Consider the following 70,512-nt stretch of genomic DNA (forward strand, 5'->3'; position numbering starts at 1 on the left):
AGTGGGAGCATGTTGCCTGTGAGTCGTGGGAGCATGTTGCCTGTGAGTCATGTGCCTGTTATAGTGGGAGCATGTTGCCTGTGAGTGGTGGGAGCATGTTGCCTGTGAGTGGTGGGGGCATGTTGCCTGTGAGTGGTGGGAGCATGTTGCCGGTGATGGTGGGAGAATGTTGCCTGTGAGTGGTGGGAGCATGTTGCCTGTTATGGTGGGAGCATGTTGCCTGTTATGGTGGGAGCATGTTGCCTGTGAGTGGTGGGAGCATGTTGCCTGTGATGGTGGGAGCATGTTGCCTGTGATGGTGGGAGCATGTTGCCTGTTATGGTGGGAGCATGTTGCCTGTGATGGTGGGAGCATGTTGCCTGTGATGGTGGGAGCATGTTGCCTGTTATGGTGGGAACATGTTGCCTGTGATGGTGGGAGCATGTTGCCTGTGAGTGGTGGGAGCATGTTGCCTGTGATGGTGGGAGCATGTTGCCTGTGAGTGGTGGGAGCATGTTGCCTGTGATGGTGGGAGCATGTTGCCTGTGATGGTGGGAGCATGTTGCCTGTGAGTGGTGGGAGCATGTTGCCTGTGAGTGGTGGGAGTATGTTGCCTGTGATGGTGGGAGCATGTTGCCTGTGAGTGTTGGGAGCATGTTGCCTGTGAGTGGTAGGAGCATGTTGCCTGTGATGGTGGGAGTATGTTGCCTGTGAGTGGTGGGAGTATGTTGCCTGTGAGTGGTGGGGGCATGTTGCCTGTGAGTGGTGGGAGCATGTTGCCTGTTATGGTGGGAGCATGTTGCCTGTTATGGTGGGAGCATGTTGCCTGTGATGGTGGGAGCATATTGCCTGTGATGGTGGGAGCATGTTGCCTATTATGGTGGGAGCATGTTGCCTGTGATGGTGGGAGCATGTTGCCTGTGATGGTGGGAGCATGTTGCCTGTTATGGTGGGAGCATGTTGCCTGTGAGTGGTGGGAGCATGTTGCCTGTGATGGTGGGAGCATGTTGCCTGTTATGGTGGGAGCATGTTGCCTGTGATGGTGGGAGCATGTTGCCTGTGATGGTGGGAGCATGTTGCCTGTTATGGTGGGAGCATGTTGCCTGTGATGGTGGGAGCATGTTGCCTGTGAGTGGTGGGAGCAGGTTGCCTGTGATGGTGGGAGCATGTTGCCTGTGAGTGGTGGGAGCATGTTGCCTGTGAGTGGTGGGAGCATGTTACCTGTGAGTGGTGGGGGCATGTTGCCTGTGATGGTGGGAGCATGTTGCCTGTGAGTGGTGGGAGCATGTTGCCTGTGAGTGGTGGGAGTATGTTGCCTGTGAATGGTGGTGGCATGTTGCCTGTGATGGTGGGAGCATGTTGCCTGTGAGTGGTGGGAGTATGTTGCCTGTGAGTGGTGGGGGCATGTTGCCTGTGATGGTGGGAGCATGTTGCCTGTGAGTGGTGGGAGCATGTTGCCTGTGATGGTGGGAGCATGTTGCCTGTGAGTGGTGGGAGCATGTTGCCTGTGAGTGGTGGGAGCATGTTGCCTGTGATGGTGGGAGCATGTTGCCTGTGAGTGGTGGGAGCATGTTGCCTGTGAGTGGTAGGAACATGTTGCCTGTGAGTGGTGGGAACATGTTGCCTGTGAGTGGTGGGAGCATGTTGCCTGTGAGTGGTAGGAGCATGTTGCCTGTGAGTGGTGGGGGCATGTTGCCTGTGATGGTGGGAGCATGTTGCCTGTGAGTGGTGGGAGCATGTTGCCTGTGAGTGGTGGGAGCATGTTGCCTGTGAGTGGTGGGAACATGTTGCCTGTGATGGTGGGAGCATGTTGCCTGTGAGTGGTGGGAGCATTTTGCCTGTGAGTGGTAGGAGCATGTTGCCTGTGAGTGGTAGGGGCATGTTGCCTGTGAGTGGTGGGGGCATGTTGCCTGTGAGTGGTGGGAGCATGTTGCCTGTGAGTGGTAGGGGCATGTTGCCTGTGATGGTGGGAGCATGTTGCCTGTTATGGTGGGAGCATGTTGCCTGTTATGGTGGGAGCATGTTGCCTGTGATGGTGGGAGCATGTTGCCTGTGATGGTGGGAGCATGTTGCCTGTGATGGTGGGAGCATGTTGCCTGTGATGGTGGGAGCATGTTGCATGTTGCCTGTGAGTGGTGGGAGCATGTTGCCTGTTATGGTGGGAGCATGTTGCCTGTGATGGTGGGAGCATGTTGCCTGTGATGGTGGGAGCATGTTGCCTGTGATGGTGGGAGCATGTTGCCTGTGAGTGGTGGGAGCATGTTGCCTGTGAGTGGTGGGAGCATGTTTCCTGTGATGGTGGGAGCATGTTGCCTGTGAGTGGTGGGAGCATGTTGCCTGTGATGGTGGGAGCATGTTGCCTGTGATGGTGGGAGCATGTTGCCTGTGATGGTGGGAGCATGTTGCCTGTTATGGTGGGAACATGTTGCCTGTTATGGTGGGAACATGTTGCCTGTGATGGTGGGAGCATGTTGCCTGTGAGTGGTGGGAGCATGTTGCCTGTGATGGTGGGAGCATGTTGCCTGTGAGTGGTGGGAGCATGTTGCCTGTGAGTCATGGGAGCATGCCCTGTGGGAGCATGTTGCCTGTGATGGTGGGAGCATGTTGCCTGTGATGGTGGGAGCATGTTGCCTGTGATGGTGGGAGCATGTTGCCTGTGAGTGGTGGGAGCATGTTGCCTGTTGCCTGTGATGGTGGGAGCATGTTGCCTGTGAGTGGTGGGAGCATGTTGCCTGTGATGGTGGGAGCATGTTTCCTGTGATGGTGGGAGCATGTTGCCTGTGAGTGGTGGGAGCATGTTGCCTGTGATGGTGGGAGCATGTTGCCTGTGATGGTGGGAGCATGTTGCCTGTGATGGTGGGAGCATGTTGCCTGTTATGGTGGGAACATGTTGCCTGTGATGGTGGGAGCATGTTGCCTGTGAGTGGTGGGAGCATGTTGCCTGTGATGGTGGGAGCATGTTGCCTGTGAGTGGTGGGAGCATGTTGCCTGTGAGTCATGGGAGCATGTTGCCTGTTATAGTGGGAGCATGTTGCCTGTGATGGTGGGAGCATGTTGCCTGTATGGTTGTTATCTGTGAGTCATGGGAGCATGTTGCCTGTGAGTCGTGGGAGCATGTTGCCTGTGAGTCATGGGAGCATGTTGCCTGTTATAGTGGGAGCATGTTGCCTGTGAGTGGTGGGAGTATGTTGCCTGTGAGTCGTGGGAGCATGTTTTCTGTGAGTCATGGGAGCATGTTGCCTGTTATAGTGGGAGCATGTTGCCTGTAAGTGGTGGGAGCATGTTGCCTGTGAGTGGTGGGGGCATGTTGCCTGTGAGTGGTGGGAGCATGTTGCCTGTGATGGTGGGAGCATGTTGCCTGTGAGTGGTGGGAGCATGTTGCCTGTGATGGTGGGAGCATGTTGCCTGTGATGGTGGGAGCATGTTGCCTGTGAGTGGTGGGGGCATGTTGCCTGTGAGTGGTGGGGGCATGTTGCCTGTGAGTGGTGGGAGCATGTTGCCTGTGAGTGGTGGGAGCATGTTGCCTGTGATGGTGGGAGCATGTTGCCTGTGAGTGGTGGGAGCATGTTGCCTGTGAGTGGTGGGAGTATGTTGTCTGTGATGGTGGGAGCATGTTGCCTGTGAGTGGTGGGAGCATGTTGCCTGTGAGTGGTAGGAGCATGTTGCCTGTGATGGTGGGAGCATGTTGCCTGTGAGTGGTGGGAGTATGTTGCCTGTGAGTGGTGGGGGCATGTTGCCTGTGATGGTGGGAGCATGTTGCCTGTGAGTGGTGGGAGCATGTTGCCTGTGATGGTGGGAGCATGTTGCCTGTGAGTGGTGGGAGCATGTTGCCTGTGATGGTGGGAGCATGTTGCCTGTGAGTGGTGGGGGCATGTTGCCTGTGATGGTGGGAGCATGTTGCCTGTGAGTGGTGGGGGCATGTTGCCTGTGATGGTGGGAGCATGTTGCCTGTGAGTGGTGGGAGCATGTTGCCTGTGATGGTGGGAGCATGTTGCCTGTGAGTGGTGGGAGCATGTTGCCTGTGATGGTGGGAGCATGTTGCCTGTGAGTGGTGGGAGCATGTTGCCTGTGAGTGGTGGGAGCATGTTGCCTGTGATGGTGGGAGCATGTTGCCTGTGAGTGGTGGGAGCATGTTGCCTGTGAGTGGTAGGAACATGTTGCCTGTGAGTGGTGGGAGCATGTTGCCTGTGAGTGGTGGGAGCATGTTGCCTGTGAGTGGTAGGGGCATGTTGCCTGTGAGTGGTAGGGGCATGTTGCCTGTGAGTGGTAGGGAGCATGTTGCCTGTGAGTGGTAGGGGCATGTTGCCTGTGAGTGGTGGGGCATGTTGCCTGTGAGTGGTGGGAGCATGTTGCCTGTGAGTGGTGGGAGCATGTTGCCTGTGAGTGGTAGGGGCATGTTGCCTGTGAGTGGTGGGAGCATGTTGCCTGTGATGGTGGGAGCATGTTGCCTGTTATGGTGGGAGCATGTTGCCTGTGATGGTGGGAGCATGTTGCCTGTGATGGTGGGAGCATGTTGCCTGTGATGGTGGGAGCATGTTGCCTGTGAGTGGTGGGAGCATGTTGCCTGTGATGGTGGGAGCATGTTGCCTGTGAGTGGTGGGAGCATGTTGCCTGTGAGTGGTGGGAGCCTGTGATGTTTGCCTGTGATGGTGGGAGCATGTTGCCTGTGATGGTGGGAGCATGTTGCCTGTGATGGTGGGAGCATGTTGCCTGTGATGGTGGGAGCATGTTGCCTGTGATGGTGGGAGCATGTTGCCTGTGATGGTGGGAGCATGTTGCCTGTGATGGTGGGAGCATGTTGCCTGTGAGTGGTGGGAGCATGTTGCCTGTGATGGTGGGAGCATGTTGCCTGTGATGGTGGGAGCATGTTGCCTGTGAGTGGTGGGGGCATGTTGCCTGTGGTGGTGGGGGCATGTTGCCTGTGAGTGGTGGGAGCATGTTGCCTGTGAGTGGTGGGAGCATGTTGCCTGTGATGGTGGGAGCATGTTGCCTGTGAGTGGTGGGAGCATGTTGCCTGTGAGTGGTGGGAGTATGTTGCCTGTGATGGTGGGAGCATGTTGCCTGTGATGGTGGGAGCATGTTGCCTGTGAGTGGTAGGAGCATGTTGCCTGTGATGGTGGTATGGGTGGTGGGAGTATGTTGCCTGTGAGTGGTGGGGGCATGTTGCCTGTGATGGTGGGAGCATGTTGCCTGTGAGTGGTGGGAGCATGTTGCCTGTGATGGTGGGAGCATGTTGCCTGTGAGTGGTGGGGGCATGTTGCCTGTGATGGTGGGAGCATGTTGCCTGTGAGTGGTGGGAGCATGTTGCCTGTGAGTGGTGGGAGCATGTTGCCTGTGATGGTGGGAGCATGTTGCCTGTGAGTGGTGGGAGCATGTTGCCTGTGAGTGGTAGGAGCATGTTGCCTGTGATGGTGGGAGCATGTTGCCTGTGAGTGGTGGGAGCATGTTGCCTGTGAGTGGTGGGGGCATGTTGCCTGTGATGGTGGGAGCATGTTGCCTGTGAGTGGTGGGAGCATGTTGCCTGTGAATGGTGGGAGCATGTTGCCTGTGAGTGGTGGGGCATGTTGCCTGTGATGGTGGGAGCATGTTGCCTGTGAGTGGTGGGAGCATGTTGCCTGTGATGGTGGGAGCATGTTGCCTGTGAGTGGTGGGAGCATGTTGCCTGTGAGTGGTGGGAGCATGTTGCCTGTGAGTGTGGGGCATGTTGCCTGTGCGTGGTAGGGGCATGTTGCCTGTGAGTGGTAGGGAATGTTGCCTGAGTGGTAGGGCATGTTGCCTGTGAGTGGTGGGGGCATGTTGCCTGTGAGTGGTGGGAGCATGTTGCCTGTGAGTGGTAGGTGTTGCCTGTGATGGTGGGAGCATGTTGCCTGTTATGGTGGGAGCATGTTGCCTGTGAGTGGTGGGGTGGGAGCATGTTGCCTGTGATGGTGGGAGCATGTTGCCTGTGATGGTGGGAGCATGTTGCCTGTGAGTGGTGGGAGCATGTTGCCTGTGATGGTGGGAGCATGTTGCCTGTGAGTGGTGGGAGCATGTTGCCTGTGAGTGGTGGGAGTGTTTCCTGTGATGGGGGAGCATGTTGCCTGTGATGGTGGGAGCATGTTGCCTGTGATGGTGGGAGCATGTTGCCTGTGATGGTGGGAGCATGTTGCCTGTTATGGGGGAGCATGTTGCCTGTGATGGTGGGAGCATGTTGCCTGTGATGGTGGGAGCATGTTGCCTGTGATGTGGTGGGAGCATGTTGCCTGTGATGGTGGGAGCATGTTGCCTGTGAGTGGTGGGAGCATGTTGCCTGTGATGGTGGGAGCATGTTGCCTGTGATGGTGGGAGCATGTTGCCTGTGAGTGGTGGGAGCATGTTGCCTGTGATGGTGGGAGCATGTTGCCTGTGAGTGGTGGGAGCATGTTGCCTGTGAGTGGTGGGAGCATGTTGCCTGTGATGGTGGGAGCATGTTGCCTGTGAGTGGTGGGAGCATGTTGCCTGTGAGTGGTGGGAGCATGTTGCCTGTGATGGTGGGAGCATGTTGCCTGTGATGGTGGGAGCATGTTGCCTGTGAGTGGTGGGAGCATGTTGCCTGTGATGGTGGGAGCATGTTGCCTGTGAGTGGTGGGAGGTTGCCTGTGGTGGTGGGGGCATGTTGCCTGTGATGGTGGGAGCATGTTGCCTGTGAGTGGTGGGAGCATGTTGCCTGTAATGGTGGGAGCATGTTGCCTGTGAGTGGTGGGGGCATGTTGCCTGTGATGGTGGGAGCATGTTGCCTGTGAGTGGTGGGAGCATGTTGCCTGTGAGTGGTGGGAGTATGTTGCCTGTGATGGTGGGAGCATGTTGCCTGTGAGTGGTGGGAGCATGTTGCCTGTGAGTGGTGGGAGCATGTTGCCTGTGATGGTGGGAGCATGTTGCCTGTGAGTGGTGGGAGTATGTTGCCTGTGAGTGGTGGGGGCATGTTGCATGTTGCCTGTGATGGTGGGAGCATGTTGCCTGTGAGTGGTGGGAGCATGTTGCCTGTGATGGTGGGAGCATGTTGCCTGTGATGGTGGGAGCATGTTGCCTGGAGTGGTGTTGCCTGTGAGTGGTAGGGAGCATGTTGCCTGTGAGTGGTGGGAGCATGTTGCCTGTGAGTGGTAGGAGCATGTTGCCTGTGATGGTGGGAGTATGTTGCCTGTGAGTGGTGGGAGTATGTTGCCTGTGAGTGGTGGGGGCATGTTGCCTGTGATGGTGGGAGCATGTTGCCTGTGAGTGGTGGGAGCATGTTGCCTGTAATGGTGGGAGCATGTTGCCTGTGAGTGGTGGGGGCATGTTGCCTGTGATGGTGGGAGCATGTTGCCTGTGAGTGGTGGGGGCATGTTGCCTGTGATGGTGGGAGCATGTTGCCTGTGAGTGGTGGGAGCATGTTGCCTGTGAGTGGTGGGAGCATGTTGCCTGTGAGTGGTAGGGGCATGTTGCCTGTGAGTGGTAGGGGCATGTTGCCTGTGAGTGGTGGGAGCATGTTGCCTGTGAGTGGTAGGGGCATGTTGCCTGTGAGTGGTGGGGGCATGTTGCCTGTGAGTGGTGGGAGCATGTTGCCTGTGAGTGGTAGGGGCATGTTGCCTGTGATGGTGGGAGCATGTTGCCTGTTATGGTGGGAGCATGTTGCCTGTTATGGTGGGAGCATGTTGCCTGTGATGGTGGGAGCATGTTGCCTGTGATGGTGGGAGCATGTTGCCTGTGATGGTGGGAGCATGTTGCCTGTGAGTGGTGGGAGCATGTTGCCTGTGATGGTGGGAGCATGTTGCCTGTGAGTGGTGGGAGCATGTTGCCTGTGAGTGGTGGGAGCGTGTTTCCTGTGATGGTGGGAGCATGTTGCCTGTGAGTGGTGGGAGCATGTTGCCTGTGATGGTGGGAGCATGTTGCCTGTGATGGTGGGAGCATGTTGCCTGTTATGGTGGGAGCATGTTGCCTGTGATGGTGGGAGCATGTTGCCTGTGATGGTGGGAGCATGTTGCCTGTGAGTGGTGGGAGCATGTTGCCTGTGATGGTGGGAGCATGTTGCCTGTGAGTGGTGGGAGCATGTTGCCTGTGATGGTGGGAGCATGTTGCCTGTGATGGTGGGAGCATGTTGCCTGTGAGTGGTGGGGGCATGTTGCCTGTGAGTGGTGGGGGCATGTTGCCTGTGAGTGGTGGGAGCATGTTGCCTGTGAGTGGTGGGAGCATGTTGCCTGTGATGGTGGGAGCATGTTGCCTGTGAGTGGTGGGAGCATGTTGCCTGTGAGTGGTGGGAGCATGTTGCCTGTGATGGTGGGAGCATGTTGCCTGTGATGGTGGGAGCATGTTGCCTGTGAGTGGTGGGAGCATGTTGCCTGTGATGGTGGGAGCATGTTGCCTGTGAGTGGTGGGAGCATGTTGCCTGTGAGTGGTGGGGGCATGTTGCCTGTGATGGTGGGAGCATGTTGCCTGTGAGTGGTGGGAGCATGTTGCCTGTAATGGTGGGAGCATGTTGCCTGTGAGTGGTGGGGGCATGTTGCCTGTGATGGTGGGAGCATGTTGCCTGTGAGTGGTGGGAGCATGTTGCCTGTGAGTGGTGGGAGTATGTTGCCTGTGATGGTGGGAGCATGTTGCCTGTGATGGTGGGAGCATGTTGCCTGTGAGTGGTAGGAGCATGTTGCCTGTGATGGTGGGAGTATGTTGCCTGTGAGTGGTGGGAGTATGTTGCCTGTGAGTGGTGGGGGCATGTTGCCTGTGATGGTGGGAGCATGTTGCCTGTGATGGTGGGAGCATGTTGCCTGTGAGTGGTGGGAGCATGTTGCCTGTGATGGTGGGAGCATGTTGCCTGTGATGGTGGGAGCATGTTGCCTGTGAGTGGTGGGGGCATGTTGCCTGTGAGTGGTGGGAGCATGTTGCCTGTGAGTGGTAGGAGCATGTTGCCTGTGAGTGGTGGGGGCATGTTGCCTGTGAGTGGTGGGAGCATGTTGCCTGTGAGTGGTGGGAGCATGTTGCCTGTGATGGTGGGAGCATGTTGCCTGTGAGTGGTGGGAGCATGTTGCCTGTGAGTGGTGGGAGCATGTTGCCTGTGATGGTGGGAGCATGTTGCCTGTGATGGTGGGAGCATGTTGCCTGTGAGTGGTGGGAGCATGTTGCCTGTGATGGTGGGAGCATGTTGCCTGTGATGGTGGGAGCATGTTGCCTGTGAGTGGTGGGAGCATGTTGCCTGTGATGGTGGGAGCATGTTGCCTGTGATGGTGGGAGCATGTTGCCTGTGAGTGGTGGGGGCATGTTGCCTGTGAGTGGTAGGGGCATGTTGCCTGTGAGTGGTAGGAGCATGTTGCCTGTGAGTGGTAGGGGCATGTTGCCTGTGAGTGGTGGGAGCATGTTGCCTGTGAGTGGTGGGAGCATGTTGCCTGTGAGTGGTAGGGGCATGTTGCCTGTGAGTGGTAGGGGCATGTTGCCTGTGAGTGGTAGGGGCATGTTGCCTGTGAGTGGTAGGGGCATGTTGCCTGTGAGTGGTAGGGGCATGTTGCCTGTGAGTGGTGGGGGCATGTTGCCTGTGAGTGGTGGGAGCATGTTGCCTGTGAGTGGTAGGGGCATGTTGCCTGTGATGGTGGGAGCATGTTGCCTGTTATGGTGGGAGCATGTTGCCTGTTATGGTGGGAGCATGTTGCCTGTGATGGTGGGAGCATGTTGCCTGTGATGGTGGGAGCATGTTGCCTGTGATGGTGGGAGCATGTTGCCTGTGAGTGGTGGGAGCATGTTGCCTGTGAGTGGTGGGAGCATGTTGCCTGTTATAGTGGGAGCATGTTGCCTGTGATGGTGGGAGCATGTTGCCTGTGATGGTGGGAGCATGTTGCCTGTGATGGTGGGAGCATGTTGCCTGTGAGTGGTGGGAGCATGTTGCCTGTGAGTGGTGGGAGCATGTTGCCTGTGATGGTGGGAGCATGTTGCCTGTGAGTGGTGGGAGCATGTTGCCTGTGATGGTGGGAGCATGTGGTGGGAGAATGCCTGTGATGGTGGGAGCATGTTGCCTGTTATGGTGGGAGCATGTTGCCTGTGATGGTGGGAGCATGTTGCCTGTGAGTGGTGGGAGCATGTTGCCTGTGATGGTGGGAGCATGTTGCCTGTGAGTGGTGGGAGCATGTTGCCTGTGAGTCATGGGAGCATGTTGCCTGTTATAGTGGGAGCATGTTGCCTGTGATGGTGGGAGCATGTTGCCTGTGAGTGGTGGGAGCATGTTGCCTGTGATGGTGGGAGCATGTTGCCTGTGAGTGGTGGGAGCATGTTGCCTGTGATGGTGGGAGCATGTTGCCTGTGAGTGGTGGGAGTATGTTGCCTGTGAGTCGTGGGAGCATGTTTTCTGTGAGTCATGGGAGCATGTTGCCTGTTATAGTGGGAGCATGTTGCCTGTAAGTGGTGGGAGCATGTTGCCTGTGAGTGGTGGGGGCATGTTGCCTGTGAGTGGTGGGAGCATGTTGCCTGTGATGGTGGGAGCATGTTGCCTGTGAGTGGTGGGAGCATGTTGCCATTGATGGTGGGAGCATGTTGCCTGTGATGGTGGGAGCATGTTGCCTGTGGGGGCATGTTGCCTGTGAGTGGTGGGGGCATGTTGCCTGTGAGTGGTGGGAGCATGTTGCCTGTGAGTGGTGGGAGCATGTTGCCTGTGATGGTGGGAGCATGTTGCCTGTGAGTGGTGGGAGCATGTTGCCTGTGAGTGGTGGGAGTATGTTGCCTGTGATGGTGGGAGCATGTTGCCTGTGAGTGGTGGGAGCATGTTGCCTGTGAGTGGTGGGGGCATGTTGCCTGTGATGGTGGGAGTATGTTGCCTGTGAGTGGTGGGAGTATGTTGCCTGTGAGTGGTGGGGGCATGTTGCCTGTGATGGTGGGAGCATGTTGCCTGTGAGTGGTGGGAGCATGTTGCCTGTGATGGTGGGAGCATGTTGCCTGTGAGTGGTGGGAGCATGTTGCCTGTGAGTGGTGGGAGCATGTTGCCTGTGATGGTGGGAGCATGTTGCCTGTGATGGTGGGAGCATGTTGCCTGTGAGTGGTGGGAGCATGTTGCCTGTGATGGTGGGAGCATGTTGCCTGTGATGGTGGGAGCATGTTGCCTGAGCATGTTGCCTGTGAGTGGTGGGAGCATGTTGCCTGTGAGTGGTAGGAGCATGTTGCCTGTGAGTGGTAGGGGCATGTTGCCTGTGAGTGGTGGGAGCATGTTGCCTGTGAGTGGTGGGAGCATGTTGCCTGTGAGTGGTAGGGGCATGTTGCCTGTGCGTGGTAGGGGCATGTTGCCTGTGAGTGGTAGGGGCATGTTGCCTGTGAGTGGTAGGGGCATGTTGTCTGTGAGTGGTGGGGGCATGTTGCCTGTGAGTGGTGGGAGCATGTTGCCTGTGAGTGGTAGGGGCATGTTGCCTGTGATGGTGGGAGCATGTTGCCTGTTATGGTGGGAGCATGTTGCCTGTTATGGTGGGAGCATGTTGCCTGTGATGGTGGGAGCATGTTGCCTGTGATGGTGGGAGCATGTTGCCTGTGATGGTGGGAGCATGTTAACTGTTATAGTGGGAGCATGTTGCCTGTGATGGTGGGAGCATGTTGCCTGTGAGTGGTGGGAGCATGTTGCCTGTGATGGTGGGAGCATGTTGCCTGTGAGTGGTGGGAGCATGTTGCCTGTGAGTGGTGGGAGCGTGTTTCCTGTGATGGTGGGAGCATGTTGCCTGTGAGTGGTGGGAGCATGTTGCCTGTGATGGTGGGAGCATGTTGCCTGTGATGGTGGGAGAATGTTGCCTGTGATGGTGGGAGCATGTTGCCTGTTATGGTGGGAGCATGTTGCCTGTGATGGTGGGAGCATGTTGCCTGTGAGTGGTGGGAGCATGTTGCCTGTGATGGTGGGAGCATGTTGCCTGTGAGTGGTGGGAGCATGTTGCCTGTGAGTCATGGGAGCATGTTGCCTGTTATAGTGGGAGCATGTTGCCTGTGATGGTGGGAGCATGTTGCCTGTAAGTGGTAGGAGCATGTTATCTGTGAGTCATGGGAGCATGTTGCCTGTGAGTCGTGGGAGCATGTTGCCTGTGAGTCATGGGAGCATGTTGCCTGTTATAGTGGGAGCATGTTGCCTGTGAGTGGTGGGAGTATGTTGCCTGTGATGGTGGGAGCATGTTGCCTGTTATGGTGGGAGCATGTTGCCTGTTATGGTGGGAGCATGTTGCCTGTGATGGTGGGAGCATGTTGCCTGTGATGGTGGGAGCATGTTGCCTGTGATGGTGGGAGCATGTTGCCTGTGATGGTGGGAGCATGTTGCCTGTGAGTGGTGGGAGCATGTTGCCTGTGAGTGGTGGGAGCATGTTGCCTGTTATAGTGGGAGCATGTTGCCTGTGATGGTGGGAGCATGTTGCCTGTGAGTGGTGGGAGCATGTTGCCTGTGATGGTGGGAGCATGTTGCCTGTAAGTGGTGGGAGCATGTTGCCTGTGAGTGGTGGGAGCGTGTTTCCTGTGATGGTGGGAGCATGTTGCCTGTGAGTGGTGGGAGCATGTTGCCTGTGATGGTGGGAGCATGTTGCCTGTGATGGTGGGAGCATGTTGCCTGTGAGTGGTGGGAGCATGTTGCCTGTGATGGTGGGAGCATGTTGCCTGTGATGGTGGGAGCATGTTGCCTGTGATGGTGGGAGCATGTTGCCTGTTATGGTGGGAGCATGTTGCCTGTGATGGTGGGAGCATGTTGCCTGTGAGTGGTGGGAGCATGTTGCCTGTGATGGTGGGAGCATGTTGCCTGTGAGTGGTGGGAGCATGTTGCCTGTGAGTCATGGGAGCATGTTGCCTGTTATAGTGGGAGCATGTTGCCTGTGATGGTGGGAGCATGTTGCCTGTAAGTGGTAGGAGCATGTTATCTGTGAGTCATGGGAGCATGTTGCCTGTGAGTCGTGGGAGCATGTTGCCTGTGAGTCATGGGAGCATGTTGCCTGTTATAGTGGGAGCATGTTGCCTGTGAGTGGTGGGAGTATGTTGCCTGTGATGGTGGGAGCATGTTGCCTGTTATGGTGGGAGCATGTTGCCTGTTATGGTGGGAGCATGTTGCCTGTGATGGTGGGAGCATGTTGCCTGTGATGGTGGGAGCATGTTGCCTGTGATGGTGGGAGCATGTTGCCTGTGATGGTGGGAGCATGTTGCCTGTGAGTGGTGGGAGCATGTTGCCTGTGATGGTGGGAGCATGTTGCCTGTGATGGTGGGAGCATGTTGCCTGTGATGGTGGGAGCATGTTGCCTGTGAGTGGTGGGAGCATGTTGCCTGTGAGTGGTGGGAGCATGTTGCCTGTGAGTGTGGGAGCATGTTGCCTGTGATGGTGGGAGCATGTTGCCTGTGAGTGGTGGGAGCATGTTGCCTGTGATGGTGGGAGCATGTTGCCTGTGAGTGGTGGGAGCATGTTGCCTGTGAGTGGTGGGAGCATGTTTCCTGTGATGGTGGGAGCATGTTGCCTGTGAGTGGTGGGAGCATGTTGCCTGTGATGGTGGGAGCATGTTGCCTGTGATGGTGGGAGAATGTGGTGATGGTGGGAGCATGTTGCCTGTGATGGTGGGAGCATGTTGCCTGTGATGGTGGGAGCATGTTGCCTGTGAGTGGTGGGAGCATGTTGCCTGTGAGTCATGGGAGCATGTTGCCTGTTATAGTGGGAGCATGTTGCCTGTGAGTGGTGGGAGCATGTTGCCTGTGAGTGGTGGGAGCATGTTGCCTGTGAGTGGTGGGAGCATGTTGCCTGTTATGGTGGGAGCATGTTGCCTGTGGGAGCATGTTGCCTGTGAGTGGTGGGGGCATGTTGCCTGTGAGTGGTGGGAGCATGTTGCTTGTGATGGTGGGAGCATGTTGCCTGTGAGTGGTGGGAGCATGTTGCTTGTGATGGTGGGAGCATGTTGCCTGTGAGTGGTGGGAGCATGTTGCCTGTTATGGTGGGAGCATGTTGCCTGTGATGGTGGGAGCATGTTGCCTGTGAGTGGTGGGAGCATGTTGCCTGTGATGGTGGGAGCATGTTGCCTGTGAGTGGTGGGAGCATGTTGCCTGTGAGTCATGGGAGCATGTTGCCTGTTATGGTGGGAGCATGTTGCCTGTGATGGTGGGAGCATGTTGCCTGTGAGGGTAGGGAGCATGTTGCCTGTGAGTGGTGGGAGCATGTTGCCTGTGAGTGGTGGGAGCATGTTGCCTGTGAGTGGTGGGAGCATGTTGCCTGTTATGGTGGGAGCATGTTGCCTGTGAGTGGTGGGGCATGTTGCCTGTGATGGTGGGAGCATGTTGCCTGTGATGGTGGGAGCATGTTGCCTGTTAGTGGTGGGAGCATGTTGCCTGTGATGGTGGGAGCATGTTGCCTGTGATGGTGGGAGCATGTTGCCTGTGATGGTGGGAGCATGTTGCCTGTGATGGTGGTGGGTGGGAGCATGTTGCCTGTGATGGTGGGAGCATGTTGCCTGTGATGGTGGGAGCATGTTGCCTGTGAGTGGTGGGAGCATGTTGCCTGTGAGTGGTGGGAGCATGTTGCCTGTGAGTGGTGGGAGCATGTTGCCTGTTATAGTGGGAGCATGTTGCCTGTGATGGTGGGAGCATGTTGCCTGTGAGTGGTGGGAGCATGTTGCCTGTGATGGTGGGAACATGTTGCCTGTGAGTGGTGGGAGTGTGTTTCCTGTGATGGTGGGAGCATGTTGCCTGTGAGTGGTGGGAGCATGTTGCCTGTGATGGTGGGAGCATGTTGCCTGTGATGGTGGGAGAATGTTGCCTGTGATGGTGGGAGCATGTTGCCTGTTATGGTGGGAGCATGTTGCCTGTGATGGTGGGAGCATGTTGCCTGTGAGTGGTGGGAGCATGTTGCCTGTGAGTCATGGGAGCATGTTGCCTGTTATAGTGGGAGGATGTTGCCTGTGAGTGGTGGGAGTATGTTGCCTGTGAGTGGTGGGAGCATGTTGCCTGTGAGTGGTGGGAGCATGTTGCCTGTGAGTGGTGGGAGCATGTTGCCTGTGAGTGGTGGGAGCATGTTGCCTGTGAGTGGGGGGAGCATGTTGCCTGTGATGGTGGGAGCATGTTGCCTGTGAGTGGTGGGAGCATGTTGCCTGTGATGGTGGGAGCATGTTGCCTGTGATGGTGGGAGCATGTTGCCTGTGAGTGGTGGGGGCATGTTGCCTGTGAGTGGTGGGAGCATGTTGCCTGTGAGTGGTGGGAGCATGTTGCCTGTGATGGTGGGAGCATGGTGGGAGCATGTTGCCTGTGATGGTGGGAGCATGTTGCCTGTGATGGTGGGAGCATGTTGCCTGTGATGGTGGGAGCATGTTGCCTGGATGGTGGGATGTTGCCTGTGATGGTGGGAGCATGTTGCCTGTGAGTGGTGGGAGCATGTTGCCTGTGAGTGGTGGGAGCATGTTGCCTGTGATGGTGGGAGCATGTTGCCTGTGAGTGGTGGGAGCATGTTGCCTGTGATGGTGGGAGCATGTTGCCTGTGATGGTGGGAGCATGTTGCCTGTGATGGTGGGAGCATGTTGCCTGTGATGGTGGGAGCATGTTGCCTGTGAGTGGTGGGAGCATGTTGCCTGTGAGTGGTGGGAGCATGTTGCCTGTGAGTGGTGGGAGCATGTTGCCTGTGAGTGGTAGGGGCATGTTGCCTGTGAGTGGTAGGGGCATGTTGCCTGTGAGTGGTAGGGGCATGTTGCCTGTGAGTGGTGGGAGCATGTTGCCTGTGAGTGGTGGGGGCATGTTGGGTGGGAGCATGTTGCCTGTGATGGTAGGGGCATGTTGCCTGTGAGTGGTGGGAGCATGTTGCCTGTGATGGTGGGAGCATGTTGCCTGTGATGGTGGGAGCATGTTGCCTGTGATGGTGGGAGCATGTTGCCTGTGATGGTGGTGGTTGCCTGTGATGGTGGGAGCATGTTGCCTGTGATGGTGGGAGCATGTTGCCTGTGAGTGGTGGGAGCATGTTGCCTGTTATGGTGGGAGCAGTGGTGGGAGCATGTTGCCTGTGAGTGGTGGGAGCATGTTGCCTGTGATGGTGGGAGCATGTTGCCTGTGAGTGGTGGGAGCATGTTGCCTGTGAGTGGTGGGAGCATGTTGCCTGTGATGGTGGGAGCATGTTGCCTGTGATGGTGGGAGCATGTTGCCTGTGATGTGGTGGGGGAGCATGTTGCCTGGTGGGAGCATGTTGCCTGTTATGGTGGGAGCATGTTGCCTGTGATGGTGGGAGCATGTTGCCTGTGAGTGGTGGGAGCATGTTGCCTGTGATGTTGTTGCCTGTGAGTGGTGGGAGCATGTTGCCTGTGAGTGGTGGGAGCATGTTGCCTGTGATGGTGGGAGCATGTTGCCTGTGAGTGGTGGGAGCATGTTGCCTGTGATGGTGGGAGCATGTTGCCTGTGAGTGGTGGGAGCATGTTGCCTGTGAGTGGTGGGAGCATGTTGCCTGTGAGTGGTGGGAGCATGTTGCCTGTGAGTGGTGGGAGCATGTTGCCTGTGGTGGGAGCATGTTGCCTGTGAGTGGTGGGAGCATGTTGCCTGTGAGTGGTGGGAGCATGTTGCCTGTGATGGTGGGAGCATGTTGCCTGTGATGGTGGGAGCATGTTGCCTGTGAGTGGTGGGAGCATGTTGCCTGTGATGGTGGGAGCATGTTGCCTGTCGAGTGTTGCCTGTGAGTGGTAGGGGCATGTTGCCTGTGAGTGGTGGGAGCATGTTGCCTGTGAGTGGTGGGAGCATGTTGCCTGTGAGTGGTGGGAGCATGTTGCCTGTGAGTGGTGGGAGCATGTTGCCTGTGAGTGGTAGGGAGCATGTTGCCTGTGAGTGGTAGGGGCATGTTGCCTGTGAGTGGTGGGGGCATGTTGCCTGTGAGTGGTGGGAGCATGTTGCCTGTGAGTGGTGGGAGCATGTTGCCTGTGAGTGGGATATGTTGCCTGTGAGTGGTGGGAGCATGGGAGCATGTTGCCTGTGAGGTGGGAGCATGTTGCCTGTGATGGTGGGAGCATGTTGCCTGTGAGTGGTGGGAGCATGTTGCCTGTGATGGTGGGAGCATGTTGCCTGTGAGGTTGGGTGGGAGCATGTTGCCTGTGAGTGGTGGGAGCATGTTGCCTGTGAGTGGTGGGAGCATGTTGCCTGTGATGGTGGGAGCATGTTGCCTGTGATGGTGGGAGCATGTTGCCTGTTGCCTGTGAGTGGTGGGAGCATGTTGCCTGTGAGTGGTGGGAGCATGTTGCCTGTGATGGTGGGAGCATGTTGCCTGTGATGGTGGGAGCATGTTGCCTGTGATGGTGGGAGCATGTTGCCTGTGATGGTGGGAGCATGTTGCCTGTGATGGTGGGAGCATGTTGCCTGTGAGTGGTGGGAGCATGTTGCCTGTGATGGTGGGAGCATGTTGCCTGTGAGTGGTGGGAGCATGTTGCCTGTGAGTGGTGGGAGCATGTTGCCTGTGATGGTGGGAGCATGTTGCCTGTGAGTGGTGGGAGCATGTTGCCTGTGAGTGGTGGGAGCATGTTGCCTGTGATGGTGGGAGCATGTTGCCTGTGATGTGGTGGGAGCATGTTGCCTGTGTGGTGGGAGTATGTTGCCTGTGATGGTGGGAGCATGTTGCCTGTGATGGTGGGAGCATGTTGCCTGTGATGGTGGGAGCATGTTGTGTGATGGTGGGAGCATGTTGCCTGTGATGGTGGGAGCATGTTGCCTGTGATGGTGGGAGCATGTTGCCTGTGAGTGGTGGGAGCATGTTGCCTGTGAGTGGTGGGAGCATGTTGCCTGTGATGGTGGGAGCATGTTGCCTGTGAGTGGTGGGAGCATGTTGCCTGTGAGTGGTGGGAGCATGTTGCCTGTGAGTGGTGGGAGCATGTTGCCTGTGAGTGGTGGGAGCATGTTGCCTGTGATGGTGGGGAGCATGTTGCCTGTGAGTGGTGGGAGCATGTTGCCTGTGAGTGGTGGGAGCATGTTGCCTGTGAGTGGTGGGAGCATGGCCTGTGAGTGGTGGGAGCATGTTGCCTGTGAGTGGTGGGGGCATGTTGCCTGTGATGGTGGGAGCATGTTGCCTGTGAGTGGTGGGAGCATGTTGCCTGTGAGTGGTGGGAGCATGTTGCCTGTGAGTGGTGGGAGCATGTTGCCTGTGAGTGGTGGGAGCATGTTGCCTGTGAGTGGTGGGATAGTGGGAGCATGTTGCCTGTGAGTGGTGGGAGCATGTTGCCTGTGAGTGGTGGGAGCATGTTGCCTGTGAGTGGTGGGAGCATGTTGCCTGTGAGTGGTGGGAGCATGTTGCCTGTGAGTGGTGGGAGCATGTTGCCTGTGAGTGGTGGGAGCATGTTGCATGTTGCCTGTGATGGTGGGAGCATGTTGCCTGTGAGTGGTGGGAGCATGTTGCCTGTGAGTGGTGGGAGCATGTTGCCTGTGATGGTGGGAGCATGTTGCCTGTGAGTGGTGGGAGCATGTTGCCTGTGAGTGGTGGGAGCATGTTGCCTGTGAGTGGTGGGTGAGCATGTTGCCTGTGAGTGGTGGGAGCATGTTGCCTGTGAGTGGTGGGAGCATGTTGCCTGTGAGTGGTGGGAGCATGTTGCCTGTGATGGTGGGAGCATGTTGCCTGTGAGTGGTGGGAGCATGTTGCCTGTGAGTGGTGGGAGCATGTTGCCTGTGAGTGGGTGGGAGCATGTTGCCTGTGAGTGGTGGGAGCATGTTGCCTGTGAGTGGTGGGAGCATGTTGCCTGTGATGGTGGGAGCATGTTGCCTGTTATGGCATGTTGCCTGTGAGTGGTGGAGCATGTTGCCTGTGATGGTGGGAGCATGTTGCCTGTGAGTGGTGGGAGCATGTTGCCTGTGATGGTGGGAGCATGTTGCCTGTGATGGTGGGTGATGGTGGGAGCATGTTGCCTGTGAGTGGTGGGAGCATGTTGCCTGTTGCCTGTGAGTGGTGGGAGCATGTTGCCTGTGATGGTGGGAGCATGTTGCCTGTGAGTGGTGGGAGCATGTTGCCTGTGAGTGGTGGGAGCATGTTGCCTGTGATGGTGGGAGCATGTTGCCTGTGAGTGGTGGGAGCATGTTGCCTGTGATGGTGGTGGGAGCATGTTGCCTGTGATGGTGGGGAGCATGTTGCCTGTGATGGGGGAGCATGTTGCCTGTGATGGTGGGAGCATGTTGCCTGTGAGTGGTGGGAGCATGTTGCCTGTGATGGTGGGAGCATGCCTGTGGGGTGGGAGCATGTTGCCTGTGAGTGGTGGGTTGCCTGTTAGCATGTTGCCTGTGATGGTGGGAGCATGTTGCCTGTGAGTGGTAGGGGCATGTTGCCTGTGATGTTGCCTGTGAGTGGGAGCATGGGGGGAGCATGTTGCCTGTGAGTGGTGGGAGCATGTTGCCTGTGATGGTGGGAGCATGTTGCCTGTGATGGTGGGATGTTGCCTGTGATGGTGGGAGCATGTTGCCTGTGATGGTGGGAGCATGTTGCCTGTGATGGTGGGAGCATGTTGCCTGTGATGGTGGGAGCATGTTGCCTGTGATGGTGGGAGCATGTTGCCTGTGATGGTGGGAGCATGTTGCCTGTGATGGTGGGAGGAGCATGTTGCCTGTGAGTGGTGGGAGCATGTTGCCTGTGAGTGGTGGGAGCATGTTGCCTGTTATTGCCTGTGATGGTGGGAGCATGTTGCCTGTGAGTGGTGGGAGCATGTTGCCTGTGAGTGGTGGGAGCATGTTGCCTGTGAGTGGTGGGAGCATGTTGCCTGTGAGTGGTGGGAGCATGTTGCCTGTGATGGTGGGAGCATGTTGCCTGTGAGTGGTGGGAGCATGTTGCCTGTGATGGTGGGAGCATGTTGCCTGTGAGTGGTGGGAGCATGTTGCCTGTGATGGTGGGAGCATGTTGCCTGTGAGTGGTGGGAGCATGTTGCCTGTGAGTGGTGGGAGCATGTTGCCTGTTATAGTGGGAGCATGTTGCCTGTGAGTGGTGGGAGCATGTTGCCTGTGATGGTGGGAGCATGTTGCCTGTGAGTGGTGGGAGCATGTTGCCTGTGAGTGGTGGGAGTGTGTTTCCTGTGATGGTGGGAGCATGTTGCCTGTGATGGTGGGAGCATGTTGCCTGTGAGTGGTGGGGTGTTGCCTGTGATGGTGGGAGCATGTTGCCTGTGAGGTGGGGAGCATGTTGCCTGTGAGTGGTGGGAGCATGTTGCCTGTGAGTGGTGGGAGCATGTTGCCTGTGAGTGGTGGGAGCATGTTGCCTGTGATGGTGGGAGCATGTTGCCTGTGAGTGGTGGGAGCATGTTGCCTGTGATGGTGGGAGCATGTTGCCTGTGAGTGGTGGGAGCATGTTGCCTGTGAGTGGTGGGAGCATGTTGCCTGTGATGGTGGGAGCATGTTGCCTGTGAGTGGTGGGAGCATGTTGCCTGTGATGGTGGGTGGGGAGTGTTGCCTGTGGGTGGGAGCATGTTGCCTGTGAGTGGTGGGAGCATGTTGCCTGTGATGGTGGGAGCATGTTGCCTGTGATGGTGGGAGCATGTTGCCTGTGAGGAGCATGTTGCCTGTGATGGTGGGAGCATGTTGCCTGTGAGTGGTGGGAGCATGTTGCCTGTGAGTGGTGGGAGCATGTTGCCTGTGAGTGGTGGGAGCATGTTGCCTGTGAGTGGTGGGAGCATGTTGCCTGTGAGTGGTGGGAGCATGTTGCCTGTGAGTGGTGGGAGCATGTTGCCTGTGATGGTGGGAGCATGTTGCCTGTGAGTGGTGGGAGCATGTTGCCTGTGAGTGGTGGGAGCATGTTGCCTGTTAGTGGTGGGAGCATGTTGCCTGTGAGTGGTGGGAGCATGTTGCCTGTGAGTGGTGGGAGCATGTTGCCTGTGAGTGGTGGGAGCATGTTGCCTGTGAGTGGTGGGAGCATGGGTGAGCATGTTGCCTGTGATGGTGGGAGCATGTTGCCTGTGAGTGGTGGGAGCATGTTGCCTGTGAGTGGTGGGAGCATGTTGCCTGTGAGTGGTGGGAGCATGTTGCCTGTGAGTGGTGGGAGCATGTTGCCTGTGAGTGGTGGGAGCATGTTGCCTGTGAGTGGTGGGAGCATGTTGCCTGTGAGTGGTGGGAGCATTTGCCTGTGATGGTGGGAGCATGTTGCCTGTGAGTGGTGGGAGCATGTTGCCTGTGATGGTGGAGCATGTTGCCTGTGATGGTGGGAGCATGTTGCCTGTGAGTGGTGGGGGAGCATGTTGCCTGTGATGGTGGGAGCATGTTGCCTGTGAGTGGTGGGAGCATGTTGCCTGTGATGGTGGGGAGCATGTTGCCTGTGATGGTGGGAGCATGTTGCCTGTGATGGTGGGAGCATGTTGCCTGTGAGTGGTGGGAGCATGTTGCCTGTGATGGTGGGAGCATGTTGCCTGTGATGGTGGGAGCATGTTGCCTGTGAGTGGTGGGAGCATGTTGCCTGTGAGTGGTGGGAGCATGTTGCCTGTGATGGTGGGAGCATGTTGCCTGTGATGGTGGGAGCATGTTGCCTGTGAGTGGTGGGAGCATGTTGCCTGTGATGGTGGGAGCATGTTGCCTGTGATGGTGGGAGCATGTTGCCTGTGAGTGGTGGGAGCATGTTGCCTGTGATGGTGGGAGTATGTTGCCTGTGAGTGGTGGGAGCATGTTGCCTGTGGTGGGAGCATGTTGCCTGTGATGGTGGGAGCATGTTGCCTGTGAGGGTGGGAGCATGTTGCCTGTGATGGTGGGAGCATGTTGCCTGTGATGGTGGGAGCATGTTGCCTGTGAGTGGTGGGAGAGTGGTGTTGCCTGTGATGGTGGGAGCATGTTGCCTGTGAGTGGTGGGAGCATGTTGCCTGTGAGTGGTGGGGCATGTTGCCTGTGAGTGGTGGGAGCATGTTGCCTGTGATGGTGGGAGCATGTTGCCTGTGATGGTGGGAGCATGTTGCCTGTGATGGTGGGAGCATGTTGCCTGTGATGCCTGTGAGTGGTGGGAGCATGTTGCCTGTGATGGTGGGAGCATGTTGCCTGTGAGTGGTGGGAGCATGTTGCCTGTGAGTGGTAGGGATGTTGCCTGTGATGGTGGGAGCATGCCCTGTGAGTGGTGGGAGCATGTTGCCTGTGAGTGGTGGGGCATGTTGCCTGTGAGTGGTGGGAGCATGTTGCCTGTGAGTGGTGGGAGCATGTTGCCTGTGATGGTGGGGGCATGTTGCCTGTGAGTGGTGGGAGCATGTTGCCTGTGAGTGGTAGGAACATGTTGCCTGTGAGTGGTAGGGGCATGTTGCCTGTGAGTGGTGGGAGCATGTTGCCTGTGAGTGGTGGGAGCATGTTGCCTGTGAGTGGTGGGAGCATGTTGCCTGTGATGGTGGGAGCATGTTGCCTGTGAGTGGTGGGAGCATGTTGCCTGTGATGGTGGGAGCATGTTGCCTGTGAGTGGTGGGAGCATGTTGCCTGTGAGTGGTGGGAGCATGTTGCCTGTGATGGTGGGAGCATGTTGCCTGTGAGTGGTGGGAGCATGTTGCCTGTGAGTGGTGGGAGCATGTTGCCTGTGAGTGGTGGCCTGTGAGTGGTGGGGCATGTTGCCTGTGAGTGGTGGGAGCATGTTGCCTGTGAGTGGTGGGAGTGTGTTTCCTGTGATGGTGGGAGCATGTTGCCTGTGAGTGGTGGGAGCATGTTGCCTGTGATGGTGGGAGCATGTTGCCTGTGATGGTGGGAGCATGTTGCCTGTGATGGTGGGAGCATGTTGCCTGTGAGTGGTGGGAGCATGTTGCCTGTGAGTGGTGGGAGCATGTTGCCTGTGATGGTGGGAGCATGTTGCCTGTGAGTGGTGGGAGCATGTTGCCTGTGAGTGGTGGGAGCATGTTGCCTGTGAGTGGTGGGAGCATGTTGCCTGTGAGTGGTGGGAGCATGTTGCCTGTGGTGGTGGGAGCATGTTGCCTGTGAGTGGTGGGAGCATGTTGCCTGTGATGGTGGGAGCATGTTGCCTGTGAGTGGTGGGAGCATGTTGCCTGTGAGTGGTGGGAGCATGTTGCCTGTGAGTGGTGGGAGCATGTTGCCTGTGAGTGGTGGGGCATGTTGCCTGTGAGTGGTGGGGGCATGTTGCCTGTGAGTGGTGGGGCATGTTGCCTGTGAGTGGTAGGGGCATGTTGCCTGTGAGTGGTGGGGGCATGTTGCCTGTGAGTGGTGGGAGCATGTTGCCTGTGAGTGGTGGGAGCATGTTGCCTGTGAGTGGTGGGAGCATGTTGCCTGTGAGTGGTGGGAGCATGTTGCCTGTGAGTGGTGGGAGCATGTTGCCTGTGAGTGGTGGGAGCATGTTGCCTGTGATGGTGGGAGCATGTTGCCTGTGAGTGGTGGGAGCATGTTGCCTGTGATGGTGGGAGCATGTTGCCTGTGAGTGGTGGGAGCATGTTGCCTGTGATGGTGGGAGCATGTTGCCTGTGATGGTGGGAGCATGTTGCCTGTTAGTGGTGCATGTTGCCTGTGATGGTGGGAGCATGTTGCCTGTGAGTGGTGGGAGCATGTTGCCTGTGATGGTGGGAGCATGTTGCCTGTGATGGTGGGAGCCTGTGATGTTGTTGCCTGTGAGTGGTGGGAGCATGTTGCCTGTGAGTGGTGGGAGCATGTTGCCTGTGAGTGGTGGGAGCATGTTGCCTGTGATGGTGGGAGCATGTTGCCTGTGAGTGGTGGGAGCATGTTGCCTGTGAGTGGTGGGAGCATGTTGCCTGTGAGTGGTGGGAGCATGTTGCCTGTGATGGTGGGAGCATGTTGCCTGTGAGTGGTGGGAGCATGTTGCCTGTGAGTGGTGGGAGCATGTTGCCTGTGAGTGGTGGGTGAGCATGTTTGCCTGTGAGTGGTGGGAGCATGTTGCCTGTGATGGTGGGAGCATGTTGCCTGTGAGTGGTGGGAGCATGTTGCCTGTGAGTGGTGGGAGCATGTTGCCTGTGATGGTGGGAGCATGTTGCCTGTGAGTGGTGGGAGCATGTTGCCTGTGATGGTGGGAGCATGTTGCCTGTGATGGTGGGAGCATGTTGCCTGTGATGGTGGGAGCATGTTGCCTGTGATGGTGGGAGCATGTTGCCTGTGAGTGGTTGCCTGTTATGGGGAGCATGTTGCCTGTGATGGTGGGAGCATGTTGCCTGTGTGGTAGTGGTGAGGGGAGCATGTTGCCTGTGAGTGGTGGGAGCATGTTGCCTGTGAGTGGTGGGAGCATGTTGGTTATGGCATGTTGCCTGTGAGTGGTGGGAGCATGTTGCCTGTGATGGTGGGAGCATGTTGCCTGTGAGCATGGTGGGAGCATGTTGCCTGTGAGTGGTGGGAGCATGTTGCCTGTGAGTGGTGGGAGCATGTTGCCTGTGATGGTGGGAGCATGTTGCCTGTGAGTGGTGGGAGCATGTTGCCTGTGATGGTGGGAGCATGTTGCCTGTGAGTGGTGGGAGCATGTTGCCTGTGATGGTGGGAGCATGTTGCCTGTGAGTGGTGGGAGCATGTTGCCTGTGAGTGGTGGGAGCATGTTGCCTGTGAGTGGTGGGAGCATGTTGCCTGTGATGGTGGGAGCATGTTGCCTGTGAGTGGTGGGAGCATGTTGCCTGTGAGTGGTGGGAGCATGTTGCCTGTGATGGTGGGAGCATGTTGCCTGTGAGTGGTGGGAGCATGTTGCCTGTGAGTGGTGGGAGTATGTTGCCTGTGAGTGGTGGGAGTATGTTGCCTGTGAGTGGTGGGGGCATGTTGCCTGTGATGGTGGGAGCATGTTGCCTGTGAGTGGTGGGAGCATGTTGCCTGTGATGGTGGGAGCATGTTGCCTGTGAGTGGTGGGAGCATGTTGCCTGTGATGGTGGGAGCATGTTGCCTGTGAGTGGTGGGGGCATGTTGCCTGTGAGTGGTGGGAGCATGTTGCCTGTGAGTGGTGGGAGCATGTTGCCTGTGAGTGGTGGGAGTATGTTGCCTGTGAGTGGTGGGGGCATGTTGCCTGTGATGGTGGGAGCATGTTGCCTGTGAGTGGTGGGAGCATGTTGCCTGTGATGGTGGGAGCATGTTGCCTGTGAGTGGTGGGAGCATGTTGCCTGTGAGTGGTGGGAGCATGTTGCCTGTGAGTGGTGGGAGCATGTTGCCTGTGAGTGGTGGGAGCATGTTGCCTGTGAGTGGTGGGAGCATGTTGCCTGTGAGTGGTGGGAGCATGTTGCCTGTGAGTGGTGGGAGCATGTTGCCTGTGAGTGGTGGGAGCATGTTGCCTGTGAGTGGTGGGAGCATGTTGCCTGTGAGTGGTGGGAGCATGTTGCCTGTGAGTGGTGGGGCATGTTGCCTGTGATGGTGGGGCATGTTGCCTGTGAGTGGTGGGAGCATGTTGCCTGTGAGTGGTGGGAGCATGTTGCCTGTGAGTGGTGGGAGCATGTTGCCTGTGAGTGGGAGCATGTTGCCTGTGAGTGGTGGGAGCATGTTGCCTGTGATGTGGGAGCATGTTGCCTGTGATGGTGGGAGCATGTTGCCTGTGAGTGGTGGGAGCATGTTGCCTGTGAGTGGTGGGAGCATGTTGCCTGTGATGGTGGGAGCATGTTGCCTGTGATGGTGGGAGCATGTTGCCTGTGAGTGGTGGGAGCATGTTGCCTGTGATGGTGGGAGCATGTTGCCTGTGATGGTGGGAGCATGTTGCCTGTGAGTGGTGGGAGCATGTTGCCTGTGATGGTGGGAGCATGTTGCCTGTGATGGTGGGAGCATGTTGCCTGTGAGTGGTGGGAGCATGTTGCCTGTGATGGTGGGAGCATGTTGCCTGTGAGTGGTGGGAGCATGTTGCCTGTGATGGTGGGAGCATGTTGCCTGTGAGTGTTGCCTGGATGGTGGGAGCATGTTGCCTGTGAGTGGTGGGATGTGTTGCCTGTGAGTGGTGGGAGCATGTTGCCTGTGAGTGGGAGCATGGGATGGTGGGATGTTGCCTGTGAGTGGTGGGAGCATGTTGCCTGTGAGTGTTGCCTGTGATGGTGCATGTTGCCTGTGATGGTGGGAGCATGTTGCCTGTGAGTGGTGGGAGCATGTTGCCTGTGATGGTGGGAGCATGTTGCCTGTGAGTGGTGGGAGCATGTTGCCTGTGATGGTGGGAGCATGTTGCCTGTGAACATGTTGCCTGTGATGGTGGGAGCATGTTGCCTGTGAGTGGTGGGAGCATGTTGCCTGTGAGTGGTGGGAGTGTTGCCTGTGATGGTGGGAGCATGTTGCCTGTGAGTGGTGGGAGCATGTTGCCTGTGATGGTGGGAGCATGTTGCCTGTGAGTGGTGGGAGCATGTTGCCTGTGAGTGGTGGGAGCATGTTGCCTGTTGGTGGGAGCATGTTGCCTGTGATGGTGGGAGCATGTTGCCTGTGATGGTGGGAGCATGTTGCCTGTGAGTGGTGGGAGCATGTTGCCTGTGATGGTGGGAGCATGTTGCCTGTGAGTGGTGGGAGCATGTTGCCTGTGATGGTGGGAGCATGTTGCCTGTGAGTGGTGGGAGCATGTTGCCTGTGAGTGGTGGGAGCATGTTGCCTGTGAGTGGTGGGAGCATGTTGCCTGTGATGGTGGGAGCATGTTGCCTGTGAGTGGTGGGAGCATGTTGCCTGTGAGTGGTGGGAGCATGTTGCCTGTGAGTGGTGGGAGCATGTTGCCTGTGATGGTGGGAGCATGTTGCCTGTGAGTGGTGGGAGCATGTTGCCTGTGAGTGGTGGGAGCATGTTGCCTGTGAGTGGTGGGAGCATGTTGCCTGTGATGGTGGGAGCATGTTGCCTGTGAGTGGTGGGAGCATGTTGCCTGTGAGTGGTGGGGGCATGTTGCCTGTGAGTGGTGGGAGCATGTTGCCTGTGATGGTGGGAGCATGTTGCCTGTGAGTGGTGGGAGCATGTTGCCTGTGATGGTGGGAGCATGTTGCCTGTGAGTGGTGGCATGTTGCCTGTGAGTGGTGGGATGTTGCCTGTGAGTGGTGGGGGCATGTTGCCTGTGATGGTGGGAGCATGTTGCCTGTGAGTGGTGGGAGCATGTTGCCTGTGATGGTGGGAGCATGTTGCCTGTGATGGTGGGAGCATGTTGGTGAGTGGTGGGAGCATGTTGCCTGTGATGGTGGGAGCATGTTGCCTGTGAGTGGTGGGGAGCATGTTGCCTGTGAGTGGTGGGGAGCATGTTGCCTGTGATGGTGGGAGCATGTTGCCTGTGATGGTGGGAGCATGTTGCCTGTGAGTGGTGGGAGCATGTTGCCTGTGAGTGGTGGGAGCATGTTGCCTGTGAGTGGTGGGAGCATGTTGCCTGTGAGTGGTGGGAGCATGTTGCCTGTGAGTGGTGGGAGCATGTTGCCTGTGATGGTGGGAGCATGTTGCCTGTGAGTGGTGGGAGCATGTTGCCTGTGATGGTGGGAGCATGTTGCCTGTGAGTGGTGGGAGCATGTTGCCTGTGATGGGAGTTGCCTGTGAGTGGTGGGAGCATGTTGCCTGTGATGGTGGGAGCATGTTGCCTGTGAGTGGTGGGAGCATGTTGCCTGTGATGGTGGGAGCATGTTGCCTGTGAGTGGTGGGAGCATGTTGCCTGTGATGGTGGGAGCATGTTGCCTGTGATGGTGGGAGCATGTTGCCTGTGAGTGGTGGGAGCATGTTGCCTGTGATGGTGGGAGCATGTTGCCTGTGAGTGGTGGGAGCATGTTGCCTGTGAGTGGTGGGAGCATGTTGCCTGTGAGTGGTGGGAGCATGTTGCCTGTGAGTGGTGGGAGCATGTTGCCTGTGAGTGGTGGGAGCATGTTGCCTGTTGCCTGTGAGTGGTGGGAGCATGTTGCCTGTGATGGTGGGAGCATGTTGCCTGTGAGTGGTGGGAGCATGTTGCCTGTGAGTGGTGGGAGCATGTTGCCTGTGAGTGGTGGGGCATGTTGCCTGTGATGGTGGGAGCATGTTGCCTGTGAGTGGTGGGAGCATGTTGCCTGTGATGGTGGGAGCATGTTGCCTGTGATGGTGGGAGCATGTTGCCTGTGATGGTGGGAGCATGTTGCCTGTGATGGTGGGAGCATGTTGCCTGTGATGGTGGGAGCATGTTGCCTGTGAGTGGTGGGAGCATGTTGCCTGTGAGTGGTGGGAGCATGTTGCCTGTGATGGTTGCCTGTGAGTGGTGGGATGGTGGGAGCATGTTGCCTGTGAGTGGTGGGAGCATGTTGCCTGTGAGTGGTGGGAGCATGTTGCCTGTGATGGTGGGAGCATGTTGCCTGTGATGGTGGGAGCATGTTGCCTGTGAGTGGTGGGAGCATGTTGCCTGTGATGGTGGGAGCATGTTGCCTGTGAGGTGGGAGCATGTTGCCTGTGAGTGGTGGGGAGCATGTTGCCTGTGATGGTGGGAGCATGTTGCCTGTGAGTGGTGGGAGCATGTTGCCTGTGAGTGGGAGGTTGCCTGTGAACATGTTGCCTGTGATGGTGGGAGCATGTTGCCTGTGAGTGGTGGGAGCATGTTGCCTGTGCCTGTTGAGTGGTGGTGGGAGCATGTTGCCTGTGAGAGTGGTGGGAGCATGTTGCCTGTGATGGTGGGAGCATGTTGCCTGTGAGTGGTGGGAGCATGTTGCCTGTGAGTGGTGGGAGCATGTTGCCTGTGAGTGGTGGGAGCATGTTGCCTGTGATGGTGGGAGCATGTTGCCTGTGAGCATGTTGCCTGTGGAGCATGTTGCCTGTGAGTGGTGGGAGCATGTTGCCTGTGAGTGGTGGGAGCATGTTGCCTGTGAGTGGTGGGAGCATGTTGCCTGTGATGGTGGGAGCATGTTGCCTGTGATGGTGGGAGCATGTTGCCTGTGAGTGGTGGGGGCATGTTGCCATGTTGCCTGTGAGTGGTGGGAGCATGTTGCCTGTGAGTGGTGGGAGCATGTTGCCTGTGATGGTGGGAGCATGTTGCCTGTGAGTGGTGGGAGCATGTTGCCTGTGAGTGGTGGGAGCATGTTGCCTGTGATGGTGGGAGCATGTTGCCTGTGAGTGGTGGGAGCATGTTGCCTGTGAGTGGTGGGAGCATGTTGCCTGTGATGGTGGGAGCATGTTGCCTGTGAGTGGTGGGAGCATGTTGCCTGTGAGTGGTGGGGGCATGTTGCCTGATGGTGGGGTGTTGCCTGTGAGTGGTGGGATGTTGCCTGTGAGTGGTGGGAGCATGTTGCCTGGTGGGAGTGGTGTGATGGTGGGGCATGTTGCCTGTGAGTGGTGGGAGCATGTTGCCTGTGAGTGGTGGGAGTTGCCTGTGATGGTTGCCTGCCTGTGAGTGGTGGGAGCATGTTGCCTGTGAGTGGTGGGAGCATGTTGCCTGTGATGGTGGGAGCATGTTGCCTGTGAGTGGTGGGAGCATGTTGCCTGTGAGTGGTGGGAGCATGTTGCCTGTGAGTGGTGGGAGCATGTTGCCTGTGAGTGGTGGGAGCATGTTGCCTGTGATGGTGGGAGCATGTTGCCTGTGAGTGGTGGGAGCATGTTGCCTGTGAGTGGTGGGAGCATGTTGCCTGTGAGTGGTGGGAGCATGTTGCCTGTGAGTGGTGGGAGCATGTTGCCTGTGAGTGGTGGGGCATGTTGCCTGTGATGGTGGGAGCATGTTGCCTGTGAGTGGTGGGAGCATGTTGCCTGTGAGTGGTGGGAGCATGTTGCCTGTGAGTGGTGGGGCATGTTGCCTGTGAGTGGTGGGGAGCATGTTGCCTGTGAGTGGTGGGAGCATGTTGCCTGTGAGTGGTGGGAGCATGTTGCCTGTGGTGGGAGTGGTGGTGGGAGCATGTTGCCTGTGATGGTGGGAGCATGTTGCCTGTGATGGTGGGAGCATGTTGCCTGTGAGTGGTGGGAGCATGTTGCCTGTGATGGTGGGAGCATGTTGCCTGTGATGGTGGGAGCATGTTGCCTGTGAGTGGTGGGAGCATGTTGCCTGTGAGTGGTGGGAGCATGTTGCCTGTGATGGTGGGAGCATGTTGCCTGTGAGTGGTGGGAGCATGTTGCCTGTGAGTGGTGGGAGCATGTTTGCCTGTGATGGTGGGAGCATGTTGCCTGTGAGTGGTGGGAGCATGTTGCCTGTGAGTGGTGGGAGCATGTTGCCTGTGATGGTGGGAGCATGTTGCCTGTGATGGTGGGAGCATGTTGCCTGTGAGTGGTGGGAGCATGTTGCCTGTGAGTGGTGGGAGCATGTTGCCTGTGAGTGGTGGGAGTATGTTGCCTGTGAGTGGTGGCCTGGTGGGAGCATGTTGCCTGTGATGGTGGGAGCATGTGATGGTGGAGCATGTTGCCTGGAGTGGTGGGAGTATTTGCCTGTGAGTGGTGGGAGCATGTTGCCTGTGAGTGGTGGGAGCATGTTGCCTGTGATGGTGGGAGCATGTTGCCTGTGAGTGGTGGGAGTATGTTGCCTGTGAGTGGTGGGAGCATGTTGCCTGTGAGTGGTGGGAGCATGGCCTGTGGAGTGGGAGCATGTTGCCTGTGAGTGGTGGGAGCATGTTGCCTGTGAGTGGTGGGAGCATGTTGCCTGTGAGTGGTGGGAGCATGTTGCCTGTGAGTGGTGGGAGCATGTTGCCTGTGAGTGGTGGGAGCATGTTGCCTGTGATGGTGGGAGCATGTTGCCTGTGAGTGGTGGGAGCATGTTGCCTGTGAGTGGGGGCATGGGAGTGGTGGGACATGTTGCCTGTGAGTGGTGGGAGCATGTTGCCTGTGAGTGGTGGGAGCATGTTGCCTGTGAGTGGTGGGTGGTTGCCTGTGAGTGGTGGGAGTTGTTGCCTGTGATGGTGGGAGCATGTTGCCTGTGAGTGGTGGGAGCATGTTGCCTGTGAGTGGTGGGAGCATGTTGCCTGTGAGTGGTAGGAACATGTTGCCTGTGAGTGGTAGGGGCATGTTGCCTGTGAGTGGTGGGCCTATCACTAGCTTTCCAATCCTGCCAGGAGATTGATTTGACTGGGAAAGAACTGTTCACTCGACAAGGTGTGTATTTAGCTTTGATATAGTCCACAAAAACACAGTCATTATTTTATGTTATGCCAATTGAAACCGTATTTCCTTTCAGACCAAATGAAAGGAGAGGATGAAGGGTTATAAGGTAAATGGATAAGTAATGAAGAGCTGGGGCCACGGTTGGTAAGTCAAATTAGGCCTACATATGCTCCACTCAGAATGGGAAACAATGACAACACTAAAACACATAATCTGTTATTGCTTGTATTGCTTGCTAACTAGCTAGGCTTTATAGGTAGGAAAGGGAGAGTGAGAATGACCCAAAAGCATTATAAAGTAAAACATGGCCAACAGGGCTTGGCCAGTTCTTCAGTAATCCTGGCGTCTCAACATCTTCCACCTCGTCACCTGATTGTTGAACTGCTCTGCGTAACTAAAAACAGGACGTCACCTCCTTTTTGGTGTCAGTAGTTCATTCCTGAGGCATGAGCGCAGCGCTGCAGGGTGTGTTGCTCATACCTGTTAGAGAGGGTTTCCTGACCTGACAGAGACCTAGGGGACAAAGTCTGAATAAACCAGTGAGAGCTGCTGTGGCCATTATAAAAAGAGTTAACATTGGAATTACATTTCAGTACATCATAGGTTTCATAGAGGTTTCCTAATCTTTGTTAGCATTTGTTTGATTTCTATATTACCTATGACCCCAAATAACCCAGTTCTTTAGCCGTTGGACTTGGCGCTGAAGCAGTAACAGTGAAGTTGAGTAACAGAACAAGTCCTTTGTCTCACTTTCTGACTCTGTGTGCACTCTGTACATTCAGTTATTTTGGTGTCTGATCTCCACAATGTATGTGTGTTAAAGTGAGAGGTTGTGTGTGTGTGTGTGTGTGTGTGTGTGTGTGTGTGTGTGTGTGTGTGTGTGTGTGTGTGTGTGTGTGTGTGTGTGTGTGTGTGTGTGTGTGTGTGTGTGTGTGTGTGTGTGTGTGTTGTGTGTGAGAACCATATGTGGTGCTATAGCAGGGCAGTGAGGCGTGCAGTGCAGGAGCGAGCAGGGCCTAGCCGGCCCAATAGAGCCCCAGTACTCTGATAATCCCTGTGTTTTCAGGAGCCCTGGCCCGTACTTGATTAGCTTGGGCAAGAAAAGGGTAGAGTTCTCGCTAGCGCGTTTCTCTCTCTTTCTCTCTGTCCCACTTTCATTCCCCCTATTTTTCTCATGCTTCCCCCCCTCCACCCCTGGAGCCACTTCGCGAATGAATGGGTTCTAAGTGTTCACTCAGCAACTCTCTTTCCTTCTTTCCCTTTTTCTCTCTTTCCTTCTTTCCCTTTTTCTCTCTTTCCCTCTTTCCCTTTTTCTCTCTTTCACTCTTTCCCTTTTTCTCTCTTTCCTTCTTTCCCCTTTTCTCCCTCCCTTTTTCTCTCTTTCTCTCTTTCCCTCTCCCTTTTTCTCTCTTTCTCTCTTTCCCTCTCCCTTTTTCTCTCTTTCTATCTTTCCCTCTCCCTTTTTTTCTCTTTCTATCTTTCCCCCCTTTCCTTCTTTTCCCTTTTCTCTCTTTCCCTCTTTCCCTTTTTCTCTCTTTCCCTCTCCCTTTTTCTCTCTTTCTCTCTTTCCCTCTCCCTTTTTCTCTCGTTCTCTCTTTCCCTCTCCCTTTTTCTCTCTTTCTCTCTTTTCTTCTTTCCCCTTTTCTCTCTTTCCCTCTCCCTTTTTCTCTCTTTCCCTCTTTCCCTTTTTCTCTCTTTCCCTTTTCTCTCTTTCTCTCTTTCCCTCTTTCTCTCTTTCTCTCTTTCCCTCTCCCTTTTTCTCTTTCCCTTTTTCTTTCTTTCCCTCTTTCCCCTTTTCTCTCTTTCTCTCTTTCCCTCTTTCTCTCTTTCCCTCTCCCCCTTTTCTCTCTTTCTCTCTTTCCCTCTTTCCCCTTTTCTCTCATTCTCTCTTTCTCTCTTTCCCTCTTTCTCTCTTTCCCTCTCCCTTTTTCCTTTTTCTCTCTTTCCCTTTTTCTCTCTTTCCCTCTTTCTCTCTTTCCCTCTCCCTTTTCCCTTTTTCTCTCTTTCCCTCTTTCCCTTTTTCTCTCATTCTCTCTTTCTCTCTTTCTCTCTTTCCCTCTCCCTTTTCCCTTTTTCTCTCTTTCTCTCTTTCCTTCTTTCCCCTTTTCTCTCTTTCCCTTTTTCTCTCTTTCCTTCTTTTCCCTTTTCTCTCTTTCCCTCTTTCCCTTTTTCTCTCTTTCCCTCTTTCCCCTTTTCTCTCTTTCTCTCATTCTCTCTTTCACTTCTTCCCTCCTGACCTCTTTCTCTCTTTCCATTTCTTCTTTTTCTCTTTTTCTCCCAAAGAGAGGAAGAGAGACAGATGTGGTGATGCTAAACATGTACCCACAGAAAGAGAAACAGAGGAGAGATTATTATTCTCTTTCTAGCTTTGAAAAATCTAAATGTCTCTGTGGAGTCTGTGAGTTGATGTAGTAAGAACTTCAAAGTGGTATTCAGACATGCTTGGAGATATCTGACACCTTGAATTTTTCTTAGCTGTACATGAATTATAAACAGCATCTCAAAGGTTTCTTAACAGAACTATCAATATTCATCTTAATGTGTCATATTGTAAATTAGTGATCAATTGAATAATTAAATTTAGATAAACACTTGCATGTTGCATATACCATACATTTGTTGCTCCCTCACAGTGCCTGGAGTGCACTGGTGCAATGTGTTGGTGAAGGGGCAGACTGTGTGTGTGGTCTTGACTTGTTCTTCTATCCTCGTGGGGACCAGAAATCCCAAAATGTCCCCACAAGGATATTAAAACAAGGACATTTATCCCTTGTGGGGACATTTCTCACATCCCCATGAGGACAAGGGCTATTTTAAACTTGTATTTTTTTATTTTACCATTATTTTACCAGGTATGTTGACTGAGAACACATTGTCATTTACAGCAATGACCTGGGGAATAGTTACAGGGGAGAGGAGGGGAGATGAATGAGCCACTTGGATGCTGGGGATTATTAGGTGACCATGATGGTATGAGGGCCAGATTGGGAATTTAGCCAGGCCACCGTGGTTAACACCCCTACTCTTATGATAAGTGCCATGGGATCTCTAGTGATCACAGAGAATCAGGACACTCATTTAATGTCCCATCCGAAAGACGGCATTTTACACAGTTTAGGGGTTAGGTTTAGGATTATGGTTAGGGGATAGGTTTAGGGTTAGGTTTAGGATTACGGATAGGGGTTAAGGTTAGGGTTAAGGGTTAGGGAAAATAAGATTGTGTGTGTGTGTGTGTGTGTGTGTGTGTGCGTGTGTGTGTGTGTGTGTGTGTGTGTGTGTGTGTGTGTGTGTGTGTGTGTGTGTGTGTGTGTGTGTGTGTGTGTGTGTGTGTGTGTGTGTGTGTGTGCGTGCATATTTGTGTGTGTCTGTGTGACCGTGTGTCTGTGTGTCCGTGTGTGTCTGTGTGTCCGTGTGTCTGTGTGTGAGCACTGGGAGATGGGAGGGTACAGGGATTACAGTGAGGCCGTATGCCCCAGGGCAGAGGGGCTGTTTCCTGGCCATAGCCTCTGTTTGTCCTGCCTGACCTGGCAGCTCTGGGGGCAGATCCTGCTTGGATTCACCCCTGCTCCCACGCCTGTCTGAAGCTGTTAGCCACTGGCTGAGAGTGGCTAGCTGGGCTTAGCGAGTCTGAGCTGTGGGAGGGGTGGGTGTTGGGGGGGGGGGGGGGGGGACTTTGTGTTGGGAATGCTTAGTGGGGAGTGGAGAAGTGGAGAAGGGAGGGCGTTTATGGTTTATGACTTTGGTTTGATTCATTACACCATTTCTTTCATATCAGCCTGTGAGAGAGCCCTGTTGGTTTAACCTTTGCTTTGAACACAGTGTCTCGCTGCCCCTCGTTCACACACACACTGACTGTCCCCCCTCTTTCTTAACCTCTCTCTCTCTCACACACACACACGCATGCACACACCTACTAACACTGTCACACTCAGATTAACAAACCTTTAGAATATGATTTTCACTGGCAAAATGTATGTCCTCCATTTGATGCAATTCAAATAGTTTTTTAAATAAAGCCATTGAAGCTATTTAAGATGATTTTTATGTTGAAAACGTATATCAAAAATATTTGTCTTTATCTTCTGTGTCTTTTATTGGGTTATTAATGTAACACCCCCAATTTGACAAAATAATCCATTAGGAGTGCTATCATGTGATAGTGTTTTAATAGCTTGTCTGTATGGTGACTTTGTGCAATATGCTGTTCCTTATTACAATGTCCCAAAACATTACCCTCCCCTCTGCTTTGAGTAAAGTTTCATTATCAATTTCCAAACATCCTAATGAAATAGAGGGATATTTTTATTTTCTTCCCCAAAAGCTTTCACAGCTCAATTGCTTGTTTTTAATGGATTGTTATTATTTTTCAATTGGTGGATTCAGCGTTGGGTTTGGAATCCCATAGAGCAGCTCTGTCCATGTTGTTTCTGGCCTAGATATACACTGCAGTCCAGAGCAAACGCACAGCGACTCAGACACACGGAGAGAACAGAGAGGGAGGGAGAGCTCCCTGGTCCTTCACTTATCACTCACATAATAACTTGTGATTGGAGCACTTAAACGGACTGTGTGTGCTTATGTCAATTTAACACAATCACAACGTTTTACAGTCACCCGGTATTTAAATATTTTAGTAGCGTCTAACATGTTTGATCGGTTATTTGAATGTAATGTTGCCTATATGCGTTCCAACTTCAGAATATGTCATAAAAAATGTGTTTTATACCGGTATGTGAAAATCATGTTCTGTCAGGGGGCAGTACCCCCCCCACCCTTTTTCTATCGCCAGTGTCGTCACTCGACCCCTGGTTTATAAAACTGTCCACGCCACTCACCTGGCAAGAGAGAATGCTCACTGGCGGCGAGGTGGACAGGGTTCAAATTAACATAGGGAGGAACCCAAAACGCACGCACCGTCTCTGTGCAAAACAATAGCAGATATCCCTCTCACTTTATGGTGCCTGCATATTTTTCAGGGGCAATTTGAATATTACTTTTTTTACATTTCAAGCATACATTAAACATATTTTTTTATGAATCTTGCAAATTTATCTTACTTTTCGGGCATGTGTAACATGACTGCTGAGTCCCAGCAGTCGCCAGCCGATGCGGCCAGCCCGCTGGTCATGTTGCCTAACGTGAGTCTGGACTCCCCGATACCGCCACCACCACTGAAGCTGCCGGACCGGACGAAGGACGGGGTTCTGATCAAGTCTGAGCCCCGGGGACCTAGTCCGAACACGGACCGAGAGGAGGGGGCTGCTCTGGGTCAAACCGAAGAGCTCATGTCCACGGGGAGTCGACGGAGGAAGAGGCCCGTTCAGAGAGGGAAACCACCCTACAGTTACATCGCTCTCATAGCCATGGCCATCGCCAACTCCCCCGAGAGAAAACTCACACTTGGTGGTATTTATAAATTCATCATGGAACGTTTTCCCTTTTATCGAGAGAACTCAAAGAAGTGGCAAAACTCCATCCGCCACAACCTCACCCTCAACGACTGCTTTGTCAAGATTCCCCGGGAACCTGGAAGGCCTGGCAAGGGAAACTATTGGACTTTGGACCCCGCCGCTGAAGACATGTTCGACAACGGGAGTTTTCTGCGAAGGAGGAAAAGATTCAAGCGCACTGACGTGAGCACGTATCCTGGTTATTTGCAGAGCTCTAGCGCGTTCACCTCGACCTCCATGGGCAGACCGGCATACCCCAACACCCTGTACCCAGGAATAGGATCGGGTTACGGATCACAGCTGGCAGCTTCCCCCCACCCGGGGATGCTGCATCATTATCAGACCTCTGCCGGGGTCAGTCAAGGGCAGCCAAGAATGTTCAGCATCGACAACATCATCAGCCAGGAGTCGGTGATGCAGGGAGGAGAGCTCAACTCCCTGGGGTTAGGCGGTGGAGACCTGGGCACCATGTCAGCTAGCTGCTCCCTCACTGGCACTGACCCCTCCAATTGCTTCCAGATGCAGACTGTCAATCCCTCAGGGAATTCACTGGGCAGAGGCGGTGGAGGACTGTCATCAAACCTGGCACCCGGTTATCCATACTCTTCCTCAGCATCTCCTCCCCACCTGCCTTCCATGACGCAGTCCAGTTTCTCTCCAGGTCCTTCTCAGGTGTACTGCACCGGGAACCGGATGTCTCTACCAACCGTGCGCTCCGGGTCTTGCGCCGAACACACTGAGCAACTATTGGGTCTCTCCAGCCCAATGAACTCTTACAACAACTCTTACATGAGGCAAGCCAACTTTGCGTCAGGACTAGATCGGTATATGTGAGAAACTGATTTTTATAGAGACAAACAACAAGAGCCTCAAAATAGATTCCATTTGAAATAGGTGTGACACCTCTTCTTTGTTTGAAATGCCAAAATACATTCCATTATAGTTGTGTTCATTTCTCAGTGCTTTTGGTTCGTTTACCTTATGTGTCTTATTAAATTAATATGAATGTGTTCTTAAGATGTTTTGTAGCCTATCTGCGTGTACTTTTTTGTCCGAGAACAATTCCAGTCATTGTCACCTGTCAGAAAGTAGACTTCTTAAACAATATCATTAGCCACAAATACTGTTCTATTTTGTGAAAAGTAAATAGTTTATTTGTTTGTGAATTATGTTGAATAGGCCTACATTGCTATTTACACTTTTTGGTTCGTGTAATAAATACATTTTTTGATAAGCATGGTCTTGTTCCTTGTATCTGTTGAACTGAATATGCCTATGATCTGCACGTACTCCTCTGATTTAAATCAGGCCTACTTTAAATGAATATTTGATTGCTCATTATAATACTTTAAGTCCAATTCCCATAAACCATATTGTTTTTTCCTGTGTACCCAATTGCATAGACAATTAAATTACCCAAACAAAATATTTTCTATTAATATTTCAGATATAGGCCTGCAAGGGAATTTCCACATTCATTCTGAAATATAGGCTACATACTTACTTTATAACTTCGTTAATGGTGTTGATATAATTCGTTTCCTGCGTGTAAATAAAAATGACCAAATCAGGAATCGTGGGCCAAATGTATCGTGTTGAATTAGGCCTACCGAACTGTCTCATAATTTAACCTTTTGTTTTATTACAAACTTCTAGGGAATATAGGCAGTATTGTATTTGCATGACTTGTAAGCTCATTTGTATGGGTTGTTATAGTAGGACAGAAACGTCAAGTAATGTCACAGCATCATTTTTGTAGTTCTATGTTTACGCACACGTTTCAGACACGTTTCAGACACGTTTCAGACTTGACCAAGAAGATCGTAGGCCAATAATATAGTGTTGCTGTTATTGTCAGTTTATGTAGATTTTTTTGTATAATGTATCCAAATCTATCGACCACATATAGCCTGCTGGCACTGCCACAATTGTCCCTCTCCCCCAACTGGATTGTTGAGGGAGCTGGCACACAAGCATTTCGCTGCACCTTTATACCTGCTGTAAACTGTGTACATGACGAATACAATTGGATTTATTTCGATATGATGTATTTTACATGACCACGAGATATATTGGCTCACCTGTAGGCCAATGGTAGATAGCCTAGCTAATAGGCATATTTGAGTTATAGGGCCTATTTATTTATTTATTTATTTTACCTTTATTTAACCAACCAAGTCAGTTAAGAACAAATTCTTATTTTCAATGACGGCCTAGGTGGGTTAACTGCCTGTTCAGGGGCAGAACGACAGATTTGTACCTTAGGGGCTGGGGGGTTTGAACTCGCAACCTTCCGGTTACTAGTCCAACGCTCTAACCACTAGGCTACCCTGCCGCCCCAACATACATAAATGTATTTGTAATTGAATCCATGCACCTTTGCTATTCTAGCTGTCGAAAGGTACCTCTGGCGAGTCTGTACATCATTGGTCTGCAGCCTAATAGATTATAATTTACCCGTAGTTGGAGCGACACCTGGCGGTCTCTATCAAAAGTTTGTCTGGAGTGATTTTTGGATTGGGGAATTGGTGCCGGATTCTACAGTTTGTCCGCTAGGTGTCATGCAATACAAATAAGTCACAAACTGAAAAACAGAGTAGCCTAAAAAGGAAAAGTAACGTATGGTAATGTAATGGTAATGTTGTTGAGCTTGACATGTTTCCGGTCCAAATTCCAATATGGATGGAAGTAAAATATGTTCTCATCCCTTGAGGAAAATTTAATATTTTGAGGCAATAACAAAAAACATTTAGGCTACCAATTCCACCACCATAAAGGCTGCACAAACCACTATTTTGAAGTTGGCAGTCCAAATGCTACAGGTCATTACAGACTAGTTTGTTTCTTCGTGTGATTTTAAAATAGCCCTAGGCTTATTACATGCCTCCTAAGTCATTCGTTCTTGTCAGTGTTTTTGTTTTTGGGTCTGGTGGAAATGTAGACCCATGAGATTGCCAAATCTAAGTCTTGGTTTGGAAGATGATCAATTGTAATTGTGTATCTATAATCAATGGCAGGGTTGGGTAGGTTACTTTCTAAATGTAATCCGTTACAGTTACTAGTTACCTGTCCAAAATTGTAATCAGTAATGTAATTTTGGATTACCAAAAGTCATTAATGTAATCTGATTACTTTTAGAAGTTTTAGAAGAAGACCAAAAGGATCCATCAAATGTATTTGGTGTGTCATCATAGTAGTCTCTGACTTGTGGTCAGACTTGCTCAGCTGGAACAAACTTAAACTTGTGCCTTTTTTCAATGCTGAATTGAATGTCATTGAGAAAACAGAAAGGCGTCATTATGTATTTTTTTTCCTCAAACATCCTTTCAATTTTTTTTAAGTAATCCAAGAGGTAATCATCTAGTTTTTTTAAAGTAGGTTATCTGTTATCTGATTACAATATTTTTGCTGTTAACGTTACTGATTACAGTTACAGTTTTTTGTAAACAGATTACATGTAATCAGTTACTCCCAAACCCTGAATAATAGGCAAAGGCTACATAATGTTATTTCTCGCCAAATCAACTCAAGTCTAAGATGGCGAGATAGCGTCTAGCTTCTTGAGAGAACAATTATGATTTGAGATTTGGGCTTTCTCCCATGCAGCTGTCTGGTTCCTCAACTCAGCGATGTGAGCAATGCAACCTCTACCAGTTGACGGGCCGGCTCGACCTGCCCTGCCCTGGGCTGGGAAGGATTGGGATTGGGGTCTGTGACGGACTTGCTGACTGAGTGACTGTGTTTAGATAAATTACAATTGAGAGGACCTCATGGTCGACTCCGGACACTTTCACTTCCGCACGGTTAGGCTAGGCCATACCTTCAACCGCTCTCCACCTCCTTAAAAACTGAACTTGAGAGTCATGCATCAGATGTAAAATGAATTCAATTGAGTTGGCATGAATTGACGATATTTTTTATTCGAATTCAGGTAAATGAAATGTAGTTTATCATTGCTGTGCGATAACTTGCTTTTGCAGGTGCGGATCGCCTAAAATCTATTTTCCCTTTTTTTTCATGATATTTGGGCCTGTATAGGGAAAATCCTGAAAGGTTCGTTGAAATATTTGAATTGGAATTGAATATTATATATTTTTTAAAGAAAGCCATGTTAACCCACACAAACGTTGCCAATGAAGTTGCTGTGGTGTTTTGGGCAGGAGAAGCCTGTGTTAACATGAAGGGTCCTGTTAGCTGATGGTCCTGTACAGAGACGGATGAGGTGCTGATGTGTATTACAATAACGCCATGTTTCTGCAACATAATGAATTGTAATGCGAGCGCTGCTCCCCTGCTGTCATGAAACACACAGACCCATCATCTGTTCTGTCCATAGCAGACATAGCGTACTCTGACGAAGACGAATTAGAGCAGGTTGCAGGCGCATATGTGTTTGTCTATATGTGAATGATGTAGAAAATGTAGATTGATAATGTAATGACTTGACAAGTTAAACATAAAACCCGTGAGAAGTGATCGGAGAATTAATGGGGGACATGCTCATGGAATTCCTTAGCTAGTGTTGCCTTTCTCCTCTGAAAATAAATCATGATAGGGCATATTATTATTGAACCTTGTTATTGTTTGTCGTATAATTAGGCCTATCATTATTATTACACAGTAGTAGGCTAATTATCTTATTTTATCATTCACGAAGGATCCTTTCCATGGAAAAATGACCCCGTAGTCTCAATTCTGAAAAACATTGCTTTCAATTGTTAAACTTGCACTGTGGAGTTATATATTATTTACCTGTCAGTTTCGGCTGTGAATTACTATATCAGCTCCATGTTTCAAATGAATAATCAGAATATATATCTGTATTCTATATATATATATATATATATATATATATATATATATATCTCCCTTTCGATAACAGTTTCATGTTGGCTTCTATTCTCCTGAGAGGACAGAAGTAAGAAGTCATACGTTTGTTTAAACCCAATGGACTCAATAATAATAGTAATAATAATATGATTAATAATAATAGGCTAATACAAATAATACATTCTAATAATAACACATTTGTACAGTTTAATAAAACAATTATACTGTTTATAACATATGTCGTGATTTGACTGAATTAGGGTTTCAATATTGTAAAATGTACAGTTAATAATACCGTTTCTCAATTGTATTACAATGACTGTGTATTATCAATGACTGTGTATTATCAATGGTTAATAACATATGTGGTAATCAAAGTCAAAATGGTAGGCCAATAATATGGGATAATATTAGACCCAAACGCATAACGTCATAGAAAACAAAATAACCACTTATTTAATTAACCGCAACGATAATAAGCAATTATTGGAGCACTTTTAAATCGATTTAAAGCCATCGTGGATATTTGTATTGCAATATTTTTGTTTTGTTTAGAAGGGTATGAGAGCGTGCATAATTGGAAATTGGATAACTAAATTTTTTGGATATTTTACAACGCATTTTGAAATTGAGTAGGCCATAATTGGAATCATGTTGTAAATCAGATTCAAGTGACAACTGAATTAATTCACTGACTAACAAACAAATACACGAAGATGTTTTATCCTTGAAATCATTCTTCATAAATATGCAAATGATCTGGTATTGGACCTGGGCTGTGTTATGTAGACTATTTATTATCCAATCAACTAACTCCGATTCTTAAGAATTGAACCCTATGAGGTTTCAATACCCCTAATACTATGGACACGTCCATCCTGTTTGTCTTTTGATATAGCTACAATTCATTCCAACAACATAAAACCAATACTTTTGATGATATTCCATGTTTAGAAGATGTGTGTGTATTGGAGTATCGTTAACCCAAGAGAAGGTGTAAAGTAGCGCACTCACCATCTCCTCCCCGTGTCCGTCTTCCCTTCCCTTTCCCCTTTCCTTCAATTCCTGGTAACAGTGACACCGTGACCACGTGATTGGGACGGCTGAATAAATAGCTTTTGAGAGCTATGAATGGGAATAGTATGAAGCTCACGCAGGAGACTTGCTTCGTGCCTGTGGGTAAAGATATTCATGCAGCTATGCAACAGTAAACTAACGACCTAAAACACAAATGAGTGCAAGGAAGAAACATTATTATTGTATAAATGCTTGTAGTGGTCTTCAAGTAAATATCTTGGCTGAATTTTCCATTCCAGTTTCGTTTTCCTGCGCTTGAATTCAGAAGAGTTTCATCCTCGGTGAAAGACACCACAGCCTCCATACCAACTGGTTGGAGTGGCGTTACACCTGGATCCAAGCGTAGTCTTGCTCTCTTATAGATTCCACTAATGTTTCTATGCAGCTTGGAGAAGTAAACGGGAGTTCGCTTTGGTCCTCTGAAGAGCGGTTGAGTGCTTTACGCACGGACTGAGTACACCCAGCTTGGGAGCTGAAAAGACTCGGTACGGAACGAGAGGAAGGAAGATAACCAGTCTCTCCAAGGATGACTCTAGGTACGGATATGTCCGACAACTCTGCTTTGTCTGAAGATGTGGACATAGATGTGGTTGGGGGAGACATCTCGGTTGGCAAGGATGGGAAATACCTACATCATGATTTCCTGGACAATGACTCGGACGATAATTTGTCTCAGAACGCGGGGGAGAGGGGTTCCTCCCCCAGCCTCAGCAGCTCCGAGTGTCCGGTTGACCAGGTTGGAGTTGGTATAGATTCAGGGGCCATGATAGGTGATAAGCCTGGTAAGAACGCTCTAGTCAAGCCCCCGTACTCCTACATAGCCCTGATAACCATGTCTATCCTCCAGAGTCCCAAGAAACGTCTCACTCTCAGCGAGATCTGTGAGTTTATTAGCAACAGGTTCCCGTATTATCGGGAGAAATTCCCCGCTTGGCAAAACTCCATTCGTCACAATCTTTCTCTCAATGACTGCTTTGTCAAAATCCCACGTGAGCCTGGCAACCCCGGAAAAGGCAACTACTGGACCCTCGACCCGGAGTCCGCAGACATGTTCGACAACGGGAGTTTTTTACGCAGGAGGAAGCGCTTCAAGAGGCACCAAGCCAACGAAATCCTCAGGGACGCCGGGGGGTTCCTGCCCGGGTTTGGATACGGCCCTTATGGGTACAACTACGGACTCCAGCTGCAGAACTTCCATGCACATAACCCCTATCATCCGCACCTCCCAGCAGGCGCTTTCCCTTTCCAGAATACATCTTGTGGATTCCCCTCGCCAGCCTCAATATTCCCCACGCCACATCCCCTGCCCTCTCTATTAGGGGCTGATTTACGAAAGCCATTCTACCCTCAACTAAGCCCGACCTTGCCCGGCCTGGCGCCTCTCAAGACGGACACTAACACTCCGATTCGGCCCTCTTTCTCTATAGACAATATAATCGGTGCAGCTAACTCTGTGGCCTCCCCGTACAGCGCACAGTCGGGCAGCCACAGTCAGGCTCAGATCCTGGCCATGTTAAACCCTGCACTCGCCTCAGCTTCGAACCACTTGAACCTCTCGCAGGAAGCAATGCTTCAGCCTGGCTCACAGACGTTCTCCAGCAAAACTACAAATCTAAACATGTGTCATTTCTAAACTGGCAGCAAAAGCAAAACTTGCAGAAATCCTATTAATCCATTATGGTTCTATTCGTCTTATGTGAAGGTAGGATAAACATTAATTGAGAAATAGAGTGTTGCTCTTCCTCTTATGTTTCTTAGATCTGATCGGAGAGAGGAAAGTGAAACGGTGGCTATATTTATGGATTGTAAATATGTATAGGATACACTAAATGGAAGATTCATGATGAAGTCAGAAAACAAATTCTAAGACAATGTTGAGTGTATTCGTTGGCCTACATTGGCCTAGGCCCTCACCTATCGTGAGCAAAGATCCAGCTATTTTAACGCAAGTTCAATTTAATGTAATCTCACTGTGGGGAAGATTTAATTGTTTCTGAACTATAATTGAGATTTTTATTATGGTTTATATTGTTTTATATATATTGTGTGCGTTGTGAAATAAAGCACTGTTAATAGGCTACCGAGACGCAAACTCAGGTTTTAATTGTTAGAAAGCACATTGAGACAAGGGGGGTTATTTAAACAAATCTAACCTTTTCCCACTACCCCTCGTTCTCTTAACACCGGTGTTGTGGTGAATTTGTATGGATAGTGTTTCATGTTGTCAGTGGACAGATATGTGGTTTTGGTGTAAAGCGCATTACCTCTCATCCTGTTAAACTGTTGTGCTTTCGTTCCTGTCTATTTCATTGAAATCAATCAGTGAAACGTATGTTATGTGTACAGACAGACACTTAATGTTCATAGGTCATTTTTGTTGTAATGAAAATAATAATAAATGTTTGTGAATTTAAAAATACTTTCGTTAACTTGTTTATTGGAACGTTTTATTGGCCCTATGCCTGCACACATAGGTCTACTCAAACATTTGAATACCCATTAAGACTCCAAAGCCTAAAATCCCAAAAGGAAATAGAAAATATGCTTACGTTTTTATTTATCTAGCTCCGAGGTCAAACTTCAATCTGTATGAGTAGGCCCAGTTTGAACACTATACGCAGGTCTTTGATTGTCCGACTACGAGCCGCTTTCTGAAACGATTATGAGCGTTCATAGTCATTTACGCAATAGTGCCATGGGTTTAAATCTCAGTTAAATCTTGCATGCAACGATAGGAGTATTTATTACTTCTCTATTATCAATTTTACATTTTCAAAAAGTAGCCCATTTATTAGCCTATATACCACTACAGCCAACAAGCGCTAAAATCCAGATTTGTGATGTCTGAACTCCCACATTTTGCTGTGAGATATCTTCTGGAAGAGTGGGCATGTATTCATTCCTCTTATGTGGCTCTCAGGGCGTTTATAATGGACTCTTTTTTGGCAAGTAACAACGGGCTAAATGAATAGGAACATCGGCTTTTGGAGGCCTGTAATTCAATGTGAACGTTCTACATGGATACCCACGATCTCTTGGGGTTTCGTTGCTAATTTGTAGCAGCGTTTTTCATCAGGATCCTAATCCACGATCATTCCGGCGTTTTGCCCGTTTGTTGATGTTGTCACTGAAGACCCATGCTCAATGCGGCTCCCAGCGAGGGGTTCTCTCGGAGACAACCCACACACATTTGCCTCTGAAAAGCGATCTTCTCAAAAGGCGCGCGGTTGTTCGCTTTCATGTCGTCTGTGTTGTCTCCGGACAGATACAAAGGAGGTAGCGGGACAGGACTCGTCTCAGTGCAGAAAACAGACCGATTATTCCATTTCAAAGTTGGCCAAGCACATGTTCCGAGGCAGAGGGGGGCGTAAGAAGCCTCTTTTATTTACCAGATCTGTGTGTAAATGGTTAAATTACTCGGTGGGGTGTTTTTGACAGTTGATTATTAGGGATAAAGGGTGGGAGGGCTGACTCCCCTCTTCCACTTTCCCCTTCAGCTCACCCTAAGCCTTTGAAGAGAACGCAAACATGATAGTCATACTTTTATGAAGTCTCCTGCACTCCTTTTGTTGATGTCGTGTTAATGAAAGCCCTTGGAGTAGACCTTTCATATGATTTTCTTTCGATTCAGTTTCTGTGTCATAGCGCAACATCAGAAAACGAATTAAACCAAATCCGTTTTGACAGTAGAGGAGAAGCTCACTTTAAGTATGGTGCCAAAAATCGCACTAAACTTAGGCTGTCACACACACACACACACACACACACACACACACACACACACACACACACACACACACACACACACACACACACACACACACACACACACACACACACACACACACACACACAGAGAACTTTGACATAACTTTGATCATGCACTGAAAGGGTAAGATTGTTGTTTTAGTTTACATTATATCGACCTATGGGCTATCTCTGTCAAACGTAGATAACGGGCCCTGTTCACCCCGTGGCCATATTGAATTTTAGGTATTGTATCACATATTATATTCAATATATTTTTGTGTCAAATATTCACTATTACACATGGACATGAAGAGATCAATTGCCTGCACCACTGTCGATACCCTCCGGTATCACAGGCTGCTACAATCCAAACAAGACTGTGCCTCGTTAAAATCATCATTAGAACCTTCTTATGATGTATCTTTTGTAGCCGAGCTGTTTTCCAGAGCCTTCGTTAGTAACGTGGCTCTTAAAAACCTTTGCACATCTACGAGTGATACAGACCATTCCTAGAGCAGCCAAAGCGCATAGTTAGATGCCTTTTAGTCCTTCCACGTCACTTTATTTACAGAACGTTTCATCATCCAGATATGTCTGGCTGTGACTGCTTCAAAACGAAGTTGACTAAATACAAAGTGCCAAAGTATTTGCAATTGGTACAAACAAGTGAAGGATAAAAATGCTGCTTAATATGAAAACCGAGATAACTGAATTAAAAGATACACAGGCCTATATACTATTTTAATCATACTGAAATCAATTTCATGTTCAATTGAGTTCTATTTTACGACTAGGTTACTGTCTGTCATTTTTGCCTCAATGTGTTTCATGATGTGTGACAACATGTGCGCAATCTGTGATTTTGTTCATGTAAATGTATGTAATAGCCTATTTGCAGCCATAGGTGGTAATATCTCTTTAGGAGATTATCCTTTGTCAGTAGTCTATTGTGGAATAATTATAATGTTAAAGTAAGATTTGAATGGAGATAGTGAACGTTCTCTCTATACGTGCTTGTTTGGGCAACACTATTAAACAGTGGTCTCGTAAATAATGATGCATCTAGGCCTGATGTCCTAGGAACGACCATCGTAATGCTTAAAGTGACCCACAATAAGAATAAAAACATGGATGACTAATTATACGTCTTTCACGGGTCACAAATCACACAAATATAATTTACTCCAATTATATCCAAATCAACTGTTTATCGTTTTAATAGCATGTTCATTCTGCTTTCATTTTCTCAATATGCCGTGTACTTGTCGCAGGAGGACCACCCACAGTCTCGGGACAGAATGTGTTTCTTTATTTGTCTCTGCAGCAGTCGTCTGTCCTACAGTCGTCTGTCCTACAGTCGTCTGTTCTACGGCTCGGCTCACTAAAATGAGTTTGAAATGCTTTGAGTATATTTTAAACATGACAACATTATGACTAGACCAACTCCTAGCCTTTCTGAATGAAATAAATGTAGCCTATGCTTTGACATGGATTTGCTTTTGATTGGCATATTTCTCTCACTATGGCACCACACCAGTTTCCTTGATCGAAGGGTGCTGTCGATAGTTCTGCTCCTATTAAATTCGGCTACTGTAACAGGATTTCTTTGATTATGGAAAAGTATATTAGATTATGCATTTTTACTTCGTTATATTGAATATCTGTAAAATATTTAGTTTGAGGAAACCTGTTAGGCTATGACTCTACAATATAATTTGTGCGAGTTGTCACCTTGCTCCAAACCATCGCATCATCACCTTTCCTCGGCACGCGGGCAGGGGATTACATGAAATCGTTGTGTTTAAACCATGCATATCCTACTCTGGCTCATATGCTAATTACACCAGTCAATTTGTCACTGCTAGTTACACTGTGAAGGACACTAACGACCTGTTAATTAGGTGGCAGCAAGATGTGTATCTCAAATTCTAAGAAAAAGTAATATTATCTCGCAATTTAAATGATTCAAGGTAGCTACTGCTCGACAATGCCCAGTTTGGATTTTTTTATTTAAAAAAAAAGTATTTATACTGCAGGCCTAATGACGTATTCCGAGGAGTCAATATGTATTTGTAGGACAGGCCTACCTCCAGGGAAATGATATACCCATAGGACAGAATGGTGAATATTGAAAACGGGTATAGGGCATTAGGCTTCTTGTTCAAAATATTAATAGCATCTACATTTACAAAAACAACAGTATTATAGGCTATACTTTTCAGATGATAAAACGTTATAATAATACGTTAACAATTATTATTATTATTATTATTTGGCATATATTCAAAACGTCGGTTTTCTTTTATTAATGTAAGTATCTGTAAAATAAATAGATATTGAGGGAGTTGCATAAAATAACCTATAATGTCAAAGTGTAATCCTATTTAAACCTACGTTGATAAAAACCTATGGATATACAAGGTCTGCATTTACTATCATGTCTTGAAATGTATCATATAGGCAAGCATCTTTACTATAGAAAATAGTTGTGGTCAGCTCTACGTTTCAAACAAATAAATCCCAGCAGCAGCACCACAGTGAGAGGCAGTGTATTGGTGTGTTTAACAACACAAACAAACAGTTGCCATATCATCATGGCTTTGGCTAAAGTCTTTATGAGAAGGTCTTAAAGTTCCATTTCAGCTTTGTCAAAACATTACCGTGGGTCTATTAACTAGAGAATGGTCACCTGAGATGAACTATGATGGACGGACACCTGTTGCAGCCGGAGGCCAGACAGTTCTGTTTTTCTTTGTCATGGACTCCATTTCAAACCGGCATTGCAAAGTGAGTTCAGCCATGGATAGGGCTACACGTTTCACTCCAAGTTTAGGCACCATTAGCCTCTAGCAATATATACATAGGGAGCAGAGAATATATATATATATGGTCGATGCAGGTTTCATTCAAGGATTGTTCTATCAAACCTGCATTCCAGTATAGACTATTGAAGCAGCATGTTAACACACATTTTCCAGTGGACAAATCGCAGAACGGAATAAATCAACAACGTCAAATATTGGCCCCTTTCAAAATGAGGACTCTTGTTTTACTGGTACTAAAGATTGTATTTGAGGTTTTGCTATTGCACTCTTGGGCGGCGGTAGCCTGTAGGCTGAGGCTGTGAAATAGGCAGGCAGAGAAGGTCATTTTCGCGCACACAGTACAGGAATGCGATGACCGGGTCCCCAGGCACATCGAGGCCTGCAGGAGAGTAGCCGCGGGCTACAATAAATCAAAACCTCGCTTCTCTACTGGTTAGTGCTATCCGGATCCTTGGGACTTCCATACCCGACTACACCCTAACCCTAACCCCTTACATTAACCATAACCCGTACCGTAACCTTTTTAGATGTCAACTTCAATGGGGTAGGAACGTCCGAATTGCAACTCGATCTGCTCCAATAAGACAACAACTCGAAGGAACGTCCTACTCCAAAAGAAAAACAGAAGTGGCTAGGTTTTCCAGTCAATTTGTCACTGCTAGTTGCGCTGTGATGGACACTAACGACTTGTTAATTAGGGGCATTCTCTGCTCCCAATCGCCCCCTCTGTGTTTTTGCAGCGGACAGAGGAATATTCTGCTTAATTAAGTTAGAATGTGTAAATAAAGCAAAGACCGCTAACTGCCCTCATCTCTAGCAAAATATTTAATTTGGAAGCGCTCGCTTATCGACTTTGACACAATGTGACACACTGACGGACGGACACCTGCTGCTGGCCAGGCATCCCACACACAGAGAACATGGGGATTAATTACAGTGGATATTCAACTGCCCTGGTCACCAGACTGTGATAACAGCTGATCTAGCCCGCCGTTCACTTGCGTGTCTTTGGCACTGCTCGTTCATGTACGTCCCATTCCTCTCAGAGAGCACGCACAGGGTGAGGGGAGGGATGTATGCATTTCTATAGATGTATGGTGTTCTACTAAGCTATATGGAATTGTTTTAAGGTCATACCAAGGATCATTTTGCTATTTGATTTTGAATTTTAAGACACCTTTAAGTATGAAAAAAATATACAATATATAAAAAAATATTTGCGTACAAACAAAGAATAACAGATTAATAACCTGGAACATAAGATTGTTTTTTTTATATATAAAAATGAAGTTTGTTCTGAAGTGTCTGTCCTACATCCGAGAGATATAACAAAGTATTTGTTTTAAAAAATATATATTTTTTTACATTTATTTAACCCCTTATTTTTGTAACTAAACAGTCTCTGTATATACTTCCATACATTTGTTCAACTGGTGCAGGGGACCTTCAGACGAGTCTTGTGAGGCCTGTGGGCGTGTTAGAGGAAAACAACTGACATGAACGTGTTCGTGAGAGTCTCACCTTTCCACAAGGGGTGTACAAAAACACTAATATTATAGCCCAAACTGTTCGGTGGCTACAGACAGAAGTTGACAGATTGTCTGTACCGACACCAAAACAGAGAAATCCATTTTGTTCACGAGAGTCTCATCTTTCCATAGAGGGGTCATAATAATTTGTAGGACAAACGTTCGGATGCTACATAGGATTTTGTGAGAATACCGATTTTTGGGATTTTCCATGGTCTGACAAACACCTCTCTAGCTCTATCACCATTCACTTCAGATGCAGAAGCGTAACATAGGCGGATGTGGTAGATTGAGATGCACCCAATGCAAAAAAAAAACAGATGTCTCTATCTTAAACACATTGATTTTTATGGGGATGTTTTTATTATGCTAATTCGATTTCCGCGGGGGGCACGGACATCGAACTTAGGGTTTTGTTAATATGATTATTAACTCCATGACAACCTAGGCACTCCAGTCTTTCTTTTGGAGTAGGATGTTCCGAGTTGTTGTTGGCTTATTGGAGCAACGCGTGGACTTAACAGTAACATAATGAAAAGGCAAGGGTTTTATGTGACTTTCCCCGCTATTGCTTTGATAGAAAGGCACAGCTGGTGGCCTTTCTCGAACACACTGATATTGCTAACAGAAGTAGACACTAACAGACGGTAGGAGAGTATGTCCATTTCATGCTGGGACACTGATAGGGTATAGCCTATGTTCCTTGGTACTTCGACGAGTGTGCATGGAACAAACAAGAATCAAATGGATTCTGGAAAATGGCGCGTCTCATGAGTTGGAATGAAAAGCCCTCCAAAAACTCGTAGTAGGCCTACCACAAATGAGTTAACCTCTATATTATGAGGGGCAATGAGGCCTTTTATTATCCTTGAGGTTAACTGTTAATCCCTATGTTTTCCCCATAACTGCTGTTGGCCTATTTGTCAACCTATTACGCAGGAAAGATAGGCCTGTTACTCATGGAGGATAGGCCTAATTACACATCGGCCTATTTCACGACATGTCCTATAATTGCCCATAGAGCCTATTCATTAATCAGTGTTTTTATTTCATTAGGTGAATTCCCTTTCTAATTCGTAAGGCTTGATCCCCGAGCTCTCCAAACACAATTATATTTTACGCACAATGTAACATTTCAATCTACTGCGAATCACAGGAAAATGAATGGTGACGACATACCAAAACACGAACATGTGCACTTGTTAGTGTGTTGATCAACTTTCTCCTGAAATGTCTATTCCTTTAAATCGGGCGCATATGTCTTCCTCAGTGGTCTGCGTCCAATTGTTGCATAGCCTACTACCCTGCAGTTGACTATATGAATGTTATATCTTATTAACGTTTATTTACTTGGGTATGTGTTCTGTTTCAGTTTTAGGAACATTAAGGTGGAAAATATGACAACTAGAATATAGAGTCTCAAAATAGGGTTACTCGACTAGGGAACATGTTATATCGTTTGGCAAACTAAAGAAAACTTTTTTTAAACTCAAGGACATTATCTCCCCAAGAAAGGTGAAAAATAAACTTTATTTAAGTCGTTTCGAATGTGAGTCGGTTTTCGGAAAGAAGGGGAAAACCTCGCGATAAAAATGAAGTTTACTATCCAGAGTGAAATCCGATCATGCTGAGGTCGAGGGGCCAAACTTTTTAAGACTAATGTTTATTTAGAGAAGTGAGCGCTGTCTATGCGACTCCCTGTTCTCCCAGAATGTAGCACTAATGTATTTAGCAGCGTAGTGCAGCCCACCGCCCGAGCAGCCCACTGCGGCTACAAGGCTCTGCTGGCCACCACTCTGTGGCCGCACGTGGGGACTGCAGTGTCAAAACAGCGAGCTGTAGACCTACACGCAAAATCAATTGTAAACTATATAACTTTAAAGAAGTTCTATTCATTTGAGTTAGTTACTTTTCAGAATCCATAACGTGCCTACTCGTAACTGAACCAAGAACGCGCCAGATGCTGATGACCCTCTCTCATTCCTACTCGTCTGTAGTGGCTATTCTGTTGAGCCCCGTGTTTTCTTACAGTTTGTGAAATTGAATTAGTTACGGTGGGGAATCTGACCTTACCAGACCCACACATTTTTCCAAACCCTCAGCTTTGTGGTGTTTCTGGGGTTTTTTGTTTGCTCAGCTGGAATCTCCATCAGACACTGTGTCCGAGTCGTCCAAGTCTAGCCTATCTCTCTTATATCTCCCTCTCTCCTCTCCTCAGCTGCCCTCTCACCCTAGGTCCCTCCGAGCTCCACTCACGGGAGAACGCTGCGTCTGAACTCGCTGAGGAGGAAGCGTTTGCGGGAATTGTGCTTCGCCCCTCACGCACTCCGGGTGGGCTTTGCCAACAACATGGATCTGAGGGAGGACAGATGTGGAAGAACACACACACACACACACACACACACACACACACACACACACACACACACACACACACACACACACACACACACACACACACACACGGAATAATGGTACCTTACCCTTCACTTATATTTAATTCATTTGATTTAGCCTTTACACTTTTATTTATGTATTATTCTAAATATTATATATAACTATTTGGCTAAACTGAAATAAAGACAATTATTATTTACGTAGCACTATAATAACACTGCCTCTACCACTAGCTACAAGCTACTACTAATTGTATTGTTATTATTAGGGGTCCTATTATTTCAAATACATTACTTGTAATATCCTTCTAGTAGAGGCAATTGCCAAAGTAACTGTTCCTAGTCCCACTATCTTATTATTATTATTTATTTAACTTGTGTAACGTTTTTCCAGGAATGTCAAAGTGCATAAAAAGTAAAACAACAAACAAAACATGTATATGAGGAAGATTAAAACGTGTCAGTAAGGCTTCGTTGAGGCAGTTTGGGCTGGAAAACACTGACACTAAATATGGAACATGCTCGCATGGCTGCTCTGGGGAATCTAACCCAATCTACCAGCGTTGCAAGCACCATGCTCTACAGCTACCAACTGAGCTACAGAGGACCACTGAAGTAGTGTAGCAGGGAAGGCTGTTTAGAACAGATCCCTGAGGTTGTTTGGTAAAACTCATTTAGCTCTTGAGAGACTGATGTCATATTCAATACTGTTCCAAGCGATTTGTTAGTTCCCACAAACGTGCCAGTGCAATTTGACAAAATGTGGTTCCATATGATGCCACATCAGATAATAGCACAGAGCAACCACAACAGAAGCTATATTGTGTCACGTCACACCCCAAGCACACACTTATGTGGAGAATGCGGCACCCAACATCTCCCCACCACCTCCCTCCTGCCCCATTTTCTCAACACTGGCAGGCCGAGGTGCACAGGCTTCCACTGAACCCTGGGTAAGCGCACAAAGGGAACTCGAGTTCTCTGGGCGACTCAAGACTCTTAATGTTCCACCGCGCTCCAGAACCTTTCCCCTTCCCACTCGTCCCCTCCAAGCCAGACTCAATGGGAGGCAGTTGGGTGACGTGATGAGAAAGAGAAAAGGGAGAAGAGGGGGAAGGGTTAGAGAGAACAGAGAGCCTCATTACTAACTCAATAACACATCATCCGCTTGGGCAGCACCTTCACTGACAGGGTCTGCTTTGGCATTGTGTGAAGTGGCAGCAACCCCCTCTTCTCCAGCTAGCATGTCCTGGCTTAGACATGTGAAGTGTGCCAGCCGGCCTAAATATATCCAGTTGTTTTCAACGCAACAGAAGCAGAGGTTTGACAGAAGCACATTTATGTGGTTCAGCACCTTGAGAAAAATGTGCGCAGGCAGACCAAACATGGTTGAAGTCCTTTTGAATTACATTCTTCTGGGACATTTCGATGTATGTTTTGATCAACAACACAAACTACAGTGTGTATCAGTCACAGGAAGTCAAATCCAATGAAAACCCTTGAAGAGATTGAATGGATGATTTATGTGTACAAGCCTGGCTTACCTCACAACAGGCCAGGGGAGGCTTACTTTATTACTTGATGTTAGCTAGAATCTGCAAGGAACGTAAAGTATGTTTGAGTCACTGCGTTTATGTGCCTATAGGTATTTCTGCAGGAGGTAGACAATGTTGTCAGGATAGGTCGTATGACAGTGAAAGCAGCTAAGATATGGATGCCACACACACACACACACACACACACACATTGCACACACAGATCAATGTCCTTCTTCTGTGTGGCTGATCGAACTAGGCTCCTGGGTTAGCACTTGTTAATGCAGCGGGAGGAAGGGGAGGGAGGGGGTTCAATGTCTGTCATTCCCAGACCTCCTCCTCTTTCCGCTGCTGTTATTCACCCTGCTGTGTTCACATAACACTAAATCATTACTGCTGCCCACTGTACGTGCGTGTATGTGTGTGTGTGTGTGTACTGTATGTGTGTGGGTGTATATGTGTGTGCACTGTATGTGTATGTATGTATGTATGTATGTATGTATGTATGTATGTATGTATGTATGTATGTGTGTGTGTGTGTGTGTGTGTGTGTGTGTGTGTGTGTGTGTGTGTGTGTGTGAGTGTGTGTGAGTGACATGCCTTGTAAAGATTTTGAAGAGGGTTGCGGTGCTCAGTTCCCAAGTTCAAAGCTAAAGTGAATGAAAAGGGGGAAAGATGATAAGACCACTCTAATGCTACTTATTTAGAAAAAAATGTTGTAGATAAAGAAATAAAAGCTGTAGGGAAACAATGGTGTCTGCTGTGAGTGGCTGATACAGAGGTGAAGTGGCCTGAGATTGCAGCCTCAGCAGCAGTGTGGAGGGGCATCTGGCCCTGTGTGTGTGTGTGTGTGTGTGGTGGGGGGTCATAATGTTCCTCATTATTAATGCTCAGAGTCATTTCAGTGGGGAGTTTTTTTCTGATGGGGATGGATAGATGGATGGATTGGGAGAGGAGGCTGAAGGGGTGGGGGTGGTAAAGGAGAGAGAAAGTGAGGTTAAGTGGACGTGTTTAGATGCTGCAGATACTGAGAGGAGAGAGAGAGGGAGAGAGAGAGAGAGAGAGGGAGTGAGAGAGAGAGAGAGCGAGAGAGAGAGGGAGAGAGAGAGGGTGAGAGAGAGGGAGAGAGAGAGAGGGAGAGAGGGAGAGAGAGAGAAAGAGAGAGAGGAGAGAGAGGGAGAGAGAGAGAGAGAGGGGAGTGAGAGAGAGAGAAAGAGAGAGAGAGCGGAGAGAGAGAGAGAGAGAGGGAGAGAGAGAGGGAGAGAGAGAGAGCGAGAGAGAGAGAGAGAGAGGGGGAGTGTGAGAGAGAGAGAGAGAGAGAAAGAGAGAGAGAGCGAGAGAGAGAGAGAGAGGGAGAGAGAGAGAGAGAGCGAGAGAGAGAGAGAGAGAGAGAGAGAGGGGAGAGAAAGAGAGAGAGGAGAGAGAGGGAGAGAGAGAGAGAGGGGGGGAGGGAGGGAGAGAGAGCGAGCGCAAGAGGGAGAGAGAGAGAGAGAGAGAGAGAGAGAGAGAGAGGGAGGGAGAGAGACAGGGAGAGAAAGGGAGAGAGGAAGAGAGAGAGAGGGAGAGAGAGAGAAGGCGAGAGGGAGAGAGAGTAGACATCACAGGGCTGTATGTTCTCAGCATGTGAGTAGGAACACACATAGAATAATTGAGAGCAAATATCCTTATTTCAGCATTGAGCCTTGGTGATGGTAAATATATTTTTTCAGTATTAAATCTAAGAGACTACACAAGGCTACATCTATCTCTCCGTTCCCAAACGTCCCTCTTTCTGTGCTCACCAAGGCAGTCTCTCTCTTTCGCCTATCATTCCTCTAGTGTTTGGGTTGGGAGCAGGAAGTTTGTCCCGGGGATGTGTGCGTTTCGAGGATGTGGTGTGGTGGCGTGGGGGTTTGAGGAAGTGAGTTGTGTGTCCATGGTTGTTTGTCTTCCCCACTGCCCTGCCTGGCGCTGTCATGGGCCATTGTGGCAGGCTAGGATTGATGAGGAGCAGGAACCCTGGGGCTAGAGGGTAGGGGCAGGAGGGATGGAGCTGGGCCTTGAGGGCTGGTCCTGGGGCTGGAAGGCTGGAGGGCTGAGGCTGAGGCTGAGGCTGAGGCTGGAGGGCTGGAAGGCTGGAGTGCTGAGGCTGAGGCTGGAGGGCTGGAGGGGTGAGGCTGAGGCTGAGGCTGGAGGGCTGGAAGGCTGGAGGGCTGAGGCTGAGGCTGGAGGGCTGGAGGGCTGGGCCTGGGGCTGGAGGGCTGGAGGGCTGGGGCTGGAGGGCTGGAGGGCTGAAGGGCTGGAAGGCTGGAGGGCTGAGGCTGGAGGGCTGAGGCTGGAGGGCTGAGGCTGGATGGCTGGAGGGCTGGTGCTGAGGCTGGAGGGCTGGAAGGCTGGAGGGCTGAGGCTGGAGGTTTGGAAGGCTGGAGGGCTGAGGCTGGAGGGCTGGGGCTGAGGCTGGAGGGCTGGAGCTGGGCTTTGAGGGCTGGAAGGCTGGAGCGGGGTTTTGAGGGCTGAGGTCTGGAGGGCTCAGGCTGGAGGGCTGGAGCTGGAAACAGCACTCTCTGGTACGCGAGGGGAGGGATTTGGACTTGGACTCTGAGGAAAGCTTTGTTGTAGTGGTCTCTTTAAGTCTCAATCTATCTATATATCTCTTTTTTCTCGCTCTTTCTACATCCCCCGTCTCTTTCACTACTCTTTTCTTTCTCTAATTTTCTCTGCTTTTCTCTTGGCTTCTTTAGAAATATGATACAGGGGTACATCCAGGTCTTGCAAGTTTAACCTCTTTAAATTCTAGTAGTTGCATGTTCACCTCCGTAGCATTTTTCTGTATCGCACACCCCTCATATACTTCCTCCCAGTCCAGTCAACCTTTCCTCTCTTTCCTTTTCCATCATTCCATCCATGTCTGTAATGTTTCCTCTCTTTCTGGACAGATTTTTCAGCTACAGGAGATGTAACGGCTGATGTGGATACGGTAATGGTCCTCCTCTTCCTCTTCACACCCCTCCTTCCCTCTCCTGCTCTCCTTTGCTCTCTCCCCTAATTCAATTCTACATGCTTTCTTTGGCATGACCGCCTGGAGTTACCCCTCTTCTAAACCATTGCTCTCTCTTTATCCCTCACTGCACTCCTCTCTTGCCTCTGTTGTCCTCTGCCCCCCTTCTCTCTCTCTCTCTCTCTCTCTCTCTCTCTCTCTCTCTCTCTCTCTCTCTCTCTCTCTCTCTCTCTCTCTCTCTCTCTCTCTCTCTCTCTCTCTCTCTCTCTCTCTCTCTCTCTCTCTCTCTCGCTCTGTTTTATTGCTTCTCTGTCTGATTGCAGCTCCTGAAAGTCTCCGTCTCTCTCCCCTCTCTCTGCTTCCTCTGTAGGAGCTGCTTACGGGGGCTGGAGACTGGTTACTCCTGGGTGAGTGATATCGCTGCTCCTCTCCTCCCTCTCTACCCCTCTCTCTTCCTCCCTCCCTCTTTCTTTCTCTCTGTCTTCACTGTGCAGATTACCTGCAAGCACACTTCGCCACTAACACAGTTCCATATTTCCGTTAGAACTTCTACTGAACTTCTACATTTGTCTTAATAGCATGACAACTGTGTGCGTGTGTCCGTGTGCACGCACTTGCATGTGTGTGTTGGCCTTTTGTGTTGCCACAGGGCTGATTTAGGGAGAAAGGCCTGTAAGTGAATGAATGAGTGAGTGTGTGTGTACGTGTGAAGGGGATCCTGTTGAGAGGGTTGTGTACACAGATGCAGATCAGGGGAGAGACTGGCCAGTGTGTTAGTGTGGGGGGCAATTGAGGGGATCGTCTTCCCCCCTCTGCCCCTCCCCGGCCCAAGCAAGGAGCCTCCAGGGGTCCCTGGGTTTCTTAGGAAAAACATCTCGGCCCCCGTCACCCCTGAACCTAGTGCTGGGCTGTTTACCTTGGCTGGGCTGGCTGACAGCTTTACTGATGTTACATACAGGCACACAGGGACTGAGAGAGGGAGAGAGCAGGAGGAGGAGAGGAGGAGGGAGAGTTAGTACTCAGATCTTAATCACCACATTTGAGGGAGCCATTTTGAGAGAGACTGCAATGGCGAGACTAGTAGGTAGAAGTATGTGCACAGTATGAAGGAGGCTTGGAAGTGTATCTCTCTCTCTCTCTCTCTCGCTCTCTCTCTCTCTCTCTCTGACTCACTCACTCACTCACTCACTCACTCACTCACCACCACCACTCACCACCACCACCACCACTCACCACCACCACCACCACCACCACTCACTCTGTTGAGAATGCAGGCCCAGTTAGCACATCGAAAGAAAAGACAGGGCAATTGCCTCAGGAGACACCACCCCTCATCTCACATCTGATGGACCTCAATGTTACAGAATTACTGTCTGAAATACTGAGTGGGAGAGTGGGTGAGAGAGAGGGGAGGGGGTGGGTGTGTGATAGAATGAGAGGCTGAGGCCTGACCTTAGCACACAGAAAGGTGCAAGAGGAGAAGAACAGGACAGGAAATGGTTTTCTAACAGAACAAGTGTCTAAGAAATATACTATTCGTTATCAAACACACTAAAACTAGAATTTTCCTGCGCTTTAGAGGGGAACTTGTCTCTGTATGTGTGTTTGTCCGTCCCTGGGCAGCTGCTAAGGAGTGTCCAGGGTTTTAGGCTAGGGTGTGCTGGGGTGGGGGGTCCATGTTTTGCCGCTCGGAGCACTAAGACATGTTTGTCTGTTCTGAGCAGCTGGACAAGCTGTAATAACACAAACAGGCCTTTGAACAGGGCGCCGTGTTGTGTTGTCCGGACTCTGGTTACATCCCTGCAGCCTGCAGCACACTGACTCTGGCCAGAGGAACAACTGGATCATTCATCACACACCAATCAGCAGCAGGCCTTGATGTGATCACTGATCACTCTGCTAGTGTTACTCTGATTGATCACCATTGAGCTGAGCTCAGCCGTCACTCTGTTGCTCTGGTCTGTCTGTCTGTCTGTCTGTCTGTCTGTCTGTCTGTCTGTCTGTCTGTCTGTCTGTCTGTCTGTCTGTCTGTCTGTCTGTCTGTCTGTCTGTCTGTCTGTCTGTCTGTCTGTCTGTCTGTCTGTCTGTCTGTCTGTCTGTCTGTCTGTCTGTCTGTCTGTCTGTGTCAATCTGTCTGTTATTTTGTTAGTTTATTTGTCCGGTGGCTTGCTTGATGTTAACTTTGCCCTGATCTTTATCATGATACAATTTTCTAAAAGTCCCCAGAGCCAGAATGAAAAAATACATGGGGATGACTGGATAGGGACTAGGACAGCTGAGTCTGTTGGCCATACATCACTGTCTGTACACACACAGGGCCTCACTGCTCTCTGTCACCACTTGTTTGCAGGGCAGAGCAGTATGGAGACTGTGAGGTCGAGGAACTCTACCGTAATAAGTATGTATGTGACATCATAGGCTCACATGGACACAGGGAGGTTGAGGTGCCAGTCGGGAGAGAGAGAGGCAGGCAGGGGAGAGATGATGCAGGCAGGCTCAGAGAGGGAGCAGTCTGGATTAGCCTGCCATGGGTTATACAGAGTTGAACATCTGGTGAAGGCCTGCAGAGATAGAGTTACTCATCCCAGAGAGCTACCCTGGGGAGGACAAGATGGAGAGAGAGCGGGCCTTGTCCTCTCTGACCCTGATGCCCCCAGCCTCGTCACCTCCAGCACACAGGGCGAGTGTGTAAAGCCCCTCCATGTGACCCTAACATCTCACACCCCTCGCACTCCTTACTACCCAATAAACCCTCTACAGACAGTGACACCTAGAGCGTGGGCCGTCCGAATCTATGAGCTACTAAGAACAATATCATAATACACAAATTATTTCTCTGGTGTGTCGTTCCAAAGTACATAAATATCATCTGTTTGGATTTTGGTCTCTGCGTGTTTATTATCTCATTTTGATTCCAGTGTGTGTGTGTGTGTGTGTGTGTGTGTGTGTGTGTATGCACATACACTGAGTGTACAAAACATTAAGAACACCTGCTCTTTCCATGACAGACTGACCAGGTAAATCCAGGTGAAAGCTATGATCCCTTATTGATGTCACTTGTTAAATCCACTTCCATCTGTGTAGATGAAGGGGGGAGAGACAGGTTAAAGAAGGATCTTTAAGCCTTGAGACAATTGAGACATGGATTGATGTGTCCCATTCAGAGGGTGAATGGGCAAGACAAAAGTGTTGTCTTTTAACAGGGTATGGTAGTAGGTGCCAGGCGCATCGGTTTGTGTCAAGAACCTTGCAGAGTTGTTCTGAGGGCAAATGGGTGTGTGTGTGTGTGTGTGTGTGTAACTCAATATTAGGAAGGTGTTCCTAATGTTTTGTACCTCGAGTGTATATGTGTGCATGCGAGTGCGTGTTCATGTGTTAATCTTTGTACCTGTGTGTATGTGGCAGTTTGTATGAGTGTGATGACTCTCCCTCCTCTGTCTGTCTCACTCCTCCACTCTCTTTCTCCTGGGGTTTCTTATGTTTGTGCTTTACCTCCACAGGAGGTTGGTGTCACCTTAATTGGGGAGGACGGGCTTGTGGTAATGGCTGGAGCGGAGTCAGTGGAATGGTATCAGATACATCAAACACATGGTTTGATGCCATTCCATTCGCTCCATTCCAGCCATTATTTATTATGAGCTGTCCTCCCCTCAGCAACCTCCACTGGTTAACTCCCAGATTACAGATTTAATTAGATAGTGACGTGAAGCCACGGTCTGGTATAATATTACGAAGTGAAGGTCACGTCAGTAAACTGATCTGTAAACTGTCCTTAGGTCTGCAGCTTGTGACGATATTCTCTTAGAAAAAAAGGTGCTATCTAGAACCTAGAAGTGTTTTTCGGCTGTCCCCATAGGAGAACCCCTTTGAAGAACCCTTTTAGGTACCAGGTAAAACCCTATTAGTTCCAAGTAGAACCCAGTTGGGTTCCATATAGGATCCCTTCCACAGAGGGTTCTACATGGAGCCCAAAAGGGTTCTACATGGAATCAAAAATGGTTCTCCCTGGAATCAAAAAGGGTTCTCCTATGGGGACAGCTGAAGAACCCTTTCGGAACCCTTTAATATAAGAGTGTAGACATTCCTAAGTATAGCATTATCGGGCAGGGCTAAGCCGTTGTGTGATTGTGGGTTTTAGCTGTGCTGTGATTGTGCTGTATTTCAACTGACTGTGGTGTGTTTTCTTGGATGTGCTGTGCTGCTGTGCTTTAGAAAGACGTGGCTACGTTTCAGCTGTGCTGTGGTATGTTTCAGCTGTGCTGTGGTGTGTTTCAGCTGTGCTCTACTTCGATGTATGTCTGGGTGGGAGGGTGGGTGGGCTTCCCCTATGTTCACCCAGGGGCCTCCAGGGTCCCCAGTGCTGTGGTGCAGGAGTGACATCACTGTGGCCTTCCAATCCCTGACTCCCCAGCCTGTTAGGCCACCTGCGCTGTTTGTTTAGTGTTTGTCAAGTTTATGATAGCTGTGTCTAATGCCGAATAATAACATGTGGGTTCCACATTAGGGCCATGGGGGTGGGAGCGAGAGAGAGAGAGAGAGAGAGAGAGAGAGCGAGAGAGGGAGAGAGAGAGGGAGGGAGAGAGAGAGAGAGAGAGAGAGAGATGGATAGAGAGAGGGAGAGAGGGAGAGAGAGAGGGAGAGAAAGAGGGAGGGAGAGAGGGAGAGAGGGAGAGGGAGAGAGAGAGGGAGAGGGAGAGAGAGAGAGAGAGAGAGAGAGAGAGAGAGAGGGAGCGAGAGAGGGAGAGGGAGAGGGAGAGAGAGGAGCCCTTCTTTTTCTCTCCCTGCAGTGCTCTTTTTTCCGAGGCATGATGAGCTACGACCCCCAGCTCCTAGACGCCAACTGGGCTGGGACTGACAGATGAGATGGAGGGAGGAACAGTGGAGGAAGGGGGGAGGAGGGTTAGGGTAGGGAAATAACTATGACAGGGTCAAAGGGAGGGAGAGAGAGAGGGAGAGAGGGTGAGACAGAGGGAGTCCGAGGGCACTCCAAGGCCACACCAGCCAGGAAAAAAGGGTGAAATGACAAATTTGATAAAGCCCAGTTAAATAGTGGGGGCCAGGCAGGCAGGCAGGCAGATTGAGCGGGCGGCTATCAGGAGCAACACATCTGCAGAAGCCATTAAGGAGTGTGTGGTGTGTCCGTATGTTTTCTCTGTCTCGCTGGCTCGGCAACGCGCAGCAAAGCTGGTCTCGGGTTTCGCTGGTGTGCAGTGGGGGGCCGTATCCAGTTGACGCATGATGATTTAGTCAGGTGTGAGCGTGCACTTTCCAATTTGGGGGGAAATAAATTACAAGTGATTTTTTATGAGGCCTGTGTCCTGGCCCTCTCCAGCTCTCTAACCCCTCTCTGCGCTGTCAGCCCAACTGATGTGTTTATAAAGAGCTCTGCTGTGCGAGCACAGCGCCTCTCTCACCACACACACACACACACACGCACGCATACAGACAGACACACACCCAGACAGATGCTCTTACGTACATGCCCTTCCACAGATGTCTGTTCGTGTGTGGTTGAACATGAGTAGCTTCTGCATGTCCAGTAGTGAGGAGAATAGAGAATGGATGTGTCTCTTCCATCTGTGTGTGTTGCTGCTCTGGAACCCTACCCAGTAACACAACCACAGCTCAGAGAAAGAGGAAGATAATTCCCCCTCTCTCCCTCTCTCCTCTCTTCCCTCCTATCCTCCCCATGCTGCTTCAACACTAACATTGTTCCTTGGGAGGGAGCTAGGGCTGAGCTGGGGCTGAGCTGGGGCTGATATGGGGCTGAGCTGGGGCTGAGCTGGGGCTGAGCTGGGGCTGAGCTGGGGCTGTGGGTGGTGGAGGAAGGGTTCTGGCTGCACTCTACGGGAGGCTGTGAGCAGGAAACCCAAACCCTCCCTGACCCCTGATCTCTCTTTGCTGCTCCTGCTACTGCTCCCACATATGGCCCTGCCACGGTCCCTGTCTGTCTGTCTGTCTGTCTGTCTGTCTGTCTGTCTGTCTGTCTGTCTGTCTGTCTGTCTGTCTGTCTGTCTGTCTGTCTGTCTGTCTGTCTGTCTAGCAATGTGCTGACATGTAGCTCACAGGAACACCAGGGGTATGTTCATTACCATGAGAAGGTTCAGAATGTTGAAGATAGCAATTGAATGAAAAGAGCTGATGTTTTGAAACAGAGGAGGCACTAGCTACTTAGGAAAGCTAATTTCTGTTTCTCAGTTCCTAAGCTTTTCCTGCCACTTCCAATTAATGTGACATACAGATAACTGCCAAAATAAAGGAAACACTTGAGTAAATAAGGGATACAAATTGAAAGTTGCTTCTACACAGGTGTGATTCCTTAGTTAGTTAGGTCATTAACATCCCATTATGTGTAGGGCGATGTCTAAAAATTCTGGGAAGTTCCTTATTTTGGCCTCCATGGTTACCATGGCCCCCAAAGGATGACAATGCCCCTATCAACAAGGCATGAGTAGTCACTGAATGGTTTGATGAGCATGAAAACGACGTAAGCCATACTATCACGTTCTGACCTTAGTTCCTTTGTTTTTGTCTCTGTTTTAGTATGGCCAGGGCGTGAGTTGGGGTGGGCAGTCTATGTTTGTTTTTCTATGTTGGTTTTTGAGTTCGGCCTAGTATGGTTCTCAATCAGAGGCAGCTGTCAATTGTTGTCCCTGATTGAGAATCATACTTAAGTAGCCTGGGTTTCAGTTTTGGGTTGTGGGTGTTTGTCTTCCGTGTCAGTGTTTGTCTTCCGTGTCAGTGTTTGTCTTCCGTGTCAGTGTTTGTCTTCCGTGTCAGTGTTTGTCGCCACACTGGACTGTTTTGTTCATTTCACGTTTATTGTTTTGTATTTCGTAGTGTTCAGTTTATGTTTTAAAATAAACATTATGGACACTTACCACGCTGCGTTTTGGTCCTCCGATCCTTCTCGCTTCTCCTCCTCAGAAGAGGAGAATGAGGTTCGTTACACATACGCCATGGCCATCTAAACCTGAACACTTAAGAGAGATTCCGGAGAAGCGCCTTAGACAGCATTTTCCACCACCATCAGCAAAACACCAAATTATGGAATTTCTTGCAGAAGAATGATGTCGCATCCCCCCCAATGGAATTCCAGACACTTATAGAATCTTTGCCAAGGTACATTGAAGCTGTTCTGGCTCGTGGTGGCCCAACGCCCTATAAAGACACTTAATGTTTGTGGTTCCTTTATTTTGGCAGTTACCTGTAGGTCTTGAGAAAAATTCCAATGTGTGTCTGAACATTGTACATGTCTTTGGCCTCCCACCAATAAATCAATATTTATAGCATACATGCACTATTTAAACAAAGTATGTGGACACCCATTCAAATTGGTGGATTCAGTTATTTCAGCCACACCCGTTGCTGACAGGTGTATAAAATTGAGCACACAGCCATGCAATCTCCATAGACAAACATTGGCAGTAGAATGGACTTACTGAAGAGCTCAGTGACTTTCAATATGGCACCGTCATAGGATGACACCTTTCCAACAAGTCAGTTCGTCAAATTTGTACCCTGCTAAAGCTGCCCCGGTTTACTGTAAGTGATGTTAATTTGAAGTGGAAAGGTCTAGGAGCAACAACGGCTCAGCTGCGAAGTGGTAGGCCACACAAGCTCACAGAACGGATTCGCCGAGTGCTGAAGCGCGTAGCAAGTAAAAATCGCCTGTCCTCGGTTGCAACACTCTCTACCGAGTTCCAAACTGCCTCTGGAAGCAACATCAGCACAATAACTGTTTGTCAGGAGCTTCATGAAATGGGTTTCTATGGCTGAACAGCCGCACACAAGTGTGAGATCACCATGCACAATGCCTAAGCGTCGGCTGGAGTGGTGTAAAGCTTGCCACAATTGAACTTTAGAGCAGTGGAAATGCGTTCTCTGGAGAGATGAATCATGCTTTACCATCTGGCAGTCTGATGGACTACTCTATATCTGGAGGTTGCCAGGAGAATGCTACCTGCCCCAATGCATGGTGCCAACTGTAAAGTTTGATGGAGGAAGAATAATGGTCTGTTGCTGTTATTCATGGTTAGGGCTAGGCCCCTTAGTTCCAGTGAAGTGAGATCTTAACGCTACAGCATACAATGACATTCTAGATGATTCTGTGCTTTTAACTTTGTGGCAACAGTTTGGGGAAGGCCCTTTGCTGTTTCCTCATGTGCACAAAGTGAGGTCCATACAGAAATGGTTTGTTGAGAACAGTGTGAAAGACCTTGACTGGCCTGCACAGAGCCCTGACCTCAACCCCATCGAACGTCTTTGGGATGAATTGGAACACCGACTGCGAGCCAGGCCTGATCGCATAACATCAGTGCCCGACCTTACTAATGCTTTTGTGGCTGAACAGAGCCAAGTACCCTCAGTAATGCTCCATTCATAACAGAAAGAACATGTTGTGACAGCAAGAGAGGGTAATCCACAAAGACCCAGAACTGGTAGCTGTGAATTGCGGGATTGCTGCCCAGATGGGGACACTGTTGTGCTCCCTTGAGCTACTTATTTATGTGTCCAGATCTATTTAATTTCATTTATAGAGAAGGTTACATGTTCAGGCATGGAAACACTAGTAGCGTTTGTCGGCAGAGAGTACTTAGCACCTCTGAAAAGAGTGCTGGCCGTAATTTGCAAACTGTGTGCAAACCGATTCTACATGTAGAATCGCTCGACAATAACGGCAGCCAGACGTCCACCAGCAGGGTTGTCCCTGAAACACACCGCTCCATGGCAGATGAACATTCAGTGTGGTGTGTGTGGTCTCTTAAATGGATGGGGTCAGGACGTTTTTCTGACCACATGACCTGACCAGGAAACCCTCTGGGTTATAAATATTTTTCTGGTCAGGTCCCATTCTCCATGCAGGGATCAGATAGTGATCCGAGCCTGATAGTAAACAGACAGTCCAGTGACCACTCTTTCTCTGTGACTGTGACTGTGAGGGGGCTGTGGCTGTACTGGGGGTGATGAGATGTGGCCATGCCACTCACACACAGCAGCTGTCTGGAGGGGCTGGGGGGCTTTTACTGGGAGGGTCAAAGTCTCGCACCTTTATGGGTTGTTACGACATGGATTGGGAGCACTGGGGGAATGGAGGGTTAAGGAGGGAGGGTACAGGGAGAGGGAGAGGGAGTGAGCGGTGTAGTTTTCTCCAGCTTTAGCGCCCCAGAGAGGTGTGAGGGGTGTGGGCAAAGGGGCAGAGGCTGGGTGGTTAGAGAGATGGGGACCTATGTGTGTGTGTGTGTGTGTGTGTGTGTGTGTGTGTGTGTGTGTGTGTGTGTGTGTGTGTGCGTGCGTGCGTGCGTGTAACATCGAGGGTGTTAAACTACACCCTTTGGGGATAATCAAAAAGTTCTCATATTTTTCTTGTATCTGTTTTATCTTTCAATCAGTCATTTCTTGAACTCCCTGATTCTATTCTTGTTTCATTATAATTCTTCTCAGAGCTTCCATCTTTTGAGGTTTCCTCCTTATGAGTTACAGGGCGAGGTGTACACCCAAATGACTTTTTTAATCAAGTAGCTCCACTTATTCTATAATAACCGATTGTATTCAGCCAATGCACTGCACTTTTTTCAAACAGAAATAATCCAGCCTAATAAATGACAGGGTAAAATATGACATAGTCAGTCAGCGTGTGTATCTAAGCCATGCTGAAACTCTTTGAGAACCACATAGAGGGCTACTCGTTTGGTTTCGGCAAAGGGAGGAGTGGCTTAGTTTTCCGCTGGTTCATTGAAAGTTGGTTGTGATTCATTTCACTTAAGAGCTAGACTTATTCGATCAGCCATGATGCCTCTACTTAAGATTCAGTAGTGATTCGTCCAGTAATCTGTAGTCATTCTCCTGAGGAGTCAATAGGGATTCGTCCAGTAATCTGTGGCCATTCTGAGAGTCAGAAGTAATTTGTCCAGTAATCTGTGGTCAATTCTCCTGAGGAGTCAGTAGCGATTCCTGTGATTCCTAGTGCTGGTGAGATGTGCGCTGTGGGCAGAGTCCTGCCATGTTCCATGAGACTCGAAAATGAGCTCAGGTGCATCCTGTTTCCATTGATAATCCTTGAGATGTTTCGACAACTTGATTGGAGTCCACCTGTGGTCAATTCAATTGATTGGATATGATTTGGAAAGGCACACACCTGTCTATATAATGTCCCACAGCTGACAGTGCATGTCAGAGCGAAAACCAAGCCATGAGGTCAACGGAATTGTCCATAGAGCTCCAAGACAGGATTGTGTCGAGACATAGATCTGGGGATGGGTACCAAAAAAGGTCTGCAGCATTGAAGGTCCCCAAGAACACAGTGTCCTCCATCATTCTTAAATGGAAGAAGTTTGGAACCGCCAAGACACTTCCTAGAGCTGGCCGTCTGGCCAAACTGAGCAATGGGGGGAGAAGGACCTTGATCATGGAGGTGACCAAGAACCCGATGGTCACTCTGACAGAGCTCCAGAATTCCATTGTGGAGATGGGAGAACCTTCCAGAAGGACAACCATCTCTGCAGCACTCCACCAATCGAGCCTTTATGACGGAAGTCACTCCTCGGTAAAAGGCACATGACAGCCGACTTGGAGTTTGCCAAAAGGCACGTAAAGGACTCATACCATGAGAAACAAGATTCTCTGGTCTGATGTAACCACGATTGAACACTTTGGCCTGAATGCCAAGCGTCATGAGGAAACCTGGCACCATCCCAGTGGTGAAGCATGGTGATGACATCATCATGCTGTGGGGATGTTTTTCAGCGGCAGGAACTGGGAGACGAGTCAGGGTCGAGGGAAAGATGAATGCAGCAAAGTACAGAGAGACCCATGATGAAAACCTGCCCCAGAGAGCTCAGGACCTCAGACTAGGGTGAAGGTTCACCTACCAACAGGACAATGACCCTAAGCATAAAGCCAAGACAACCCAGTAGTGGCTTCGGGACAAGTCTCTCAATGTCCTTGAGTGGCTCAGCCAGAGCCCGGACTTGAACCCGATCAAACATCTCTTGAGAGACCTGCAGTGACGCTCTCCATCCAACCTGACAGAGCTTGAGAGGATCTGCAGAGAAGAATGGGAGAAACTCCCAAAATACAGGTGTGCCAAGCTTGTAGCGTCATACCCAAGAAGACTCAATGCTTTAATCGCTGCCAAAGGTGCTTCAACAAAGTACTGAGTAAAGGATACTTATGTAAATGTGATATTTAAGTTTTTTATTTTTTATAAATGAGCATACATGTAAAAACAATCTGTTTTTGCTTTGTCATTATGGAGTATTATGTGTAGATTGATCAGGAATATATATATTTTTATATTTTTGAATAACGTAACAAAATGTGGAAAAGGTCAAGGGGTCTGAATACACAGCCAGCAGGCAGAGAACCGTGCTTGGTTCTGATCTATTTTCTACACCTCAGAGAGAGAACCAGGCCTGGTTCTGATCTATTTCCTATACCTCAGAGAGAGAACCAGGCTTGGTTCTGATCTATTTTCTACACCTCAGAGAGAGAACCATGCTTGGTTCTGATCTATTTTCTATACCTCAGAGAGAGAACCAGGCTTGGTTCTTATCTATTCTTCACAGAGAGTAGGGAAATACCTAGTCAGTTGTACAACTGAATGCATTCAACTGAAATGTGTCTTCTGCATTTAACCCAACCCCTCTGAATCAGAGGGGCCTTAATCAACATCCACAGTGCCCGGGGGCAGAACAACACATTTTTACCTTGTCAGCTCAGGGATTCGATCCAGCAACCTTCCGGGCACCTATCTCATAGAGAGAGAACCATGCTTGGTTCTGATCTATTCTCTATAACTCACAGAGAGAGAACCATGCTTGGTTCTGATCTATTCTCTGTAACTCACAGAGAGAGAACCATGCTTGGTTCTGATCTATTCTTTATAACTCACAGAGAGAGAACAATGCTTGGTTCTGATCTATTCTCTATAACTCACAGAGAGAGAACCATGCTTGGTTCTGATCTATTCTCTGTAACTCACAGAGAGAGAACCATGCTTGGTTCTGATCTATTCTTTATAACTCACAGAGAGAGAACAATGCTTGGTTCTGATCGATTCTCTATAACTCACAGAGAGAGAACCATGCTTGGTTCTGATCTATTCTCTGTAACTCACAGAGAAAGAACCATGCTTGGTTCTGATCTATTCTTTATAACTCACAGAGAGAGAACAATGCTTGGTTCTGATCGATTCTCTATTCCTCACAGAGAGAGAACCATGCTTGGTTCTGATCTATTCTCTGTAACTCACAGAGAGAGAACCATGCTTGGTTCTGATCTATTCTTTATAACTCACAGAGAGAGAACCATGTTTGGATCTGATCTGTTCTTTATAACTCACAGAGAGAGAACCATGCTTGGTTCTGATCGATGCTCTATTCCTCACAGAGAGAGAACCATGCTTGGTTCTGATCGATGCTCTATTCCTCACAGAGATGGCAGCACTCATTTCATACACCATCATTACCTCCCTTTGTCCTCCTTCTTCCATGCTCTCTCTCATTCTGTCTTCTTCCTCTTGCTCCCTCATTTGTTCCATTCTTTGACATACATTCAACACACTTTAACATGTACACATAATAATAATAACAATAATAATAATAATTGGATTTATATCGAGCTTAACGACCAACTGAGGTACTCAAAGCACTTTACATAGTAAGGGGGATCTCACCTCATCCACCACCAACATAACAAATTAATATTTTTAAGCTACAGTATGTTGTAATACATTTATACAAGGGAGTCTTTCACCCATGGGGCAGTGAAGCCCAAGAATGTGGGAGGAAATACAAACCTGGAAGAGAAGGATAACAACATCAAGAGCAGTAGAGTGAGAACATTCATTTCAGATGGCCCGGACACTGCAGAATTGGTACTGCATGTTGTTTTCCATGACCGCCCAGTCTCATGTTCGCAGGTCCATGTGTTGTAAAGTTTGAGTGGTTTTGGCTCGGCCAGAGTGCTGCTGTTCCTGTACGGTTAAACCCCATCCTGTTCCAAGCATGGCGCTGAGCAGAGCCAGAGAGGCAGAGAGGCAGAGAGGCTGAGAGGCAGAGAGCCAGAGAGCCAGAGAGGCAGAGAGGCTGAGAGCCAGAGAGGCAGAGAGGCAGAGAGGCTGAGAGGCAGAGAGGCAGAGAGGCAGAGAGCCAGAGAGGCAGAGAGGCTGAGAGCCAGAGAGCCAGAGAGCCAGAGAGCCAGAGAGGCAGAGAGGCTGAGAGCCAGAGAGGCAGAGAGGCTGAGAGGCAGAGAGGCTGAGAGAGGCAGAGAGGCAGAGAGGCAGAGAGGCAGAGAGGCAGAGAGCCAGAGAGGCTGAGAGGCAGAGAGCCAAAGAGGCTGAGAGGCAGAGAGTCTGAGAGGCTGAGAGCCAGAG

The 70,512-nt window shown here is 50.0% G+C and overlaps 2 protein-coding genes across 2 annotated transcripts; both read left to right on the plus strand.

The window, feature by feature from the left end:
- Positions 1–35,625: 35,625 nt before the first annotated feature.
- On the plus strand, positions 35,626–37,393 carry LOC115145463 (forkhead box protein E4-like). Its single transcript, XM_029686996.2, has one exon. It carries the CDS (start codon positions 35,802–35,804, stop codon positions 37,050–37,052), a length of 1,251 nt encoding a protein of 416 aa, XP_029542856.1. The 5' UTR covers positions 35,626–35,801; the 3' UTR covers positions 37,053–37,393.
- A 4,776-nt stretch (positions 37,394–42,169) lies between these two features.
- LOC115145464 (forkhead box protein D2-like) lies at positions 42,170–44,558 on the plus strand. Its single transcript, XM_029686997.2, has one exon. The coding sequence runs from the start codon at positions 42,652–42,654 to the stop codon at positions 43,756–43,758; it is 1,107 nt and encodes a 368-aa protein (XP_029542857.1). The 5' UTR covers positions 42,170–42,651; the 3' UTR covers positions 43,759–44,558.
- The last annotated feature ends 25,954 nt before the right edge of the window (positions 44,559–70,512 follow it).

Source organism: Oncorhynchus nerka, linkage group LG17, assembly GCF_034236695.1.
Source record: "Oncorhynchus nerka isolate Pitt River linkage group LG17, Oner_Uvic_2.0, whole genome shotgun sequence".
Lineage (NCBI taxonomy): Eukaryota > Metazoa > Chordata > Actinopteri > Salmoniformes > Salmonidae > Oncorhynchus > Oncorhynchus nerka.

Bases quoted from the DNA above. Each gene is read 5' to 3' on its own strand.
- LOC115145463 (XM_029686996.2), top strand. From the start codon at position 35,802: ATGAATCTTGCAAATTTATCTTACTTTTCGGGCATGTGTAACATGACT.
- LOC115145464 (XM_029686997.2), top strand. From the start codon at position 42,652: ATGACTCTAGGTACGGATATGTCCGACAACTCTGCTTTGTCTGAAGAT.